This window comes from Mytilus trossulus, chromosome 8, assembly GCF_036588685.1.
Source record: "Mytilus trossulus isolate FHL-02 chromosome 8, PNRI_Mtr1.1.1.hap1, whole genome shotgun sequence".
NCBI classification, from domain to species: Eukaryota; Metazoa; Mollusca; class Bivalvia; order Mytilida; family Mytilidae; genus Mytilus; species Mytilus trossulus.
The window spans coordinates 79,057,364-79,129,452 of NC_086380.1; the positions used below are offsets into that span (position 1 = coordinate 79,057,364).

Consider the following 72,089-nt stretch of genomic DNA (forward strand, 5'->3'; position numbering starts at 1 on the left):
ACAGAAAAACAATAGTACACATGACACAACATAGAAAACTAAATAATAAACAACACAAACCCCATTTTTTTTAATGAAATGATAGGAAAAATAGAGGTATTGACATATTTTTATCAGAATATCAAAAAACGTTCTATGACAATTGATCTAAAACTGTAATATGGAATGCTTGAATAATGTTTCAAAGAATGAGACAATAAAAAACATAGGTCACTGATAAAGAAAACAAAATATTTTGCCTTAACACCCACATTTTGGCAGGAAAATGGTGAATATGGATGAAATGTCATTTTTTACCCTTTAACAAATACGGATTATAACGGAAATTATAATAGTCATTTAACTACAATAATTGAACATTTCTAATCAATCAAAATATCTTAAAAACAATCATATCGAATTTACGACAAATGCTTTGGTAATTCATGCGTGAAATTATGCACAGTCAAAATGTCCCAAGTCACCTTTAATAGAAAATGTATATTGGCAAAGAAATTATCAATATTTCTACATTATTACATTTTCATACTAGACGTATTATTTAGGATTTGTTTTGTTTTGTTTTTTCAGGATGTGAAAAACTACAATTATCCTCTCAAATTAAGATAACAGAAGAAATGCGTTGCTTTTACTAACGATATTCTCATAAAAGGCATTATACGTTTATTTTGTTTCCTTGTTCAATCTTGTATTATATTTGCTATATGTAACAGTTATCAAACCCAATAATTGAAAAGATAAATTAAACTTTTATTGAAAGCTGAATTTTTTTTATCAGTAAAGACAATGCATACAATGTCTGAGACCTACATGCTTAAAATTCATTCTAGTTTTTAATTACCAGACCAATTGTATGTTAAAATTGTTTTTATCATTATACTTTTGGACATATATTTTGAATTTGCGCCTTTTTTCTTTCTTTTTTTTCAATTTGGAAAAAAAACATTTGCTACATGTATGATAGTCTGTTAACATCTGCGCTTTGGATGATATTACAAAGATAGGCAAATTGTTTTAATGAGTTACATATGCTCAATGGGTGGCCGTCTTTTACATTGATAATTGAAGTAGATAGCATTGCGACGCGTTAGGTTTGCAAGGATTTCTCCTAATTTAGTGTCAACAAATACCACGTTTGCGCTTAAACATGCGTTATGTTTGCGCGAAATGTATCTGTTGAAATAACACTACGTTTGCACGAATTGATTAGAATATAGATATCCACAAATTCTTTTATTGTGTTAAACAAACATCCGACATGAAACATTAAAAATAATACATGTAATTTAAGAAAGAGGAAGTTATCACATAACCAGTGAGTCTATTTTTATTGCAATATTGACAGCTATGCCTATTGAAGATACAACACATACCTGCATTGTACACAAATATGAGAAATATGATGATGTTGCTTGATTGCTTTTTTTCAATTCAAAACAATAAACGAAAAATTTCTGAAAAACAAACATCAAGATACTTTATTTTTCCTAAAACAAAAATCACGGAAAATTCAGATTGTTTTACAGATTAAATCACGCGTAAAGGTGACTGTGCGCAAACGTAATAATGTTACTTCGCGCAAACATACTGCTTGCCAGATAGTTTTGCGCAAATATAGGTCGTCGCTTTGGTGAGCTTTTTACTTCAAATAATTATATATTTTCCGTGTTATTACACAACTCTATCAAATGTTTTCAACAGAGGAACTATTTCACCGAATGTTCTGGCTTAAATTGTTTGAGAAATCTGTATTTTTCAGGAAAATGGTACCACGCGCGTCTACAACTGGATAATCTTCCATACTGTCAAATTATATTCGCCAATAATTGTTCTTAATATTGCAATTCATGAACAGCAGATTCCATGTGTTTAAAGATCTCCTTTACTACTATTATAAAGAAACAAATGTTAAATGAAGGTCCTTTAAGTTAGCTTTTTGTGCATTCGTTTTCTATATTATATGTACATATTCCATATAATCATGATAAAGTGTATTTCAAATTGTAAAAAAATAAAATATGTTGCCGACATAAAGCGTGATGTTGTATTGCTTGTTGAATACACAGTGTTAAAAATATCTATGCTATACTCAAAGAACAAAACATGGAAGGAATACATAACGGATAAATAGTTTCATTTAGAAATGAACGCATGCTGTTCAGATTTGAACGACATGTGTTGTATTTGTAGTTCTGTTAATATTTATTATTTTTGTAATTATCATTAAATGGTTATTACTTGTAAATCATGACAAGCAAAAATACGCATGCTTGTATCTCTATATATTATTTAATATATACATTTAAATTCTAAAATGGGTTGAAAAAACGGGTACCTTTTTTATAATTTAAATCATCATATATTATTTATTCTGATTATAATAGACACATAGATGAAAGCCAAAATTATTCGAATGAACTTTGATGTAAGTTCCTAGTATATAAGAATTTCCAAAACCTGAAAGTCAAGTCTTCTTGTGAAAAATGTAATATTAGACATACGTTCATCTTCCATGCACTCAAAGTTGAGGGCTAATAGTTGCTAACATTTTGGTTTCTAATTAAGGTTGCCTCATTGGCAATCAAAACATTGTTTTCGTTATTCATTGTCATTAACATGTATTTTTGTTTGTACTGCTTGTTTATTTTAATGCATTTTATTAGTATCAAAACGTTTACTTTTTGCATTTGTCTTCTTTATTATTTTGAACATACATGTAGCCAATTTATATTTGGGTTTCACAATATCAAACTTTTAAATAAAATTGAGAATGGAAATGGGGAATGTGTCAAATGGTTGGGTCCTGAATGCTCTTCAATTTTGTATTTGTTTGGCTTTTTAACTGTTTTGATCTGAGCGTCACTGATGAGTCTTATGTAGACGAAACAGCGTCTGGCATATTAAATTATAATTCGGGTACCTTTGATAACTATTTACACCACTGGGTCGATGCCGCTGCTGGAGGACGTTTCGTCCCCGAGAGTATGACCAGCCCAGTAGTCAGCACTTCGGTGTTGACATGCATATCAATTGTATGGTCATTTTCATAAATTTTCTGTGAACAAAACTTTGAATCTTTCGAAAAACTAAGGATTTTCTAACGCCCAGAAGTACCTTAGCCGTATTTGGCACATTTTTGGGGATTTTTTGGGTCCTTAATGCTCTTCAACTTTGTATTTGTTTGGCTTTTTAACTGTTTTGATCTGAGCGTCACTGATGAGTCTTATGTAGACGAAACGCGCGTCTGGCGTATTCAATTATAATCCTAGTACCTTTGATAACAATTTACACCACTTGGTCAATGTCACTGCTGGTGGACGTTTCGTCCCCAAGGGTATGACCAGCCCAGTAGTCAGCACTTCGGTGTTGACACGAATATCAATTGTATGGTCATTTTCATAAATTTTTCTGTTTACAAAACTTAGAATTTTTCGAAAAACTAAGGATTTTCTCACTCCCAGAAGTACCTCAGCCGTATTTGGCACAATTGTTTTGGAATTTTTGGGTGCTCTTCAACTTTGTATTTGTTTGGCTTTTTATCTGTTTTGATCTGAGCGTCACTGATGAGTCTTATGTAGACAAAACGCGCGTCTGGCGTATTAAATTATAATCCTAGTACCTTTGATAACTATTTACACCACTGGGTCGATGCCGCTGCTGGAGGACGTTTCGTCCCCGAGAGTATGACCAGCCCAGTAGTCAGCACTTCGGTGTTGACATGCATATCAATTGTATGGTCATTTTCATAAATTTTCTGTGTACAAAACTTTGAATTTTTCGAAAAACTAAGGATTTTCTAACGCCCAGAAGTACCTTAGCCGTATTTGGCACATTTTTTTGGATTTTTTGGGTCCTTAATGCTCTTCAACTTTGTATTTGTTTGGCTTTTTAACTGTTTTGATCTGAGCGTCACTGATGAGTCTTATGTAGACGAAACGCGCGTCTGGCGTATTAAATTATAATCCTAGTACCTTTGATAACAATTTACACCACTTGGTCAATGTCACTGCTGGTGGACGTTTCGTCCCCAATGGTATGACCAGCCCAGTAGTCAGCACTTCGGTGTTGACACGAATATCAATTGTATGGTCATTTTCATAAATTTTTCTGTTTACAAAACTTTGAATTTTTCGAAAAACTAAGGATTTTCTCACTCCCAGAAGTACCTCAGCCGTATTTGGCACAATTGTTTTGGAATTTTTGGGTGCTCTTCAACTTTGTATTTGTTTGGCTTTTTATCTGTTTTGATCTGAGCGTCACTGATGAGTCTTATGTAGACAAAACGCGCGTCTGGCGTATTAAATTATAATCCTGTTACCTTTGATAACTATTTACACCACTGGGTCGATGCCGCTGCTGGTGGACGTTTCGTCCCCGAGAGTATGACCAGCCCAGTAGTCAGCACTTCGGTGTTGACATGCATATCAATTGTATGGTCATTTTCATTAATTTTCTGTGTACAAAACTTTGAATTTTTCGAAGAACTAAGGATTTTCTAACGCCCAGAAGTACCTAAGCCGTATTTGGCTCAAATTTTTGGAATTGATGGGTCCTTAATGCTCTTCAACTTTGTATTTGTTTGGCTTTTTAACTGTTTTGATCTGAGCGTCACTGATGAGTCTTATGTAGACGAAACGCGCGTCTGGCGTATTAAATTATAATCCTAGTACCTTTGATAACAAATAACACCACTGGGTCGATGCCACTGCTGGTGGACGTTTCGTCCCCGAGGGTATGACCAGCCCAGTAGTCAGCACTTCGGTGTTGACATGAATATCAATTATATGGTCATTTTTATAAATTTTCTGTTTACAAAACTTTGAATTTTTCGAAAAACTAATGATTTTCTTACGCCTAGAAGTACCTCAGCCGTATTTGGCACTATTTTTAGGAATTTGTGGGTCCTCAATGCTCTTCTACTTTGTATTTGTTTGGCTTTTTAACTGTTTTGATCTGAGCGTCACCGATGAGTCTTATGTAGACGAATACGCGTCTGGCGTATTAAATTATAATCCTGATACCTTTGATAACTATTTACACCACTGGGTCGATGCCACTGCTGGTGGACGTTTCGTCCCTGAGGGTATGACCAGCCCAGTAGTCAGCACTTCGGTGTTGACATGAATATCAATTATATGGTTATTTTCATAAATTTTCTGTTTACAAAACTTTGAATTCTTCGAAAAACTAAGGATTTTCTCACGCCCAGAAGTACCTCAGCCGTATTTGGCACAATTGTTTTTGAATTTTTGGGTGCTCTTTAACTTTGTATTTGTTTGGCTTTTTAACTGTTTTGATCTGAGCGTCATTGATGAGTCTTATGTAGACGACACGCGGGTCTGGCTTATTAAATTACTTTTACTGGTACCTTTGATAACTATTTAGACCACAGGGTCGATGCCACTGCTGGTGGACGTTTCGTCCCCGAGGGTATGACCAGCCAAGTAGTCAGCACTTCGGTGTTGACATGCATATCAATTGTATGGTCATTTTCATAAATTTGTGTGTACAAAACTTTGAATTTTTTCGAAAAACTAAGAATTTTCTAACGCCCAGAAGTACCTTATCCGTATTTGGTTCAATTTTTTGAAATTTATGGGTCCTTAATGCTCTTCAACTTTGTATTTGTTTGGCTTTTTAAATGTTTTGATATGAGCGTCACTGATGAGTCTTATGTAGACGAAACGCGCGTCTGGCGTATTAAATTATAATCCTGGTACCTTTGATAACAATTTACACCACTGGCTCGATGCCACTGCTGGTGGACGTTTCGACCCCGAGGGTATGACCAGCCCAGTAGTCAGCACTTCGGTGTTGACATGGATATTAATTATATGGTCATTTTTATAAATTATCTGTTTAAAAAACTTTGAATTTTTCGAAAAAAACTAAGGATTTTCTTACGCCCATAAGTACCTTAGCCGTATTCGGCACAAGTTTTTGGAATTTTTGGGTCCTCAATGCTTTTCTACTTTGTATTTGTTTGGCTTTTTAACTGTTTTGATCTGAGCGTCACTGATGAGTAGTATGTAGACGAATACGCGTCTGGCGTATTAAATTATAATCCTGATACCTTTGATAACTATTTACACCACTGGGTTGATGCCCTTGCTGGTGGACGTTTCGTCCTTGAGGGTATGACCAGCCCAGTAGTCAGCACTTCGGTGTTGACATGAATATCAATTATATGGTCATTTTCATAAATTTTCTGTTCACAAAACTTTGAATTCTTCGAAAAACTAAGGATTTTCTCACGCCAAGAAGTACCTCAGCCGTATTTGGCACAATTGTTTTTGAAATTTTGGGTGCTCTTCAACTTTGTATTTGTTTGGCTTTTTAACTGTTTTGATCTGAGCCTCACTGATGAGTCTTATGTAGACGACACGCGCGTCTGGCTTATTAAATTATATTCCTGGTACCTTTGATAACTATTTAGACCACAGGGTCGATGCCACTGCTGGTGGACGTTTCGTCCCCGAGGGTATGACCAGCCCAGTAGTCAGCACTTCGGTGTCGACATGAGCATCAATTATATGGTCATTTTTATAAATTTTCTGTTTACAAAACTTTGAACTTTTCGAAAAACTAAGGATTTTCTCACGCCCAGAAGTACCTCAGCCGTATTTGGCACAATTGTTTTGGAATTTTTGGGTGCTCTTCAACTTTGTATTTGTTTGGCTTTTTATCTGTTTTGATATGGGCGTCACTGATGAGACTTATGTAGACGAAACGCGCGTCTGGCATATTAAATTATAATTCTGGTACCATTGATAACTATTTACACCACTGGGTCGATGCCGCTGCTGGTGGACGTTTCGTCCCCGAGAGTATGACCAGCCCAGTAGTCAGTACTTCGGTGTTGACATGCATATCAATTGTATGGTAATTTTCATAAATTTTCTGTGTACAAAACATTGAATTTTTCGAAAAACTAAGGATTTTCTAACGCCCAGAAGTACCTTAGTCGTATTTCGCTCAATTTTTTGGAATTTATGGGTCCTTAATGCTCTTCAACTTTGTATTTGTTTGGCTTTTTAACTTTTTTTATCTGAGCGTCACTGATGAGTCTTATGTAGACGAAACGCGCGTCTGGCGTATTAAATTATAATCCTGGTACCTTTGATAACTATTTAGACCACTGGGTCGATGCCACTGCTGGTGGACGTTTCGTCCCTGAGGGTATGACCAGCCAAGTAGTCAGCACTTTGGTGTTGACATGAATATCAATTATATGGTCATTTTTATAAATTTTCTGTTTACAAAACTTTGAATTTTTCGAAAAACTAAGGATTTTCTTACGCCCAGAAGTACCTTAGCCGTACTTGGCAAATTTTTTTTTGAATTTTTGGTTCCTCAACCTCTTCAACTTTGTATTTGTTTGGCTTTTTAACTGTTTTGATCTGAGCGTCACTGATGAGTCTTATGTAGATGAAACGCGCGTCTGGTGTATTAAATTATAATCCTGGTACATTTGATAACTATTTACACCACTGGGTCGATGCCACTGCTAGTGGACGTTTTGTTCCCACGGGTATTACAAGCCCAGTAGTCAGCACTTCGGTGTTGACATGAATATCAATTATATGGTCATTTTTATAAATTTTCTTTTTACAAAACTTTTGAATTTTTCGAAAAACTAAGGATTTTCTTACGCCCGGAAGTACCTTAGCCGTATTTGGCACAATTTTTTTGGAATTTATGGGTCCTCAATGCTCTTCAACTTTGTATTTGTTTGGCTTTTTAACTGTTTTGATCTGAGCGTTACTGATGAGTCTTATGTAGACGAAACGCGCGTCTGGCGTATCAAATTATAATCCTGGTACCTTTGATAACTATTTTCTCATCACCTAAAAAAGCATAATTGATCAACTACAATTTGGTGACGGTTGTCTAATTGTTTTTATAGTATTGACCTTATAGATAAATTCACAGTAATGGAGATGCAGAATATACATACAGGATATGCAAACCCATACCACTTCTGACAAATAACTAACATCATAGCTGGGAAAGCGAAACCGACAAAAAGGCAAATAACAGCATACATGTACAAAACAAAACTTAGAAAACTAGACACTGAACAACTGATGTAATTATAAGGTTCTCTAGATGTAATTCAGGTATAAAAAATTACCCGCCAAAAAGATCCACATTTAGTCGTAAACTACAAAGTAGCAACATTTAAAATTACCTATTCAACACTAGTGTTAAACTGATAATCGTAACTGGAATTACGACGATCCCAATATGGCTACGGCAGATATAGGTACAGTATTTGCAGTCACCTTTAGCAAATGTAGCTGTTGTTGTCAAGAGTAACACAGCTGAACGGTCTTTCTATACTATGACTGTCATATTTGAAACGGTGCACATTACTGTCAAAGGGCTTAGAAAATTGCGGTCGAAAAATTTGTGATGATAATTGTAACTCGATTTCATTTTTTCTTTTTGATATTTGAAATTTCATTATCCGATAAATGAAACTGAAAAATAATAAATGTTTCTTCAACCCGCTGCAATTGTTTGAACATGTTTTAAGTTCAGAAGTTGTCGATTGTTGATGTGGTTCATAAGAGGCTCTGTTTTCCCCGTTTGAATGGTATTTTGTTTAGCGCTTATTTTGTTGCTGTTCGGTGTGAGCCAAGGCTTGGTGTTTGAGACCATATTTTGACCCATAATGGTTATTTTTTTATAGACTTTAACGGAAAGTTGTCTCATTTTCAATGTGTGTTGTTTTTTTTTTTGGAGGGGGGGGGGGGGGGAGTAAAAACGGCAATAGCTAGTTAAAAGATGACTTTAGTACAAACTAAAAAAAAAAACAGCAATTTAAAGGTAAACATTCAGCACAAATTTTCTTAAACATGTATAAAAAATATTTTGGTTATGGCCGTCACTGAAGGCTGTACGGTGATCTATAGTTGTTAATGTTTGTGTCATTTTGGTCTTTTATGGATAGTTGTCTCATTGGCAATCATACCACATCTTCTTTTTATATGACACGATAACAACTGACAACAATATGAAAAACTTTTTAGCATATACATGTACCTGATAAAGATATGAAAAATAAAGTATCTATCGAGTCAGCTTTTGTGGTTTACAGATAATTTTTTTTCAAAGCTTCAATGTTTTGCAAAGATAAGTGTACATAAAAACAAGTGTGGCAATTATTTTTACCGCCAATGATGTATTTTCACATTTACCTAAACTCGGTGTTATGTTAGTGTATATCACACACACACACACGTCAACAAATCACATTTAAGTTCCCATTGATAAAACCAAATGTGAACATGTAGTTTAGATCATGATTTGTCTACATGCTGTCGGTAGGCAATGAAGTTCGTGAGGACGCGGTGTGTCAGTGTCAGTGCACCCCGATGACACACCAACTCCGAAGTGATAACTATTGTACCTCCCAGCCTTTTAAGATTAGACGAAAAACAGTATCAAGACTTAAAGTATGAGTATTATTATTAGTACATCGTTTAAATTATGCATGAAATATTTACCACTGGTAATTTTCTATAGCATGTATTCCCTCATAATGCATTACAAAATATGTACCATCAGTTTTAATTTAAATCGTGACCGTCTTTTGACCAGCAAAACTAATGAAATAAAAGAACACAAATAAAATCATCAACTCGCTATATTTTTTTTCCAAATATTGCGTCTATGCGTATATGCGCAATTTGTTTTATGAGCTACTGCTTGACTTTAATCGGAGTTGGATTGGGTCGGAGAGGGGAAGGCTAGGATAAAACATGTTGTCCTGCTATTTTTTTAGTCGTCATCTCTGTCCTGCCTTTATCATTCTATTGCGTTCTCGCCTTTATTTCATTCGGTTCTGGCCTTTTTTATTGGTTTATCTTGATTTTTTTCCACAGCTGTCTTTTATTTTCTTGTTTTCGTCGAAGTGACACCTCCTGCCTTTTTTCACTGTAAAATCGTGTTCTTCCTTATTTTTGAATATCATACTACCTCCTCCACCCTTCTCCATATCAATCATATATAATTGTATAATCTGACGTGTCCTTTTCAAAGTACGTTTTAGTTAGATTCCGTTTAATGAGCATGAAATAAAAATATCATAATTATAATTTAAAAGTGTGAACAAATGTAATGTGAAACAAGTGTACATTACATTAAACTTATGGTTAACACGGAATCACAATGTGAAATGCACATACATATAATACAGTAGATATTTGTCACTGCTGTCATTAAAACATGGTGATTAATTAGTAAATACTTCTAGTGTATCCTGCATAATGAGTAATTGGCTTAATAAGCTGTTATAGTGCATGAATACAGGTGATCCTCTTTAGTTGGTAACTGACGTCATAAAAAAATGATGAAATTCTTAACGGAAAGTATTTGAACAAATGGAAAAATACACCAAACAAACAAATTACAAATGTCATATTCCTAACTTTGCAAAAACACTTACTTATTTCAAAAAAGGTTGATTGAACCAGGTTTTGAAGCTAACTAAAACTTTTTTTTACGTTTCATTAAAGTGGTTTATGAGGTCAGGCATTTTCAAGTGCTCTAGTATTTAATGTATTTAAAAGGCTCCGTGTTGAAGGCCGTAGATTGACCTATAATGTTTTACTTTTTGTATATTGTCATTTGGATGGAGAGTTGTCTCATTGGCACCCACACCACATCTTCCTGTATCTATATAAAGACAAGAACATATAATAATTGATACAATAGGTATGTACTAAACAGTGCAACTGTGGCGACTGGCAAGCTGATATGTGGAGATTGTCTGTGAAACAACTCTTAAAAATATACCAACTGTAAAAGAACAAAACAATTTAGTTCACCAAACTACCTTCATCATTTAACAAAGCATATAGTTCACAATCCGATATAAAAGACCCCGAAATGACAAATGTGAAACATTTCAAACCAAACTAACAACTTTACGCAGGCAGGTTAATGCAGTTTATAAAAAAAATAGCAATGATTTTCGGTGTTTGCATCGATATCTAAATCTGACGTCATTTTCCCAACTATTCGACACGTGATTGGCCAGAACGTTTCGCCGACGTCAGATTTTAGCTTGTCACCAACAGCTGATCGGGTACCTTGTTATGATAGAAGTCAGTGTTCTCAGTTCGACAACAACACGTTAGAAGTTTTACTTAAACCAGAGACAAAATACAAGTGGAAAATGAAAGTAAAAAAGTGTGTTGATAACTTTTGGTCCGAAAAACTGTTTACTGAAGCCAAATCAAAACCGTCATTACGGTACTTAAATATCAAAAACTGTAAAATTGGTGTTGTTAATTTTATATGGAAAAGTGCTGGTGCAGAACAAATGTGTATACGTAAAGCCTGTTATAAGATCAAAATGCTATTGGATACATATATTCTACAGTACCACCGTTCACAATTTTCAAATGGTCAAAACACTTCAATTTGTCCGCTATGTGAGGAAGGAACTGAAAATTTAGAACATTTTCTTGTCGTATGCTCTGCCTTAACAAGTATTAGAGACATTTTTATCTCAAAGCTTTATACAGTTGTTGTACCAAAGATTTGAACCGTTGCATGGACTGACATTTGCGTTAGTAACACGAAAATGATACAATTAATCTTGGACTGTAGTCGTTTCGAGTGGTATCATGTGTTAGAGAAAAATGACATAAATTTGGTGGAATCAATCACTAGAAGCCTGTGTTACTCGCTCCATGCAAAGCGTAGTGTGCTCCTTGAAAGTAAATAACCATTTAAAAGTTATAAGGTTTACCAAACTCATAGGCTGTAAATAGAATAAATTGTTTAAAGATAATGTATAGTGACTGGAAACAGATGTAAATATAAAGCAACACAATTTTACTGGATGAACTCCAGGTTCTCCTGATAGAGGAGGGATTTACAGAAGGTAACAGGTAACAGGTAACGTTAATATAGATGTGTGTTGCTTATTTTTTGAGGTACGTTAGTTTTAAATTATTTTAGCCCTCTGCCGAGGATCTTGGATATCAATTTCATTCACGATTATTAATTGAGTCTGAAGAGAAAGCTGCATGTTTTACTTAAAAAAAAATGTGGTAATTTACACATTTCGCTGTGATCAGTCTGTTGAAACTTCCTTTGAAATATTTTTTCACGTTTACACTATCTTAATTACTTGCTTATAAACAATCCAATCTTTATTGACTATTGACTATATACAAATATAATTTCACGTCCACATTATGCAGACTGACCAAGGATGCATTCATGCGGGTCAAATGTTTAAATTTGGGACCCATATGTTCAACCATGCAACGTATCAAAGAAGTAGAATTTGTTAAAATGCCCGATAAACATGCCGGCTGAGGCCCGCCACCTTTCACCTATGCCTTTACCCCCTCCCCCCCCCTTCAGTGCATTTTCTTTAAAGATCTGTAAGGTACATTTGCACATGAATCTTAAAACTGATTGCATTTACACATGTTAAATCATTTCTTATTCCAATTTTATAACATATTGTAGAAGTGAAACACAAATTTATTCAAAATATATGCATGCATTACTCTGTGCATCATACTTATGCCTCAGCCTGCTTTTAATCAAACTGTGGAAGCATTCACACGAAATATTATATGTGAGAAAAATTATTTATTATCATGGCCATAAGTTATTAACAACTTTTCATTTATGGTTTTGAATCTGATGCTACATAAGTCATCATAGTATTGTTTTAAATCATCCCTTTTAGTGCACATTTGAATTTTTTGTCTTTAATTTGTTTTCTTATGTTTATTTTATATATAGACATAAGATTAAATATGTATTTTTATTATTGATTCACTATGATAATGTGTATCTGAAGTATTTGTGTGTTTGTGTAGATCTTTTCAAATTTTAACACACTTATTATAAAACAATTTACATCAACAGATCAATCTTAATTTTGTGTATTTTATTTTACAACCTGGTGTGTATACAATTGAGTATTAATTGAAACCTTTCAGTAATTATTGTTACTTCGTTTGCAGATTGATTTACAACTGGCACACATAAGTTGACAGTTAATGCATAAAGAGTGTACCCAGCAGGCACCCGATGGTGTACAGGCGTCGATATTTGGTTGAAAATAGGTCGCAACGTCGGCGACCAAAATTTAACGTCGGCCCAACGTCAACTAGCAAACGTCTGTCGGACGTTATAGTATGACGTTTATATAACCTTGGTTTTTGGTCGCGACCTTATACAACGTCAACACAACGTCGGATGCCAAATTTCGGTTAGACGTGTTAATCAATCTAAAATATCGAAATCACACGTACACGGACACACATTCTCTGCAAGCACACAACTTTTTGTTTATATTGATTTACTGATTTTTTTTCAAATTAATTTAACTCAACAATAACTTTTATAAATAAATCTTCTCATTGACCACGTTGACACGATTCAAATGAATAAACATTTAAATAGTCAAATATTTCAATTACACATACAGATTTGATATCAATTTGCGCATGCGTACGAGTCCGACATTTCGAATTTAAGTGCGCCAATTTGATTGCAAAAACAATTTCCACGACGTGTGATGTACATAGCTATAAAACGTGCAAAGTAAGTGCAATTTTCATTTATTGTGTGCTTTAATAATATATTGATTTCAAGTGTAAACAGTATTGAAGCTGTAATTATTCGCTTCCCTGCAAGTTTGAGTTTTATAGTGATTTGTGTAGATCAGATCTCGGATCAAATATGCATGTTAAATTTATGGCCATGTTTATGCACGCGTACGTAGTCTGTCATATTCCTGAAAAAAGGTTGGTCCATTGGAGTACTTTGTTGACCTTAAGATATATTTTACTTATAAATAAAATACATGTAATAGGAAAAAAAAATAATTAACTTATTAAAAAATATGAACATTGTTTTGATAATAATTAATTACATAGGCGTTTGCCAATTGTATATAATTCTATCATTAGTTAAAACATTTTTAAAATTTCAAAACTTCAAAATGAATTAGATACGCCAAGTTTAGCAACTAAATTGTTACGCCTTCTAAAAATTCCATCATTGCAGATACAGGGCGGATGGATTCATACATTATTACGGAACATCAGATCAGGATGAAATAGAAAAATGTACTTGTCTGCATGGTAAGTAAATATTTATAAAACCTTACTAAAGTTCACCTATATAATACTGTAACCTAACTTATTTTCGCGGATACTTTATTTCGCGTTTAACCCTTTTCAATCTATTTCGCGGCTATTTAATTTTGCGATTTTTCTAATTTCTGGATAAAGTTTAATAAGGAAAGATCTAAGTTTTTCATATTCGCGACGATTTATATTCGTGTTAATTTTCTACTCGCGAAAGTCGCGAAAATAAATCGCTCGCGAAAATAAGTTGGTTTACAGTATTGGACGATACAATTTTGTTCTAACATTTTGATGTAATTAAAAGTCAACAGATTTACAACACATGAACATGATGAAATTTCTGAGCTTGAAATACATTTAGAACAAACAAATTCTTTTCTACACTAGCTGTCGCTCACAGCATGTATTTCAACATGTTTTCGGTGAAGTAATGTGCAGATAAGGAACACGTGTGACCATAGCAAATTAATACACAATCTGACCAATTTAAAAGTGGTTTATATGATAACGTCGAAATAAATTATGTATTTGATACGGATGCTTTATTTATTGACCACACTTATAATTATTATAGCACTAAAAACTCAAGGGAAAAGCAAATATTTCTATAGTTTCGATATCTAAACATAGACAAAACAATTATCCCAAAAGACTGGGATTTTATTACAGTTTGAAGAAAAATGTAAACAAAGTGTCATTGTATCTACTCCTTGCCTATAGCAAATATGCAAACATTATCTTTTGATGAAGAATTTAAATATGATCAAATATATCAATATAATCAATTATACATGAATAATGTTTACTATGAATTATATTAAAATTATAGGGGTCTATCTGGCAATGACGGATACAGTTTTATTCCCCATTTAACGGTAATAAGTTTTCTGGTATGTTCGTCCGTCCGTTCGTTGGTCTATCTGTCCCGCTATGGGTTAAAATGTTTGGTCAAGTTAGTTGTTGATAAAGTTGAAGTCCTATCAACTTGAAACTTAGTACACATTTTCCGTATGATGTGATCTTTCTTAATGCAATGCCAAATAATGTTTTGAACCCAGTTTCACGGACCGAACATAACAAATGAAAGTGGGATTGGGGCATCCATGTACTATGAACATATTTTTGTTTAAGGGTGTTTTATTTTGAAAAATGAGTGTTTGTCAAGATGTCGGTGCTGGTGGTGCATTTTATAGTGCCTGTAAAGAGCTTGGTATTTGCAGTGCATAAATTATGAGTGAATGCAAAGATATCGGTGCTTGTGGATCATTATTGTTTCGCAGGATGAGTGACTGTGAAGATATCGGTGCTTGTGGTGCGTTAATCAAATGGAGCAGGAAATTGACATTAATGTTTTTAAAAATACCACAATAAAATATGTAGATTCATTCAATTATTTATTGTTTTGTTTTGAAACACAATTTCATGTGATCAAAGATCATAGTTCTCCTTTTTAGATACTACCTCATTGATATTTGTTTGGTTCTCCTACTGGACAAAATCTTATACATGCATTTCCACTTCAGACTCAGAACATCTAGTCAAAAGAAGATGTTTTCAAGATGTTGAAGCTTAAAGTTGTCAAATTTAAGAACAAAGGATTTAATTTCGTCTTTAATCAGCTCTAGACATCTACAGAAATTTTGAGAGGTTTAATGTTGGTTGTTATAAAGTTGATTATACGTTGTACAGACATCTGAAGATATTTGAAGAGGGTTAATGTTCGTTGTTATGACGTTATTAAGACGTTGTACAGGCATTAGGGGATGTTTAAAGAGGTTTAATGTGGTTGTAAGGACGTTGTACAGACATATGAGGATATTCAACAAGGTGTAATGTGGTTGTTATGACGTTGATCAGATGTTGTACAGACGTCGAACATCTTTATTTAGGTTCATCCTGTTAGTTGGTCGGATGTTGTACCAACGTTGTACAGACGTTGAACGGACGTATGTTTTTGACGTTGGATAGACGTCAAGTTTCGACGTCTAAAAAATTTCATAATCAACCAAAATCTAACGTAGTTGCGACGTTAGGGTCTGACGTCAAACTGATGTTAATACAACGTCAAATGTCTGCTGGGTAGTTTCTATAACATCAAATATGAGGTCTTTACACAATTAAATGTAAGTATCAATTATAGTATAATGAGTGATTCCTGCTAGGGTCCTTAAGTTCTATATTTTATATACCATTTTCTATAATAATCGTTATCTATTTTGCCCAGTATTCTCTATTCTTTGTATTTTAACACACCGTAATTTTCTTTTAGTTATCAGTCTTTTCTTAATCTTTAATTTCTCAGTCTTTAAATATTGCACTTTTGCTTAAGGGATTATTACATGATTGGTGTATCTATTCTGTAAACACCACCCATACCCTCAGTTTAGGTGAATATAATTAAGTTATCTGGTGGGGGGTTCTGAGACACCATAAATTGAAACTTTGGATGATATTAGGGATGCTATAAATAAGTTCTGGGTATGGAAGTTTCTAGACAAAAAATCTAAATAATTTCAAATTTCATTGAATTTTATATGAATAAATAGCCGATTTACTCTCGAACAGCATTAACCTACCTGCGTAGTGAACTGTATTACCAACTTATTAATGTATGCATTAAAGTGTTTAGGGTAAAAAAGGTTGACTTAAACACATTTCTTATTTTGTTAAAAGTTTTTGATAAGCCTACTGTAAATAACCAAAACCAGTTGCTTTAAAATGGTATATTGTTAACCGCTGACGCAAAATTGATTTGTGTATATACTTTAAAATAGTATAAATCCTATCAAATATTAATTATAAAACGCTATGACAATAATGGCATCCATATTCATTGCATTTTCACTCACAAAAAACCGAAACGTCTGTCAAAAAAGACACTAACTACTTCGATGAAAGGTAAATATGATAACATGGGAATACCATATTTGCTAAATTTTAACATGTTATAATGATGAGTATTTCAAATGATGTAACTAGGATAAAGAAAGTTCTGTATGAATTTATTTACTAGACGGGAAGCTCATTTACGGTTTGATTGTATATATTTATTAAAGAAACATGGAAACATGATTGTTAAAGGTCGTCATTTTATACTCAGCTTTATATATATCTGATATAGTTTTCTGACTTTTACAAACACAACACAATAATACGATCCTGATGTATCAGACTAGTTAGAGCTAGTTTGAAAGACATCATATGATAGAAGAAAAACGGCAATTCTACTACATGTACGTGTCGGAAATGTACATGTACGATTCATCAAGATGATTACGAAAAGTAATCTGGTCTATAAACACAATATTTAGGAGAAAAACAAACTTGCAACATTTTCAATCTTCATTGTTGTCATTAATGCACTATTTTTCTGTTTTTTGTTATTGTTATTCATTCACAAAAATATTTTCTCACCACAAAGACCACAATTTTAACCACAATATTATAACAAATATGTGAAAACACCATTAAAACGTTTTGTGAATATAAAGAGAACTGATGAATGATGTAATTGGAAGGAACCAGATTGCTTGCAAACACAAAATGAACAAAAAAAAAACACAAACCTGCACGATGGACTAGGTGCTTGTTCAAGATTTATTCCACAAAATCATTTCGAATGAGAATGAGATGCTTTTTGATTTTAATCTTTGCTTTTCTTTACAATTTGTCTTTGACTAGAGTTCCATATTATGTTGATGGAGTACCAATGTTAAAATCATATCGTGTAACCTTCACCGGAAGTGGTAATTCATCCTTGATTTCACTCTTTTCGACAACCTCTTATGGCCGAGGAAGTTTAAGCCAAACCATAATTCCATCTACCCTGTTACTACGAAATGTTCACAGAAGTAATCAATATCCTGATCATCGTACTTATTTAAATGAAATTAATGAAAAATCAATTTTACAACGTATCCATGGGAACCAACATAACGTTGTGCACAGTCAGATTGATGCGCACTCGAAAGAAGTCGATCATGGGAACAGCGGAGAGGGTTTTGGAACCACAAGATTTAATATTGAACTTGATTAATATCTTTACTGAATGCAATGGTATGTAAATAGTTTTAATTTTTTGTGATACACCTATTTTTTATATATTCGACATCATACCGTATAGCGGGTTATTTTCGCGGGTGTAAAATTTCGCGATTTTCATTGAATAAGGTATACGAAATATTTTGGCGGTTATTTTTTTTGCGAATTCAACATTTTTTACATTACCTTTGCATGCACACTTTTAAATTGGCGGAATTTATTTTGGCAATTTTGTTCTATCCGCGAAAATAAGCGAAAATTTACATCCCGCGAAAATAACCAGCTATACGGTATCTTTAACCCTTTATTGCCAGTACAAAATTCTTTTGTTTGTCTTTTTATAACTTCATAACATATAACTGGTTTAAATCTTTAAACATTTTTACGTTGTTTTTTTTTTATATTTTTTAAGAGAAAAAAACGTGGCATTACCAACTGTCTGAAACATCTAACGTAAGGGTACCCAAATTGCACCCAGTACCCAAATTGCACCTATTTAGAAAAAATAGCAATGGTATTCTTACAAGATTTCCTAGAGACTAAACAATTTGAATTTTTATGATATGATACTATGCACGTCTCTCAACATAGGTAAACATATTTAGATTTACACAAAACGTTCACAGTATTTACTGAAAAAGCAAAATGTACGAAAACGTCACCATGCGACGTCATCAAAACGTCATCTTTTTTTAAAATAAGCAAATACAATATGTTATGAGTATATATTTCGAAAAATATGAAAAGTGAGCATGGACTAATATCCATTTGTTCAAAATATTTGAAAAAATTAAACAAAAGCTCGGTTATTAGACTTTTGACGATGTGAATTTAAGCATGGATCAATTTGGGTACTCCTCATTACAGAATTATGGAAGGTTTGGAGGTTGATTCAAACCCATTTTTTTATGACTCAATATGGATTAACAAATAAATTGGTGTACCTATACAATAAAGAAGGATAGGGCTTCAAAATAAACACAGTTTGGATATTTTTTTCTTGATCATAAAAAAACGTAGGTGAAAAAACTGTCAAAATAGGTGCAATTTGGGTACCGTCACGTTAAAAATCGCCAAATTTTCAATAGTGTTCATCTAAAAAAAAAGGAAACGGGCTTGTCATTGTTTCCATTTCTGGGTTCCTTTATCAATACATACAGATTTTTTGAAAAGTTGGTCGATGTGAAATAGATGAGAAAACATTCGTTAATGAACCAAAGTATACAGTGTTAGTTTTGTGTACGATGTATCATCAACCTTTTTGCACTTCTGTGTTGAATTGAGTTATCATTTATAAGTTCAAAATTATATATTAACTGTTAACACAATTTTCATTTTTTAAATACTAAGATTTTCTACCTCAGGAATATAATACATTCACTGTATTTGGCAAAACTTTGAGGAATGGTTGGTCCTCAATGCTTTTCATCTTAATTTATTTGGCCTTTTTTACAATTTTTGATTATAGCGTCACTGATGAGTCATTTTTAGACGAAACCCGCGTTTGGCGTAAATATGAAAGGTCAATTCTGGTATCCATGATGAGTTTATTTATCTAGATTTACCGTTAGCTTTTTAAACCATTTATTTAAAACAAATTACATCTTAAGGATCTGTTTGATCAAGCTTTATGTTTAGTGACATCACATTTCATTTTCTTTATATTCCAGATTTAAAACCTTAAAATCAAAAGATCTGTACTCTACTTTATCTCAACGTTCTGTGTATACATGTATATGGTTACAGGGGACGTATGTTTTATACGATGTATCATTATCGCGGGAACCCAATCATGTTAAAAATGTTCAACCTACAGTACAAACAACATACTATCAGGCAACATATACAATTTGAAATATATTATTTTGAAAAGGCACATATCCATCAATTTGAAAAACAAGTACATTTCTAATAAAATGATGTGTTAATTTAATTTATTATGACCTCTTGCAATACAACTTTTTATTATACCCCTTTAACCATTTCTTGGTTTTTTTTTCTTTTTTTGTAGATAAAAGGAACAGTAATTTTTGAATCTGTAGCAGACCATTGTCTTGTATCTATATTCTAAAGCATTTTCGATGTTACCGATAACATGAACCTAGTTTTAAAGCTACATGTATCTTAATATCTCACTTGTATGACAGTCGCATATATGTCTATTATATTGACAACTATGTACAAGAATAAACTATGTAACTTTTTAATTTGCTTTTATTCGTGTGTTTTTGATTTAAAGAACGATAAAGTGTAGTTGAAATATCTTAGGTGTATACTAATCGAAGAGCTGTTACTGAATGTTTTTCTCTCAAAAATCTGCCTAAAAATTGTTCATTGTATGAAAAAAAACTTCGATTATGATATACAATGTACAAGTATATATGCAAAAATAGTTTACATGTATGATGAAGCGTACGGTGTAATGGATGAGAAGGCACTTTAATATAAACTTGAATTATGATAGATTATGTTTGCAGTAGTTATAAAAAGCACACAAAGAAACAGCGGTTGTTATTTATCTCCATTTGAAATCCGCAGTTATGACTGTATTGTCTTTAACAAGAAAAAGCGCACACCTTAATAAACCATTAATAACATTTCAGAGCAAACTTGTTACCAGAACTTTAGATTAAAAAAAAAACCGGTACATCATTTCAATATATGCCCTTGATATTGTGGTTTGTTTTTGTTGCACGTTAGTTTTTCTGTTGTTTTCCTTTTATAGTTGATGTGTTTCCTTCTGTTTTAGTTTTTTAATCCGGATTTGTTCTCACTTTATGACTTTTGAACAGCGGTATGCTATTGGTACCTTTACTTATTTCTAAATTATACATTTTATTATTATTCAAAATTATCAATTAAAAGGTATTCTACAATGTTAAGCACTCCAATACCTTTGATTTTGAACATAAATTAATTTATTGTCTATAGATATAGGAAGATGTGGTGGGAGTGCCAATGAGACAACTCTCCATCCAAATAACAATTTAAAAAAAAAAGTAAACCATGAAAGGTCAATGTACGGAATTCAACGAAGAGCCTTGGCTCACACCGAACAACTTGCTATAAAGGGCCCCAAAATGACTAGTGTAAATCTATTCAATCGGGAAAACCAATCTATATAAAAAAACAAGAAACGAGAAACACGTATAAATTACATAAACAAAAGACAACTACTGTACATCAGATTCCTGACTTAGGACAGGTGCAAACATTTGCAGCGGGATTAAACGTGTTTATGGATCCAACCTTCTCCCGTTTTCTGAAACCAAAGTATAAAATCACAACATAGAAAAACAGACGGTAAAATTTTAATTGGAAGGCTTAACTCAATCAAAAAACGTAAACTAATACATCATGAACGAATAAATTAGATCTGCGATGTATGAATGTAAATGCACAGTTAATAAAATATAAGGGACACACATTCATGGCAAAAAAAAGCAAACAAACAAGTCTAATAAAGCCATGGCAAGACACCACTGCGAAATATTTAACCCTTCGAAAATATTCACTTTAGAAACAAAAACGGTTTTCAAAAATACAGGACAACTCTTGAAGTTTATACAAATGTAGTGAGACAAGTAAGTAAAAATTGGAATATTCCAAATAATCAAAGTTGGTATATAGAAAAGATCCATATAAAAAGTAAAATCACAAAAATACTGAACTCAGAGGAAAATCAATACGGAAAGTCCATAATCACATGGCAAAATCAAATAACAAAACGCCTCAAAATCGAATAGACAAGAACTGTCATATTACTGACTTGGTACAGGCATTTTCAAATGTAGAAAATGGTGGATTAAACCATGTTCTATAGCGTCAATCCACTCTCTTTAATAACAGTATATAGTAACACAAAAGCATTATAAACAGTATCAGCAGGTCGAATTAACAAGAAAAACCGATTTGAGAGTACTCGCAGTTACTGACAGTTAGTCTGCCTAGTTTAGTATTTGCATTTATACGCAGGAACTTTTTTGTCTTACTTGTGTACTTCTTTCCTCCTGAACTGAGTAGGTGGTGTAATATCTTACACAAGAGACATACGTTGGCCGTTTATCATGGCACCACTTTTGGGAATTTGTGTTATCAATGCTCTTTAACTTTGTACTTGTTTGATTTAATAACTATTTTGATCTGAGCGTCCCTAATGAGTCTTTTTGTAGATGAAATGCGCGTCTGGCGGATTAAATTATTATCATGGTACCGTTTGTTACAATCTATAGCCTACTTAATTATTTTGTCCTGTTTATACGTTAATTCTTGACTAGATTTCTAAAATTCATAACAATGTGTTCCTTGGTTGTTTGAATGTTTGCTTTGTTTTTTCTCACTACTCAGTGTAATAATCAGGCTTATTTATCATGGCAATAAATGCTGGAGTTTGGGCCAGATTTATTTAATTGATATGTTGTTCAATTCACAGTTTAACCTATCGTCAATTTTACCCACATTTTCTATGCATGGCAACATGTTCATAGGAATATGAAATCTATTATTCGTTCGTAAATCAATGATGTGTATGAGCTTTTATTTTTGACATTTGTGAAACTATTTTTTGTTTTGAATTTTCTATAGAGTTTGTTATTTCTGTAATTTTACTTTTTTGCATTGATTCAACTAAAACCGGTGTTGATGTCGTCTTAACCATGCAGCAATGTGAACATGTTTGCTCCAGAAATAAGGCTTTACTGTGTCTTTGAGACAAAAAGAACAATCAAATTGTTTTGTTTGTTTTTTCTGCGTATTAAATTTGTGCAATGAATGGTTACCCTATATTCTTTATTATCGATTATAAACACGATTTGAAGACTACTAATCAAGATTTAAAAACATGAGAGAGAACTCATGGTTAGGATATAAAAGTGGATTTCAATAGACAATTACAAACGGTGCACATGTGCCTGTTAAAAGTCAGAAACGTCATCAGTTATAATAAGTTTTAACTCAACGTTTGTGTTTTTCTTTCATTATGATAATTTGAAGCTGATCATAGTTTCTGTTTTGTTTATTCACATTTGTGATAGACTTAAAGAGATATATATTCTTAGCACTTGTCCCCTGTTTGAAACTATACTACCGTTCAAATGTATGTTTCTTTAACATAAAAGTATACCACATATTCATGAAATCTAATATGTGTATGTGAAAATACAAGCGATAATCAGATGTATAGGTCCAAACATAAAGATTTATTAAACAAACTATTTTCATTTAGCAATTGAATTTATTCTAACTACGTATGATTGATCGCGTGGTTGTTGTTGGGTTGTTTGGCCGGAATGTTACTGATGGACAGTTCTCATCATTATACCATTTACAAACGTTTTTCTCCTTACGGCATAAAGCTGACCCAGATAAACAATCAATTGCAAAAAAGTTGTCATGTGATAAGTGGCATCCTCTAGAACTATCGCTTATGTCCTGAAAAATATATAGAGATATAATCTTAGTTTGTATTTTGGGGTGTTAAGACATGTTATTCATCAACAATCTTTGCAAACCTTCCATTCGTGAATTTTGTTTCAACAACAACTAACAAAATACTTTATAGTTTTCAACAACAACTAAAAAAATACTTTATAGTTTTCAACAAACATAATTGGTTAACAAAAACATTTAAAAAAAAGATAGTTTCATTTTCGACAGGATATTAAAGTTTAAAATAGTTTTCTTTTTATTATAAGTTCTCATAGAATATAAGATTGCATTACATTAACGCAGTTAATCAACTTCTCCTCTCAGTTAATGAGATGTAAATAACATTGCAGGAAATGCGTGTCAACTTCCCCTGTGGAGATATGTATTTTCATGCAATTTGCTTTTTATGAACTTCAATATGCTTTTGTTTTTATTTAACAAGGGCTCTATCGTTTATACATGAATATGTGTATCAATTGTGCGACGCCTCTGGCAAAAATTAGGTTGTTCATTTTTTTATAATGAGATTAAGAGTGAGTTCCACAGAAACTCCTTGAGGGGTCCGTGAATGGCCAATTGCAAGTGTTGATTTCTGTAAGTATCTTATACGCATATGTACCATAATCTCTAAATGTATAAAATCATTGCCTGCTTATTCTACTAATCTCATCACATTTGATTAGCCTATTTGTTTGAATTATTGGTAATGCTGTCGCCTTCAAAAACATACAATTATTTGTACATTGCTTTGCCGCAGTACTTTTAGCATGTTACATAAACAATAATGTTTAAAATATTGCTGAAGGTGTATTTTAAATAAGTATCAACTAGTAGTTAAAACACATCTGAAACTTACATTGCATTCATCCTTGCAGTTTTTCAAGTATGAATATGAACCAGTGGTAAATATGTAAAACATTTGCTCAAATGACAAACTACTTGTTTTCTTTACAAAGTCACATGATCTTATCATCTTTTTCCTTCCATCTCTATGACCTATAATACATAAGAGTAATGTGAATTATGAAGGTGCGGAAGGGATTTTGAGATTAGAGAATAATGGTTATCAATTTTTAGAGAAAAATGGTCAACAAATCATACAGAGTAGAGAAAATAAGAATTTCAAAATGAATCAGTCTGAAGAGCAGGAAGTTCATACAACCACTAAAAGGGTACATATTTTGCCACAGACTAACTGAGGACCCCTTCAAGTAGATTTTTTATTTTTGAAGATAAAGAGAGTTTTGCACTGGAAACCTCTTTGCGATGTATCAGGTTAGTCGTGCTTATTTAAAAGAAAGGGCTTACATAAGCAACTCGGCATATGTACTATGTGGACCAGGATCTGATTATCCTATTGGATCATCTGAGATAATTCAAGTTTGTGATGTGTTTCAAGTTTCCGAGAAATGTGATCAACAACATATAAATAAAAGCTCGCAGTTGTTTCTATAATTCTTTTTACCTACCCATGATAACATACTGTTGGTCGACTTGAAGGGTCATCCCGCACAAAGCACCATTTCCTGGAGACTGGACAATAACTTCTCCGTCAACACGGGTGTGAAGGCCCTATTTATTGTTGAAGAAAACATGAAAGTTGCTTTTCTTTTTCTTTTCAATATAACAAAACAATGTGATTTAAAATACTAATAACTTGTGTTTATGCTTTCGACATTAAACCTAAAAACAAAGTGCCTAATCAGACTTATAAATATAGGCAAGGGTGAATAGATTTGTCATTAGAAAGCCAACTTGTATAGTTAAATAAATGTTATAAACAAAGAACCAACATTTCACAATTCAAAACTAGAAAACTGAGCATGCATATGCATGACATATTAACCAGTTGATTTAGCAATGTTTTTACAAGTGATTTGCTTTTGGAAACCATACTGGCCTTTAACAACAGATCATAAGATGCTAAATGTTTTCAGATCTGATAATGACGACTGTGAATTGGAAAACTAAAACATGGAATTTTTAAAACAACAATTGTGTGCAGTCAACATTCATAGATATAAGAATTATGAGACAACTCTCAATCTATGTCAAGGGCAGATCCAGACATGTGCAGAAGGTTGGTACTAGCCCATCACTAAACGAGAGATCCAAACCATATGTCCCAATGCAAATGCATTAAACGTCCAAAAAAGGATTATAACCCCGAGAGTCACTTTCTTGATCCGCCACAGCAAGTAATATTTTCAAAAGTAAACCATTATAGGTCAAAAACTGTTTGTTGAGGTCAAATTGAGAGTTTTGAGACGTTAACATTTCGCGTTAAAGTTGAAATTTAAAGTCATAAAATGTCAAAATGAGGACAATTTAAGTTTTACTTTGTCACCACTCCGGTTCCGTATAAAATTTCATGACACGTGAAATTTTCCTAATTTACATTTAAAAACGTTTCATCAACATGTTTAAATCAATTCGTTTTTAGATATCTAAATTATTTTGCCATTTTATTCATTGTTATTAGGGACTTTCTTTTTTTTGTGTTTTTACGCACAACTCTTGTTTTTACTGTCGCTTCGGTGAGTTTTTCAAAAAAATATATATGTTCACCTTTATTTTATGCAAAACTTGCATTGTATATTTTCTCACTGTTTCATTATCATAAATATCTCCAGGTGGGCCTTTCTTGACTTGTTCTTTCAACACTTTACCATAGAAAACTAAAATGAGAGTAAACATATGTGATTGGATGTTGTTAACTAAAGCCAAGGATTTTTCTCGTTTGAGTTGTGTAGCCTTTTATCATGTCGGGCTTTTTAATGACTATAACGTGTATAAAGTATCTGCTCATTGTTGAAGATGCATGTGGTGTGAGGTAAATTTACGTTCATGGGGCATACTGTTCTAAAAACAATCATACTATACATGTGATCATCACATTTTCGTCATAATAAACCATATCAAACGACTTTCCATATTATTTAGTGTCTCGGGAAAGTTTTGTTGTTGTTTATCATTTAATTTTACCACATTTTTTTCTTTCTAAAGATTCTTATATGAATTGTCATCATTATCTTTCAAATCTCAATGCTATTTATTGAATTATCACAGAGCAAGATGAATTATCACAGAGCAAGATAAGATTAAACATAGTTTATACTGCAATCAGCTATTTTACTATACAGATAAAGCTATACGTATAAACATTAGCTTTATACGTCAATGACCTCAACTAACCTATTAGACCCGCCTCCTTTCCGGAACTATTGTATTTAATCTACAACGTCACGTCACGACCATGACAACGTAAAGTAACAATGATCAAACTTTTATGAATTTAAACTTGTATGTCTTCACATTGGTTATTTATATACCATGTTTATCAAATGTTATTACTTAAGTTCATTTTTCCATTCTAATTCCTTAATATGTCAATGTCTTACTGCCTGGACTACGTTCATAGGGAAATCCCCCAAAATGGTACCCTAAGAGGGAAATTCAAAACACTTTTTTTAACAATTTCTGTTACATATTTTTTTCATTTTTCATTTTTTGTTTCGATTTCAGTATAAAAACAATATACGTATAGTGTCCTGAAATATGAAATTTATTTGAATTCGGCACGAAACAGGAAAATGCTCGGTAGAACCTCGCATTTTCCCGTTTATAAGCCTAATACAAATACATTTCATATTTCAAGACACTATACGTATATTGTCTAATTCTATACGGGGTGCGCAATACCGTTTCACGGCAGAAAATCGTAACAAAAAATGATATAAAATTCTATGATTTTTTTTGTATTGTGGTGATTTGACTTTTACTGTACATGTTAAAATTGAGAATGGAAATGTTACTCATTTCTGTGAAAACAATATAGCATCGATATAATGTTTTTCATTTAATGTAACTTACCAAAATCAGCACCACAAAACTGACTCTGTGGATGTTGAGGAAAACAGGAACATCCATTTGCACCGTTTGCCGTCCATGTTACAACTAGTAGTAAGGTTTTCACTAATAACATTAAACGGTTCATTCTGTAGTTTCACCACCCTCAAGTATGTACTAACTCCATGCTTTGTTTTCATTTTTATATGCACGAAATACGTATTATGAATTGAATGATAAGATCGTGTTGGCGTTATTGACTAGTCCCTCCCAGATATGATTTATGCGAACAACGGTTGAACTTTTAACTTCACCATGATATGTTAGAAGACAGAAGAATAAGATGCAATAATTCTATCTATTTTATTGTATTCTAAACAAAAAAGCATATGGTGTAAATGTACAGTATAGTTAATCTCTGTTAAGCTGTTTGTTTATGTTTATTCCAAACCCATTTCAAAATTGAAAATTAAAAGAATCAATAGCATTCCATTTTACAATATAAAATTAACGTTAAATCTCGCGAAAGGAGATAATGTGCGTACTTTGTATACTTTCACATGTATCCGATAACTGAGTTTACTGATTGGATAAATTTTGAAATCACATATTGTTCATTATTTTACGAAGCCGTTTAAAAGTGTTTAAATTCAAAACATAGAGAAACACAATTGTATTACAGTTTTCAAGCATAATGAACATTAGGTATCCAAACGGTACTATGTAGCATAACCCCCCCAAAAAAACGCGTTATGAATTACATTTCGAGAACCAATTACATCAATTACAACTTTTTTTGTTTTTCTAGGGTTTCTTATTGCAAACTTCCACTTAAATATCCATACCGAAAAACGCAATATGAATACAACATTTAAAACAAAAAGGACAACTATAACATTTGACAAATTGACGTTAAAAAAAACTCACGTACACAGGTGATAATAATAAATAGTTGTGTTGTTACAAGTACTGGAAAATCTCTGGTGTTCATATGTATTTTAACGTGTAGTTAAACCGTGCGACATGTCCATGTTTATCAGTGAAACTATACAATAAAGCTAAGATATGAATTCACCTGAAATTTAAATTAATTTTACAAAACAATAATATAAATATACATAGACTTCGTCAGTTCAGAGGTAAAACCCCTTTGAACGATAGGCGTCAGTCTGATCGTGTTAGATTTATAATCATTATGGTGATGTTCATTCTTACGCATTAAGAACACACATAGTTTACTTCGCCTCGTAAGTTGAGAAACTATCAGCAGTTTAATTCAGGATCATTACCTTCTTTGTTGCAATCAGTTGAACTTTGTAAACCTACCCGTTGTTTTAGTAACAGTGTACATTCTAGCTAGTAGTCCTAGTCGAAACAATGTCTGAATAATGTTACTGTTTAGTGTATTCTGAATGTGCATGATATGTTTGTCACTGGACGTATCAAGTTAACAATAATCAAATTATAATCCACAGGACAATATTGTGTATGTCTTATCTACGATAAAAAAAAAAGGCCAGGGCATTGTGTTTTCTGGTCTGTATGTCTGTTCTTTCGTTCGTCTTTCCGTTCTTTTCTCCGTCCGTCTGTCCCGCTTCCGAATAAAGTTATCGTAGAGGTAGATTTTTATGAAGTTGAAGTCCAATCAACTTGAAACTAAGTATACATGTTCCCTATGGTATAATCTTTGTAATTTTAAATACCAAATTAAAGTTTTTATCTCAATTTCACGGTCCACTGAACATAAAAAAATGATAGTGCTTGTTGGGCATCCGTGTAATGTTATGTATGAAATTGCATATATATTGTGCTATGCACTTCTCAGAAGAAGACTCAAATAATTGTCAGTTGCGTTTTGAAAGATCACTAAATACACATCTGAATATGACTCAAAAGTTTTTCTAAAAAAATGTATAAATAACTGTTAAAAAGAACTGACAAATTATTTATTTGTGTTAGACCCTTTTGATAGAAAGTCATGGCGAAATCAGGTTTAACAGTTCCCCTAGATGATGACTGTATTTCCAGTTCAAAATAGAAATTAAATGATGATTCTGTATTATTCTTCACAGCTTTTCAGCCTTCATTGGCTACTAGTGTCCCAATAAGTTAGAATGTTGCTGCATGATTATTCAATTAACATACGAGTATCCATGGGACTCGACTCGCTTTAATAACTGACTGATTGGCGATTGTCCCTTTGGTCATGTTTCCTCACCTTATACATTTGAAATAAGTTATATCTTGACTTACATCTAGAAATTGACGATGAGGGTCGGTTGGAAACAAAACTTTACGACAAAAGGCATGATTTCAACTTTTCAATTGTGAACTTTTCATTTCTAAGTAGCAGCATTCCAGCAGCACCTGCATACGGGGTATTATATCCCCCGATTGATCCGATTTTCACAGGCTTGCATTTCCTATAGGTTTTCTTGATAGAGGGTTGATGCTCACAAGGAAGCTATTAAACCAAGAGTTTCAAATTGTTTCGTTGAAATCATCCCTTCGTAAATTTTACGGACGACATCACGAGTTGGTTGACCGTTATTTGGTTGACTTTTTGGAATTTTGGATCCTCAATGCTCTTCAACTTTGTACTTGTTTGGCTTTATAAATATTTTGATATGAGCGTCACTGATGAGTCTTATGTAGACGAAACGCGCGTCCGGCGTACTAAATTATAATCCTGGTCCCTTTGATAACTATTTACACCACTGGGTCGATGCCACTGCTGGTGGACGTTTCGTCCCCGAGGGTATCACCTGCCTAGTAGTCAACACTTCGGTGTTGACATGAATATCAATAATGCGGTCATTTTAATAAATTTCCTGTTCAAAAACTTTGAATTTTTCGAAAAACTAAATATTTTCTTATCCCAGGCATATATTACCTTGGCCGTATTTGGCACAACTTTTTTGGAATTTTGAATCCTCAATGCTCTTCAACTTTGTACTTGTTTGAGCGCCACTGATGAGTCTTATGTAGACGAAACGCGCGTCTGGCGTACTAAATTATAATCCTGGTACCTTTGATAACTATATTCCTTACGTCGTAACTACAATCCCCTTCCCTTTCACGAATGTGACCTACATAATTACACTATTTACCTGATTTGTTATCACATAAGCAGCACGACGGGAGCCACATGTGGAGCAGGATCTGCTTACCCTTCCAGAGCACCTGAGATCATTCCTAGTTTGACTGTCCCATTGGTATATTTTGTCCCTCTTTTATATATGTTATGAATTATCATCAAATACAATTTACATTTCAATATTATGAATGAACACGAATGGGAACACTTTCATTTCAAACGGAAATCGTAAAAGTTATAAAAATTTCAGTAATTTAGCATGAACTAATGATAGCAGTACCCGAAATTTGTGCATTATATTGTCAAAAGTAGCCCAAATTTGTGTAGCAGAAACATTCTACTTTCAAGTTTTTTTGTGGGGTTCGTGTTGTTTATTCTTTAGTTTTCTATGTTGTCTCATGTGTACTTTTTTTTGACTGTTTGTCTTTTTTTTCTTCATTTTTAGCCATGGCGTTATCAGTTTGATTTAGATTTATGAGTTGAACTGTCCCTTTGGTATCTTTCGTCCGTCTTTTATACTCGTCTGGCAATTCATTTATTATCACGAGTGATGGTTTTCGTGGATGTAAGGCTCATGGTAATTAAATTGATGTGTGATTTAACATTTTTGAAACGTTCTGCATACAAACGACCATTTTTCTACTTGAACATGTAAATTCGTGGTTACCCTTTATCGTACGTATTTAGTACTAAACAAACCCGTAGCTTTCCAATATATCATATAAAAAGAAACAATGGCAATACACAGCACTGTAGCACTAATAACAGAAATTATCTATTTGGTGTATGCCTTCTTTATCATGCTTATTGTTTAGAAACAACATATAGTTTATAGATATTCATTTTATGTGTATAATTAAACAAATTGTCTGTTTAAAGGTTGAATATAAAAAAAAAAAGATGTGGTATGATTGCCAATGAAACAACTCTGCATAGGAGACCTTAATAACACAGAAAGTAAAAACTATAGGTTCCTGTACGACCATCAACAAAGAGTAAAGCCCTTATCCCAAGGCCCCGAAATGTCAATGTTAAAGAATTCTAATGGGAAAACTAAACTAACTTCCTAATGTATGTACACAAATGGACATAAAACAAATAGGTAACATATAAACAAACAACAACCACTGATTTAAGAAAGGCACACACATAGAGAATGGGGAGGGAGTTGAATATGTTAGCGGAATCCAAACCCTCCCCTAACTTGGGACAGTGGTGTAACGTCCCTATTTACTTATCTTCCTTGAAATATTTCTATTTGTTTTTACCTTCTATCTCTATTGTTTTTATTATATCTTAACAGTCGATACCTTATTTGATATTTGATTTTAGATAGCAACATAGATGAGCCTCCGCTTGCCGATCAGAAACCCAGGCGCTGCAAAGGTGGGCAACAATTCGGACAACGCTTAAGTATAGTTTATCTTAAAATAATCAGCACATTTGCCTAACCTAAAAACAAAACCAAGTAGAGACCATTTAGCATTTTCAATTGATTTGTTATAGTGTGTCTTTCTATGTTGTAATGTTTTACAACTCTGTTATGTTGGGAAAACAGTTTTCGCTTATTGAAATGTTAAAACGGCTGTATTTCTGTTCAAATTACTTTCGAATTTGTTACTTAATTGTTTTATTTTGGATCAATTTCGCATTGTTTCATAAAACGTACAATTTTCCACTTGCTTATTAAAAATATGAGATATATACATGGATAGAAATGACCATTTAATGTTTTAATAAAATAAACACTAACGAAATTCCGCGTTTACTTGTTTTGTCTGTAAAGTTTCTCTATTCTTTTGACGCTTTTCAACATTTTCACATATGTCATAAACTTATAAAACGTATGTTTATTACATTATAGTACAATAAGCCGATCAATAAATATAGTAAGGCTAATCCATTGTAAGTTTTTGTCACTTGATTTTCTTATCTCGAAATGTATACAAACTGGTTAATCAATGCACATCGTGTAGTAGGTACATGTGTGTTCATAAATCATAACCATGTTATTAAAGATAGAGGTAGATAGCTTTTACCATGCTTATTAAATAGAATCGACAGCTGGGAAGGATTGTTGTGCGTTTGAGTTTTGATTTTGCCATTTAAATAAGGACTTTCTTTTTTAAATGTTCATCGGAGTTCAGTATTGTTGTGATTTTGTGTTAGATTTTTATATTGCATAACTGTTTGATTATTGTCGATTTACATGCTATAAAATCATGAAGAAAGTACAAACAAAGTTATGATGCTCAGCTTATTTAGAGTGGAAATTAAAAAAAATTACAATCAAATTTTGTTATGCTTTGTTTTCAAATATTATGTGAAATCATTTCTCTAGATGAAAGAACTTACAGGTTGTATTTCTGTAGATATAGACACAACAGTTTTCACAGAACTCTTTTTACGGCTAAAACTGTACCACTTTTACTATGAAATTCGAAAACAAATTTTATCCTAGAGAAAGGAAAGTTCATGCACAACTATTGTTTAAGATGTCAAAATAAAGGGATCTGTGGAATATTTATTACATTTATTGGCCTCAAACATCTAAGAGACTAATCTTGTATTTAAATTCTATACTACCCCTAAGTTTCTTTTAAAAAAAATGGAATTTAAGGCTGCCGCTATATTTATTACGTTGAAACAGAAAGATCATATCTGAACACTTGTTTGTAAAGTAATCAATGTATCTATGAACATTATATATCTCCCCAAAAGAGATGTGATTTTTGTAATAGTTGTTTTTACAAAGTGCCACCTCAACTTACACTTATTAAGATACAGAACTGATAAACACACTCATTATCTCTTCAACTTTGTACTTGTTTGGCTTTAAAATATTTTGATATGAGCGCCACTGATGACTCTCGTGTAAACGAAACGCGCGTCTGACATACTAAATTTTAATGCTGGTACCTTTGATAACTATTTCTTATATTGAAATTGAAATTTGTCAAAATCATAGCCTCCAAGAAATCACTGCATGTGCTTTTCTTTTATAATACATTTTATACCTCAACCCTGTTTCAATATTGTAAGGAATTTAATCAATGTAAGCTTACTTTATGCGCGTGATTTTTGGCATACAATGCACAACACAGTGTTTTAGCAGAAAGTTGATGAACCAGAAGTATGTCGGACTAAAGAACGTCTCGTCCTTCATTTTAAAATTTTCATCGGAAGTTACCAAGAACTTGTTGACAAATATTACGTTTCGACTTAGCAAATAATACACGAAGGTCTTGATGTATAGAGTCTGCGTATTGACGTTGTTTATCAGCTTAACAACGTGTCATACTGTTTTTTTTTTTAATTTGTTCTATTATTAATATTACAATTTTTTTTGGTCTGTTTTCTGTGATATCCATTTGACGTGGCTCGGTACATATACATCCCGTCAATGTGTTTGTATTATCTTTCATTTTTTCTCGTGCGACTTTTTGTGTTTCTGTGATACTGGTAACGTAACTATGAACTTTAAAAGATCCCCTAATAATGGTATAGTTCTAGTATATGTCATTATGTTATTGTTTTATTTAAAAAAAAAATGAAATACTTTGAATGACACACGACACAATTAGTTGACTCCCGTAGTGGTATTAACCATATTTGGATTCCTAAAAATTATAAAGTACTTTTGAATGATTTAGCCACCATTCCATATGTGATTTTTTTTAAAATTAATATTGATCAACAAAATATCTGCCTTGGTGGTGTTCACATTTTTATATTCTTCAAACAGGCGAAGCAATGAATATGTTTTTTTTTTAATTTGATAGATGCTGTTTGTGCTGTTTTGTTAAATATGTGTTTGTTTAGAGATTATGACTGCTGTACCCATATATTTTGAATACTTTGCCTAGTATATAAAAAGGAAGATGTGGTCTGATTGCCTATGAGACAACTATCCACAAAAGACCAAAATGACACAAACATTAACAACTATAGGTCACCGTAGTTTTCTCGTTTGAATTCTTTACATTGTCTTATCGGGGCCTTTAGTAGCTGACTATGCGGTATGGGCTTTGCTCATTGTTGAAGGCCGTACGGTTACCTATAGTTGTTAATGTTTGTGTCATTTTGGTCTTTTGTGGATAGTTGTCTCATTGGCAATCATACCACATCTTCTTTTCTATTAATACATCGTTTTCTACATAAGGAAATTCCTGATATCGTACATGCATTCCATTTTATTGAAATACTTGTTTGAGCAAAACAAACAGACGGTGTAGGTAAACAAAGTAGAGATAAAACTGTGGAAAACCATTAACCAATGTGCCTGATGTTCATATGATGAAATCATAATCTTTCAGTCAGTTTAATTGAAGTCTGGAGCTGGCATGTCAGTTAACTGCTAGTAGTCTTTTGTTATTTATGTATTATTGTCATTTTGTTTATTTTCTTTGGTTACATCTTCTGAAATCAGACTCGGACTTCTCTTGAACTGAATTTTAATGTGCGTATTGTAATGCGTTTACTTTTCTACATTGGTTAGAGGTATAGGGGGAGGGTTGAGATCTCACAAACATGTTTAACCCCGCTGCATGTTTGCGCCTGTCCCAAGTCAGGAGCCTCTGGCCTTTGTTAGTCTTAATTTTAATTTTAGTTTCTTGTGTACAATTTGGAAATTAGTATGGCGTTCATTATCACTGAACTAGTATATATTTGTTTAAGGGCCAGTTGAAGGACGCTTCCGGGTGCGGAAAATTCTCGCTACATTGAAAACCTGTTGGTGACCTTCTGCTGTTGTTTTTTTATTTGGTCGGGTTGTTGTCTCTTTGACACATTCCCCATTTCCATTCTCAATTTTATTGTACATATTTGGTTGATATAGATTGTAAAAAAGATTATATTTCGAATTATCATTTGTGTAAACTTCTAATGTCTTATCAAAAGTTTGGTATTTATCAAATAAGCTAGACAAACCAACGCTGTGCTATATAATCTTGCGATAAGAGTTCAATCCAATACAAAAGTGTTAAACAAATAAATAAGGCCGTTAGTTTTCTCCATTGAATTGTTTTACATTGTCTTATCGGGGCCTTTTATAGCTGACTATATGCGGTATGGGCTTTGCTCATTGTTGAAGGCCATACGGTGACCTAAATGATAATATTTGTGTCATTTTGGTCTTTTGTGGATAGTTGTCTCATTGGCAATCATACCACATCTTCTTTTTTATAAACAAAAGAATGAAACCCTACCCATTGGGAACAATAGGTCGTCTCATCTCTGAAGGGTGGATTTATATCTAGCTTCACTTTTTAATTGTATGGCAGTCGCATATAATTCTATCATATTTTGAACAATATACAAACATAACCTATTAGTATAACTTGCTTTTATTGAGGAGTTGTTGGTTAACGTTTGATGTTTGCGAATTCTGAAGTGTGCACATGATCTACACTTTCAAATGAGATGGATAAATTATTGCTGATAGAGGTTGTGTGTACGTTGAATATTTAGGTTTTTACTAAATGTTGTAATTGACGTAATGTGCCTAAAATGTTATTGGCTTATCAAACCGCTGTACAAGAACATGTACACAAATAGTATACATGTAAATTATGAAGCGTATAGGATAATGGATGAGAAGGCAATATAGTAATTCAAATTATGTTTACAGTTATTATGAAAGGCACGCAAAAAGGACATTCTGTGTTGTTGTTCTTCATATAAAAGTCACAGTTATGAATGCCATAAAGATAATGTAAATGGGGAATGTGTCAAAGAGAAAACAACACAATCTAAAAGTTAAAACACAGAGACTATACTACCCTTTGTTTATGCCGGCTGAAGTCATATTAAAGTATTCTCTATATTCATAAAGTGGTGCTATAAAAATACGAGTAGTAACCCGATAGGTATGGGTAGCTCATAGAATAAAGATTATTATCGCTATTTTGTGCATTTTTCCTTTGATCTTTTTTTGTGATAATTTTCATATCATGCTACTCGCTTGAGATGGAAAAATTATCGCTAGAAACTAAGGACACCACGTGCGTTGTTAACGAAATTGACATTGAAATTGACAACGTCGTCATAGGTAAAATAGCGATAAACAGATTATCATTGGTCATCTCAACTCGATTGCTTTTCTCACTTTCGCTGTTCCAGCTCAAGCGAGAAAATCATTCTTGTTGAGATAATCAACGATAATCTATAAATCTTTAAAAAGAAGAAACAATTTTCACGTATCAATAAGATTTATTTCTAACTTTTCTTGATTGGTAGTGGACGATATACTGGTGTTGTCCGGGTGGTTTGTCGTGTTGTAGCTGATGGACACTGTTCGTGGTTATACCATTTACAGACTCCTTTCTCCTTACGACATAATGCTGACCTGGACAAACAATCAGAGGATTCATAGTGTTGATGTGAATCTGAGAAATGGCATCCTTTCGAACTATCGTTTATGTCCTGCAATATAAAAAAAAGTTATTGTCAACTTTTTATGTGAACGGCAAATAGTGTGAGTACCCATTGAAGATTTTGAATTCAATATTATATTTTGATTTTAATAATTATATACATATATATGCTATTATTTTCATGGAGAAAGGATCCTTATCTTCTAGATACACACTCTTGTAAATGAGTGTATCAATTGGAAGCCCCATCCATTTAACATGGGAACGTTAAATCGTCATTAAAAGATAGTTCCTTGAGTTGTAAAAATACTCTTTTGTTTGTGCTTTGATTGTGTGGCTGTTTCAGTTGTTAACTGTCCATATCGAAGATACTTTTGTATCCTTATTTTCAAATTTCATTTATAATTTCCCGCTGATCATTTTGATTCAACCCAACACGAAGACTATATATGTATTGTTAATGCTCTTGTCCTAAACATGCATGAACGATTGATAGCTTGACGTTAAGGTTACAGCAATATTAATGTTTAAAATAGTTAACCTGATGTGTTTCAAATTATCTTATTGTCAATCAACCAGCTATAACTTACGTCACATCCATTCTTGCAGTTTTTCGAGTATGAATATGGACCAGTGGTAAATAAGTAAAACGTTTCCTCAAATGACAAACTACTTGTTCTCTTTACAAAATCACAAAATCCAAACGTTTTCTTCCTTCCGCTTCTATAACCTAAATTACAAAAAAAGTATTGTGATGTCTGAGGTTCAGAATTGATTAAACAAAAAAAATAACTGCAAAAATATAAAGAATTTGAGTTAAAATATACTGAATACAGAAACGAAAATAATTTCCACGAAACAGTTTTCAAGTAAATAAAATCCATTTGGTATTTTTATGTATTTCATATAATCATGGGTCTTTCCGTGATATGGAAGTTTCAAAAAATATGTTCAACTATCCAAATGACCATTGTTATCGGTAACACATTGGTGGGAGCTTGCGATTGTTTCTATATTATCCTGATACTTACCCATAATAATATAATGTTGGCCTACTTGAAGTGACATCCCACACATACCATCATTCCCTGTACTTACCCATAATAACATACTGTTGGCCTACTTGAAGTGACATCCCACACATACCATCATTCCCTGTACTTACCCATAATAACATACTGTTGGCCTACTTGAAGGGACATCCCAAACATACCATCATTCCCTGTACTTACCCAAAATAACATACTGTTGGCCTACTTGAAGGGACATCCAACACATACCATCATTCTCTGTATTTACCCATAATAACATACTGTTGGCCTACTTGAAGGGACATCCCATCATTCCATGTACTTACCCAAAATAACATACTGTTGGCCTACTTGAAGGGACATCCCACACATACCATCATTCTCTGTATTAACCCATAATAACATACTGTTGGCCTACTTGAAGGGACATCCAACACATACCATCATTCTCTGTATTTACCCACAATAACATACTGTTGGCCTACTTGAAGGGACATCCCATCATTCCCTGTACTTACCCATAATAACATACTGTTGGCCTACTTGAAGTGACATCCCACACATACCATCATTCCCTGTACTTACCCATAATAACATACTGTTGGCCTACTTGAAGGGACATCCCACACAAACTATCATTCCCTGTACTTACCCATAATAACATACTGTTGGCCTACTTGAAGGGACATTCCACACATACCACTATTCCCTGTAGACTGGACAACTATTTCTCTGTCAACACGAGCGGAAATGCCCTATTGTAAAAAATGTGATAAGAATATGTGTAAGGTATAGGGGGAGGGTTGAGATCTCATAAACATGTTTAACCCCGCCGCAGTTTTGCGCCTGTCCCAAGTCCGGAGCCTCTTGCCTTTGTTAGTCTTGTATGATTTTAAATTTTAGTTTCTTGTGTATAATTCGGAGTTCAGTATGACGTCCATTATCACTGTACTATTATGCATATTTTTAGGGGCCAGCTGAAGAACACCTACGGGTGCGGGAATTCTCGCTACATTGAAGACCCATTGGTTGCCTTCGGCTGTTATCTGCTCTATGGTCGGGTGGTTGTCGCTTTGACATATTCACCATTTCCTTTCTCAATTTTATAACTCTTATTTTGTTTTAAACAAAAGAATGATGCTATTTTAAATAAATGTTACTTTCGATCTTAACTTCAATTTCTACTTTTATCAAACTCAGAATGAGAAGGTCTGGTAATGGTTAATTTCGGCATAAAGTCCATCGGATAACAAATTTTTGAAATCTTTTTACACTTTTAAGTAATCTTCTTCATTTGGTTCAATTCGTTGTTTTTTTTCTTCTAAATTGTGACTATCTTGTTTATTAAAAACGCTCAAATTTAAGCTTAACTATAAAAAATCTTTAACTTTCGTGTAAAATGAAAGTTACCTGGCCGATTATGTGTCTTCTCTTAACATTTATATATATTATGCATTATCATTTAATACAACATGTATTTTAATATTAAGAATGAACACATTTGCGGCCACTTCCATTTTAGACAAAAAAACGTCTTAAAATAAGCACACTTAATTTAATTATGTGCAATATATAATAATCCTAGTACTTGAGGTATATCCATTTTTTTTTTATCAAATACAGCCGCTATTTATGTAACAAAGACATGTTACTTTGAGGCATTTGACTGTCCCTCTTGTGTCTTTCGTCCCTCTTTTCCAATACATAAAGTAACGTTAGCCATTTACAAAAAGGAGAGAAAGATACCAAAGGGACAGTCAAATTCATAGATCGAAAAAAAAGGGCATAGCTTAAAAAGAAATACAGACATATATACAACTAATAGTACAGAAGACACAACATATAAAACTAAAATCTTAGCGACATGAATCCCATCTTAAACTGGAGTGACCTCATGTTCGCTGGAAGGGTAAGCAGATCCTGCTCCACATACATTATCCGAGGGACAGTGAAGCTCATAGATCGACAATAAAATGGCAACGCCATAGTTTAAAAAAAGATACAGACTAAGTTTAAAGCCAAATTTTTCGTTTAATTATATCCCTTATACGATTCCGTCTAAACTCGCAGGATAAAAGCCAAATACGACTTTTTCTTTGACACCTAACATACATTTCCAAAGTTTTGATCATCTGACTCAATTCATTAATAAATATCTACTTTATTTCCCATCATACTGCACACTCTCTTATATTTATCTCTGCTTCGGTTGGTTATTTCTAAAAATAAATAGTTACCTTCATTGTATGCAAAATTTGCATTGTATATTTCCTCACTACTTCATTTTCATAAGGATCATCAGGTGCTTGTTTGACTTGTTCCCTCAGCACTTTACCATAGAACACTACAATAATTGTATACATGTGTAAATTGAGCTTTGTATATTAAAACTGATAGGTGTCTTGTTTGAATTACATCGTATTTTATATTGCCGGCCTTTTTTTGAATATCATGTATTTGCTCATCGGTGAAGATAAACGGCGTGGTGACCTAGATTCGAGTCATATTTACACTGTGTGGTATTGTCTTATTGATAATCATACGACATCTTCTTACTTTCAAAACTATAGAACATAACGATCACACTGTATTCTCTACATTATTTCTGGTGGAAAGTTGCTTAATATTGCAAACCTACACCATTCTTATCATTCTCAAAAGTTATCTAATACAAATTGTCATTTGTCTTCTAAGCTTATTGTTTTTAACAACAAGATTGACTAAATTTAGATATCCGTTGTATTAACTTTTTCGTTTGGGACGTGACGGTGAAGTGAGAAAAGTAATCGAGTTGAGATGACAAATGATAATCGTTTTATCATATTTTACCTATGACGATGTAGTAAATCTTATTGACAACGGCCATGTGCGTCCTTAGTTTCTAGCGATAATTTTTCATATCACTCTAACATTGAATCGATAATAGGGTCAATACCGCAACAGTGAGTTAATAACACTATAGTATATTATAACCATGGTTTCTAACTGGGATGCGCAATGACGTTTCACTGCCTAAGCCAGACGGAGCCATGGAAAATAATATAGAATTCTTAAGAAAGATTTTTAAAATTGAAAGTCCCGAATCGAATTACAAAGTGAAAAGCTTAAGCACATGGATAAAGATTGTCGTATTCAAAACTTAGTACACACATATTTTATTGCTAGCTAAACTTTTCACTCGTGTGATAGTCGCATCAGATTTCAATATATTTACAAGGATGCTTGCACAAAACAAACAGACTCAATAAGTAAAAATGTTAAAGAAGAAAGATACAGCAGTTGTTTTGTTTTTACTTAATGTGAAATTTTGCAACAATTCACTTCTATGAAAACAATCAAACATCTTATGTTACTTACCGAAATCAGCAGAACAAAACTGGCTTTGTGGATGTTGAGGGAGGCAGGAACATCCTTGTGCACCGTTTGCCGTCCATGTTATAACAAGCAGGACCGTATTAACCAATAACATCAAACGGTTCATCCTGTCTGTATATTCACCACCCTGAAGTTAGTACTGACCCCATGAAATTGTTCCATTTTTATATCCATGAAATAATTGTTTTGTACAGGATTATAGGATTGTATTGGCGTTATTGACTGGTCTATCCCTGATATGCTCCATGTGTACAAAGGTTGAACTTTTAACATCGTGATATGTAGAAAGAAACAAATAAGATGTAATAAATCTTGATTTTAATTCATTATTAACAAATAAGCAGATGTTGAAGATGTACATGACAGTAAATCTTTGTAAATTCATCATGTTTATATTTATCAAATACATTTCAAAATTACGGGTTTGAGGATCGATAGCATTCAATTTGACAACGTTAGATTAACTTTAAATCTTGCGAAACATGTGGAAGAAGATGTTGTGTTTATACTTGGTATGATTCTACATGTATACGATAACTGAATATACTGATTGGATTAATATTGATGTCATAGATTCTGTATTTCGGGATCCAGTGCGTAAGTGTTTTTTTTTTTAAATTACTTTCCAAAACAGAAAGAGACACAATAATTAATGTATTACAGTTAAAATTTAAAAGTACATTACATTCTTTGAACGATATTATTCATGTTCTTTAACTAAACCCACGAAACCGCACTCATAAATCGCATTGCTATATAATGTATCATAACCGTTTTAAATGTTCTAGGGCTATATGTATAGAGAGTCATTATTAAGGGAATGTATAACACAAATTCAACTATGTTTCACTGTGGTGTAATAGATCATTATAGTCATATCCAATTGAAAAAAAAATCTAGTTGCAGTCGTTGACCTGTTGTCATTACTGTAAGTTTTTCCTGAACTGGTTGTAATGGATGCATTTTTTTTTATTTTGATTTTTCCCGGAACTCGTGAAATTTTTCGGCCTAACAAAAAATATGTAGAGTATGCTTACAATAACACACCCATGCACATTACAGAATGTATATGTATGTTAGCTAGTGTTACCAAACGTCATGAACATTTATATACGTTATATTGAACTAAATACCGTATAGTTATGTATACAACTTCGAAAAATGATTAAAGTTAAACAACTGTCGGCCAATTCATTTTACAAAGTTATAATCCAAAAACAAATATGACATCTTACTGCTATAATATCAAACCTCTCAATAACTGGCTGCAGATTTGGAATAGCACATAGATATAATAGTGCGGTGTTAACCATGTTCGTAAGATCTTAACCCTCACCTCATCTTAGATAAAGGTGTAACAACAAAATAACGGAAATCATACTCTAAATATTTGTTTGAAATAGCTTGATGCATAAAAATTCCGACCCAATGTAGCATTCAATTACGCCTACTGTAGAAATAGGTTGGCACAAACCATGGCAAAATGAAAAAAAAAATACAATATAATACACATCAGAGACAGTTATAATTTAAAAATAAAGAGGAAAATAAAAGTTCTGACCAAGAAGAATTGTCGGGGGGTCAGTAGTTTTCCCTCTACCTTTAATATCCAATATTAACAACTGTAGACATTCATTGATGGATATTAACTACGTCTGGAATCGCGCATTTCGCTTTTTAGATCACACGCCCAGTACCTTTGATTTACTATTTGGGACAATACCCCTCATGCGCCTTGAAATGAGGAACACAAAAGTCACGTGTAAACAAAAAATCTCTGTGTAGTGATATTTGACACATTTCTATGATAAACACATGACTGAGCTGAACCATTAGTGTTAATTTAGAAAGTAAGGGAACACAGAATAAATGTGTAGAAACCATGGAGCTATGAAATGTGTTCAAAGTATTAAAATTTCAAAGAACTGATTGTGTTAAAATTGGGATTTTTTACCATGAGGAGCCACATCGCAAAAGGATACTCGGGGTTTGCTAATTTACGGAAAAATGAATCACACTTCGTACCCCGAAAATTTAACCACATATGTAAAAATGTCTCAGCTTCGAAACAAGCCATCATAAAAATACAAGTTTACTATATGGGCTGATTAACAGAAGAAAACGTTACCATTATGGCCTATGGAGTAACAATTGCGTATATTGCCCCATCTACACCACTGGGTCGATTCCATTACTATTTCCACCGAGGATATCACCAGCACAGTAATTAACACTTCAGTGTTCGTATGCATATCACTTGTATGGTCATATTGACAAAGAAGTTGTTTGCAAAAGTATGAACTACTAGTATTGTAGATAATAAGAAGTTTGTAATCCAAGGCATATCCTCATTTGGCACAATTTCTGTATATCATGGACCCTTATTGTTTTGATCTGAGCGTCAATGATGAGCCTGACACCCGTCCGGTACCTATTCTGATGATGTAGCACATACTGAAAATGGGGGGGGGGGGTAATTAAATCATTCATTAATTTGTTTTAACAATGTCGTTTGATACAGTAAGCGAAATGAATTTACTTACATGGTCGTGGTATCTCATGAGTAGATACTTTGTAGTAAAATGAGTTCAAGGTTAAATCATATCGCATGACGTTCGCTGGTATTCATATAACTGCAAGTATCGTTTAATGACATAAATGAAAAAAAAAAAAAAACTAATCTATAATGTCTCCTTGGAAACAAACTTAACTGTGTGAATAGACAGTTTGATATTCATGAGATTTCTTCGATTGAAATATCTTTGACTTTAAAATGTTCTTAAAACATCTTGTCACTTTACCCTCCTAATATTTTTGCTTTAATATTCGTCACTGGTGTATAAATAATTAAATCATACACGTACGCCCTTTATATTTTGGTATTCTTAAAACAGTATATAACTATTGTGAACAATATTTTGACTGCAAACACTATTTTCCGCATTTTGTTGTTTTGCGTTCGCCACTTTTTTCTTCTTTGTATCATCAAAACATAAATGTATACATAGATACCGGTATGACTTAAGAAGCAAACAGTGGTTAAGAGTGACGTAAAAGTTCTAATCAATGTAATAAACTACATGTACTTATTAAGTTAGACATATTTAAGTTTACATGTTGTATGTGCAGATTGAAACTTATTATAAATTGCTTATACCATAGATAAAAGGTCATAGCCTGTTTCTTATTTCGTATAAATCGCAAGGTATCTCACTTTGATCATTGTTGTATTTCTTCTTTAAAAACTAAAACAAACTCTATCCAGTACTTCATTGTACTTCTTTGAAAGGGTCTTTACATGGAAACCTTCTTAAAAAAACAGACATTCATGTCCTGTACCAAGTCTGGAATTTGGCCATTGTTATATTATAAATCGTTTCAGTGTGTGTTACATTTTAACGTAGCGCCTTTTGTTTTATTTTCTTATTTTTTAGTGTAAATTCACATTGCGATAAGACGTGTCACGGTATTTGTTTATCCCAAATTCATGTATTTGGTTTTGATGTTACATTGTTATTATCGTGGGATTTTGTCTGATGCTCGTGTCTGTGTGTGTTACGTTTTAGTGTTATGTCGTGGTTCTCCGCTTATATTTGATGCGTTTTCCTCGGTTTTAGTTTGTTACCCCGATTTTGTTTTTTGTCCATGGATTTATGAGTTTTGAACAGCGGTATACTACTGTTGCATTTATTTTTGCAGACAGACGGATACAAGCAAAATAAGTGCTACGCTCCTTTTCATAAAATATACACAAATCAAAGTCATTATTCAAATGCCTATGCACCAAAAAGTTGAAAAAATAAACAAATTGTGACTCAAATTATCTTACTTATTTTATAGATCATCTGGTTATTTTTTTCTTATTACAGAAAACCATGCGTTAAAAAAACAAACACAAGATTATTCAGATACCTTAACGTAGCATTTATTACATGTCACATATAAAACGTTCGGGTTATAGTCAGTTTTTTTTTTTACTAAAGTCTTTACCATAATTCAATTTCTGTTTCTTTACTTTTAGAAGCAAATCCTGTCACAAATGAAAGCCAGTCTCCATGCAAAGCTACACTCGCTGCAGACGAATCTGTCTGTACAGAAGATTTAGAAAGGCATCACTCACACTTGCAGAACATTCAGCAGACCTATCCAGTGGGTGATCATTCTGAAGGAACTAATAGAAATGCTCAATGTTTAGATCTAAATAGTTCAGCATCTCCCCAATTTAAGACTAAAAGGTCTTCAAGTACATGCAGGTTATGTTATTACACATTTACAACAAGGAATTGTCAACATTTATAAGTCTCCATTTGTAGTTAATGTAAAATATAAAGAGATATAACATTTTTCTGCGTTAAGATAAAATTGAGAATGGAAATGGGGAATGTGTCAAAGAGACAACAAACCTACATTATAAAAAAAACCCAGACTCTTTATAGAAAATAAAATAAAATATAAGAAATCTGTAAAAAAAGTTACAAACACAGATCTCAAAAAAGCTTTTAAAGATAATCCTTTCAAAGATACAAGATTCAACAATAACATGAATAAACAGATGTGGTATGATTAATAATGTTCTTATAAAGTGGATATAACGAATGACTGGAAACAATACTGCCTTCGACATTGTTCGACAACAATAAATAGAAAAAAAACAATGCTGTATGCGAGTCGGATGTAAAGGCCCGGCGATAAAAAATATGGAACAATGGAATAGAGAAAAAATTATCAAGCTAACAGTCTAATTAAAAAAAAAACAAGTTTTCGAAACATAAAACATAACAGATATAAACCACTAACAGGCTATTGACGGATTCAAACATGGTTATGAGAACGCAGCCTTCTAGTTAGCTGGGACATGCATCGATGTTACAGTACAACATAAGAAAACACTATGAAAATCAGTCAAAAAGGGCTTAACTCTTCTGATGTATACAAGAGAAAAACGATGATGCCCTCCTCTGGGTACAACAAAATGTAATGTCGTTGCAGCAATTGTTATCAATATTGTGCTCTCATTCTTACAGCATGCAGTCAACCCCAAAGAAGAAGAACACAGCTAAAGATGTGTATTCATTACAATATGCAGTTCTTGAAAAAGAACTTGAGAAGAACATACTTCAAATAGATCTTCTAAAAAAGTTGCTTTGCAAATATGAAAATTTAGATTCTGATGTCCCGGAACTACATGTACTATCAGTTTTGGTAAAGTGATTGTTTAATCACAAACAAATTATTTGATATTTATCTGAGTTAATGTTAATGTGTTTTAATTCTATTTACTTTAATGTTTGTCTTGTTTAAATTGCTTTATCAAAATTACAATATTTTTACAAAATCAATGTACTAAAATGCAAATTATATCATATTGATTTATATGTATTTGATTTTTTCCCAGAATTGATGAATAACTTATCAATGAAGATTATTAAAAATTTGGACTTTGCGATGCTTTTGTCATTTATGTAATCCTAAAACTGAGGAGATGTTAATATTTTGATATCAAATGAGATAACATTAAACTTAAAATAATATTTCCAATGTTGAGTCTTATTTCATAGATCACCATTTGTTTCTGTAACATGTAATGACTTCACATTGTCGAGTTTTCTCTTTGTTGAAAGCTATTCAGCATTTCAGTGTTGTGTAATGGCTCATATCTATGACATTTGAACTCTAGAATATTTTGTCTCATTGACAATAAATTTGAGAATGGAAATGGAGAATGTGTCAAAGAGACAACAACCTGAACATAGATAAAATAACAGCAGAAGGTCACCAATAGGTCTTCAATGTAGCGAGAAATTACCACACCCGGAAGCACCCTTCAGCGGGCCCCTAATTAAATTTATACTAGTTCAGTGATAATAAACACCATACTAATTTCCAAATTGTACACAAGACACTAAAATTAAAATAATACAAGACTAACAAAGGCCAGAGGCTCCTGACTTGGAACAGGCGCACTAAGGCGGTGGGGTTAAAAGCATATACTAAATGTTATAGTGTAATGCAAACGAACGTTACAAGTTATGGCAATAGATCATATTGATCAATTTGGTCAATCCAGCTAGTTAATAGAACTTTAAATTTCTTAAAATGTCTTAATATGTCCAGGCGCTCCTAGCGTCACAAGTCAAACACACGTTATGTGTTGTCTTTTGTGTTATAACTAAATGTTTTCTGCGATTTGGAGAATTTGATATGGCATGGATAAGAACAATGAAGAACTTGCAGTACAATAAAATTGTATTACTGCACTTTTCAATTTGATCAGCCAGAGTCTTAGTATCTGTCGAAATATGAGGTTCCATAAACAACTGTCCATCCAAGTCACAATTTATAAAACTTAACCGTTATAGGTCAGCCTACGGTTTTCAACACTCTGGTTTAGCTCACTCCGAACAGCAAACTATAAAGGGCACCATCAATTACTAGTGTAAAACTTCTAAAATGGGAAACCAATGGTTTAATTTATAAAACGATAAACGTGAAAAAACTAATTTACCACATAAACCGCGACAAGTACTGAACATCAGATTCCTGACTTGGGACGACGGGTAAAAACAATTGCAGCGGGATTAAATGGTACCAAACATTCACCTTTTTTCTAAAATCATCGTGTAACATCACAACATAGAAAGACACACTATAAAATCTATTGAAATGACGTAACTCTATCAAAAGACATAGTAGAACAAGTGAACATACACCAAACGATTTTGTTTTATGTACATACAAAATACATCAAATAAAGGATAAAAATTTAAGTAACAGTATCCCTGTAACCCAACTAATTTACGCGAGCGATTTCTCTTAGGGACTTTAGCGAATAGAAAATTATCGCTAAAATAAATCGTCGCGAATTTGTACAAAATCAGATTGTGTTTACTTAACTATATCTAGTAAGTATGATAATCTCGAAATTAAATCGACGCGAATGTAATAGCAGTGTCTCAACTGTACATGTGAATGTTAAAAAAACAAATTACCTTGAACAAAAATTCGCCCTTTACCATAACATTATACATCATGACCTACCTAAACTTTTAGCTTATTTTCTAATTAAATATCAATTGTCATCTCATGTTAAATGTCAGTATTAAATTACAGTTTGTTTATACATAAGTAAAAAAAAAACTGTCTGCGCCATGGCTAAAACAGAAACAGGCCAATAAATACCTAATGTTACTTAAAACACTTCATAGAAAACTGAAGACTAAGCAACACGACCCCAACAAATATTAAAGTGTTCTCAGGTGTACCGGATTTGGCACGTGTTGCTCCACACCTGTTGTGTTGCAATATCAAATATAACAAAACTGAAATCAAATGTTAATTATTGGATTTCTAAAATCCAAAAGCACAATGTGTTATCAGTTTCAATAAAGGTAAACAGTTGAATATGCGATATTGGTTATATTCATTGTTCAAGATGTACGGTGACCCGTAGTTGATAATTTCTGTGTCATTTGGTCTCTTCAGTATAGTTGTCTTGTTGGTCTTATAGTTGTCAAACATCTAGATCCGCAATACCGAACTCAACGAAATATTCAAAACAGATTTTGAAAAATTAACACTTTTAAATAATATAAAAAAAAAATGTATAGTTGAAAAAGATTAAGTGTATATCTATAACAGGGGCGTCACAGCTTGTTCTGAGTGTTGTATTCGCCAAAATCGGCTAAACATAGTTATACATCGTAGTTTTAGAAAACTCTTTCATTATGATATAAAAGTACATGTTACATGTAACAACTAATTTACAAATATTATTAAGTGTATGGTGAAATAGACGAGAGGTAATGTAGTAAATCAAATAATGACACATTACATTTACATTAGTAATAAACAGTTGGCAAATGAACATCATATTTGAATTATCTTCAATTGAAAACCACAGAATGTGTCGCCTTGAACACAGAACAAAAGCACATACATTTAGAAACCAGTGAACAATGTATTTAGATACAGAGAGAACTAGTTATCAGAACGTAAGATAACCAGCACGGCATATATGCCTTCATTTCCATATTTCAATTATTTCTTATTATTCAAAAATATCAGTCAAAAGGTATTCTACACAGTTTAGCAGTCCAATACCTTTTATATGAAACATAAATTACCAATTTATTTTCTGATTAGTTCAATGCGCCTATGTGTAAGAACTATTTTGTCTTAATTCTATACTTCTTCCCTCCTGAAAAGAAGTTGTCGTGTACCATCTGTTCAAATACAGTCTTTTCGTATTACGCGTCTTCATTTTACTATTCTCGTGACTCATTGTGATATTCGGGCTAAATTGTAACGACAGTAAATCCTGGATTTCATTGCCATATTCATTTTATTGATATTACATCATTGGTATGTTGTTCAATTCGCAATTTCAGTGTGAACCTCAATTTTCATATAAAACCTGATTTAACCAACCATTTCTTCATGGCAAAATGCCTATACGAAGTTAAGAATATTCTATTATTGTGTTTGATTTGTTTGCGCGTTTGATTTTTCATTAAAAGTAAGACTTTCCGTTTTAAATTTTCTTTAGATATTTCAGTTTCAATGACTGTTTAAATAAAATTCAAATGAAACTGCTCGGAGTCGTCTTAAACATGCAGTGAAATAAGAGTGCTATTTGTATCTGCACGTGTCTTATGTGTATTATTTTTCTCATTCGGATAAACTCTGACCATTGTTTCTTATTAATCTATTCACATCTCAATAAACTCAAATATATCTACTTGGATGTTTTTTTAAATAAGTGTGTCTTGTTTAAGACTATATTGTCTTATAAATGTGCTGCTATTACGTTCAAGCGTAACCAGTATTTATAAAGTCCAAGGTGGTCCTTAAAAAAAAGAGCAATAAACAGATAAACTAATGATTTTCGTATCCCAGGAATAGATGACCTTAGCCGTATTTGGCAGAAAATTTTGAATTTTGGGTCCTCAAAGCTCTTCAACTTGGTACGTGTTTGGCTTTACAACTATTTTGATTTGAGCGTCACTGATGAGTCCTATGTAGACAAAACGCGCGTCTAGCGTATTAATTTATAATCCTGGTACCTTTGAATACTTTTTAGGTTAGCTACAAACATAACGATAAGTTTAACAAACTGAAACTATGTATGAATTGATTTTATTTCTAACGGCGCATGACTGGTCGTGGACGAAATGGTGGTGTTGTTGGAATTATTGGCTTCACTGTTATTGTTGGACATTTCTCACTATTATACCATTTACAGACTCCTTTCTCCTTACGGCATAAAGCTGAATCAGACAAACATTCAAGGGCACCATAGTTATCATGTGAGAGGTGGCATCCCCTGGAATTATCGCTTATGTCCTGGAAAAAAATAGGAAGATATAATCTAAAATTGTGTTTTGACATCAAGTTATTATAAAGTATTTCGAAACAAACTTTGAGAGCTTCAATTCGTGAAACGTTTTGTAATCAAATACTTGTTTTCATGAATATAAATGATGAGCAAACGCACATCTTAAATAAAAAGTAAACTAAAAAGCAGCGTATCAATACAATAAGATAAAATGCAATTACGACAACAAAACTAACACAATTGAGTGACAATATATTTTGATTTTATTCATTTGTGTTCTGTGGTTACAGTTTATTGTTTTTTTTATCTACGGTTATAGTAATTATGTGCAGAAATGCGTTTAACTTTTGAATAGCATGAAAATAAAGATGTAATTAATATCAATTTAAGTAGCTGTGTCAAATATTTAAATGTGACATTAATACGAATACACAAAGAATTAAGTTTGTTTGCTTTTTGCCCTAAAGATAATAACAGTTTTAATGGGACCAACATGTTATAATCTTCACATAGACATAGCTGTAGTGTTACTAAAAAATCAAAATAAGTTCTTTTTTTTTGGCAAATCACATGATTATTAAGGATTCAGTTATCCCTTAAATGGGTTAAATATATGTGATAACGTCAGTGCTAGTCCAACTTGTTTCATAACTCAATACATTACTTGGCAATTTGTTTTCTTCCGCAACCCCTGATCAAGAAATCTTTGTGTCTAATTTGTTAAACCGATATGTTAATTTCACATGTCATTTTTCTACTACCCTATACGAATTAAAGTCAACCATAGTTTACCAAGGACCTTTCTATTGCATTTACTGGCAATACTCTCGTCCTTAATATGTATGCAATAACCAGCTATGTATGTTTACGATTGATTCGTAAACAATCACAATGTTTAACAGAGATAATAAGGTGTGTTTCAAAGTAACGTGTTCTCAACCAACAAAATACAACTTACATCACACCCTTCTTTGCAGTTTTTCAAGTATGAATATGGACCTTTGGTAAACAAGTAAAACGTTTCCTCAAATGACAAACTACTTGCTTTCCTCACAAAGTCACATGACCTTATCATCTTCTTCCTTCCATCTCTATGACCTATAACACAAAGAAGAAAGTAGCCATTATTTTTTTTAAGATTATTAAAAATGAGTAAAAATAATAAATGCAGAAATGAAGAACATCCATACCTTCATTTACAAGTTTTGACTATAACAATGTGATGAATGTAAATAAATTCACCAAGCGGTCTTTATCTGTAATTACAAAATGTACTATATGATATTATCATATATTCAATGCCAGTAAAGTTAAATCTGCAAATGCATGAAATAGTTACAGTGGCGGATCCAGACATTTCTGTGGGGGCCCACTGACTGCCTAAGAGGGTTCCGCTCCAGTCATGTTTTAGTTATTCCCTATGTAAGCAACCACATGTTTTCCCTTAAAGGGGGCCGGGCCCCCTGCCCCTCTCCCCCGACATCCGCCTCTGAATTACAACACAGTAGAAAGAACATCATAAAACATTAACAACGTTTTTGCCCTGCACACAAACACATATTCATTAAAAGTCAAATCAGAGATATGATCCTATTACGAAATGTATTAGTGAGAAAACTATCAACTAGATACTGACTAACGTATGCACGATGGTACTTTTTGTGTCTAGCTTTCAATCAAGAATATAATTTCGTGTTACGGGGGAAAGACAGTATAACCTTTATCACGACACACATTGTTTGAAAGGGTTCTGGTTGCTCAGTTTTTAGTTTGCTATGGTGTGGTTTTTTTTAGTTTTGTGTTTAAGCCATGGTGTTTACACATCATTTTCGACTTATGAGATTAAATGCCCTTTTGGCATCTTTTGTTATTCTTTAACCTTTATTTTCTCGTAACATGGAAGTCCAATACTATGTAACTTAATCCAAGTTATCGTTGTGTGATCGACAAAAGATAGATAAAACTCGATGTTGATTTTTATATTTTATCTTTACCTACCCATAATAATATACTGTTCGCCGACTTGAAGGGTCATCCCACACAAAGCACCACTCCCTGGAGACTGAACAACGACTTCTCGATCAACACGGGTATGAAGGCCCTATTTAAACAAATAAACAGAATAATTGTAAACCTGTTTTCACTTATAACAACACAACAATGAGATTTCAAATAAAAGAATATTTACCCCCGACTTTTAACAGAAAATTACTTTTGTTAAACACAAAATGTCTTCTTTTCCCAAGACAAAGATGCGGTAAATCGTATATTATTTCTTTATGATCAGTGTGTTGTTGTCCCTGCGGACAAAGCTAATACTATTGTATGTGTATGTAATGCGAGTGTCTTGTAAACGAATTAGGAATAAATGATCACCTAGCTAACAGGAAAACATTTGACAAGGATGATATTTTAAGTCATAAGTCTCCTTTATAGCTTCAATACAAAATTACAGTGACCAACACATAGGAGAATTTACGTTGTTTTTCTTGGCAACACGAGCATAAAAAAACCTCATACGAAACTACGTTATATTGTCGACGCTTTAGCATGTTCGACTTCAAAATTGTTCATTAGAATGTCAAACATTCTAACCGCAGTGAAAGACTGTGTTAAGAAATAATAAAAAAATCTTTTACTCGCGTAGTAAATTTGGATTCTAAAAAAAATTTTTGGCATAATTTTAAATCTCGGTCTTTTTTTTAAATCAGATCTACACATGTATCAAAACTTTAGATTTTTTAAATATGTCCTTAAAGAAATGACAAATCCACTTCACGAAATGATCTACATTGTATTTCAAAATAAAACTGGCAGCATACGCTAAATTTTGTATAAATAAATTTCTTTCCGAAACCATTTGGCATAATCTGTTAATAATTAACAAGAAGTTGAAACATATTACACTGAGGAACAAGCGATCAGTTGTCTGGAGTTCCTTATTGACAATACATTTGTTTAATTTTAAAGTAGACTTTTCAACAAATTGTCGGCATTCCGATGGAAGCGAAAATGCACCTGTCCTTGTCGATCTACCTTTTGTCATACGATTTTTCAAAATTTACATTCAAAAAGATTTGGTTACCTTGATCAAATTATTGATATATTTCTTTATTATATTTTTACCTTTGGTTACCTCGTACTACTCACTTCTCGTACCTAAATTGTCGCTTTAGTTATTTCAAGAAATATATGTTTACCTTCATTGTATGCAAAACTTGCATTGTATATTTCCTCACTGTTTGATCATCATAAAAATGTTCATGAGGTGGGCCTTTCTTGACTTGTTCCTTCAACACCTTTCCATAAAACACTACAATAATGTGTACACGTGTTGTGATTTGATTTTTTATACTATAATTACATTGATCAATGCAGATTTTTTCGCATTTGAATTATAGTGTATGGTTATCATGTCTTTTTGATAACTGTAAAGTTAATGTTCACTGTTAAAGATGTATGAGGTGTGATTTACATCATTTTAACTCTGCGGCGTACTGTCATATTGTCAATCTGTGTTATATACATGTATATACATCTCCTTATTTTCATCATAATAGACCATAGCGAACAAACATTTACATTATCCAGTCTCTGATTGAAAATTGTTAAATGCTAGATATTTATATTTTAATTTCTTATTTTAAAAATAGTTCTTTACTTTCACTCTTTTGCTATTTTCATGGTTACTGCGGCAAAAAGGTTCAACCGTACATTAACAGGTGGTGATTTTTTATGGGCCATTAGCTATGATAAATTTTGAGAACAAAACATAGGTTAAAATAATAATGATCACTATGAAACAGAGAAACAGCAATATTTCATCCGAAATCGTCGATCGGGTGACATAGTAAGAAAATAAACGTAGAATAGCAACTTGTCAACCCAACTCTGTTGATGGTGCTACATGTATAATATGCATAATTTCTATAAAGGATGTGTTATAACGTTTCACGGCTAATGGTCTTCATTAGAAAAGATATAAAAATATTATAAAGACATTTGCTTGTGGTAAATTGATTTTAAGTGTTATTCATTTCTTTGAAGTCAACGTAACATCAATAAAATGTATTTTAATACGAACTGTAACTCACCGAAATCGGCAGAACAAAACTGACTCTGTGGATGTTGTGAGAAGCAGGAACATCCATGTGCATCGTTAGCTGTCCATGTTATAACAAGCAGGACTGTATTTACCAATAACATCAAACGGTTCATCATAGCTGTTGTTTCACCACCCTGAAGTTAGTACTGACACCATGAAATTGTTTCATATTTATATCCATGAAATAACTGTTTTGTACGGGATTATAGGATTATATTGGCAGTATTGACTGGTTACTCCCAGATATGTTTTATGGGTACAATGGTTGAACTTTTGACATCGTGATATGTAGAAAGAAACAAATAAGATGTTGTAAATCTTACATTTTAATTTATGTTTACTAAAAAGGCAGATGTTGTACATGTTCATGACAGTTAATCTTTTTTTAAGCTGTTTATGTTTACCAAACATATTTCAAAATTGAAGGTTTAAGAATAAATATCATTCAATTTGACAGCATACGATCAATTTGAAATATTGTGAAAGGAGACGATGTGTGTGCTTTGTTTGATTTTAGATGAATCGGATATTCATATACTGATATAATAAAGAATTGTGTGACGTATTTTTCATGTCAAGATCCCATTCCTACGTGTTTTCAATCTTTTTGTAAAATATAGAATAAATGTGTGTACTTAAGTTTTAAAGTTCTACTTGTCTTCATTACAGAAACTAAAAAACAGGAGCAAATGTTTCATATCGCTTGTACCTGTCGTGATAACCTTTACAGTTCTAGTGGGCTTTGTTGCTTTGAGGTATATATTGCAAATTAAATGTCAAACTTATTTTGTTCGCTAAAAAACTCTAGCAACAATTGTTCACAAGAACATGTTTTTCTTAAGTTGCAGTCTTAATACTGTAGCCATCAATGTTCATTTGTCAAACACATGTATGTTAGATTTTGAAAAAAAAACCGGTGAAGTGTTCTTGATCTGCTGGTACTGTTTGCACTTTTTATTTTGTATTTTCTATTATGTTTTGTCTTTAAGAATAAAGGTTTGTCGTATGATTTAAATAAGACAAACATTCTTATGACATGAAACAAAACAAATGGTATTTTAAACCGTATGGCATGCAGCAGTTTATAAAATACAGCGAAGCCAGATAAAAAAATTACAAAACATGACAAAATTTGAAAAAATCAATGATCATATTTCAAAAAATCTCAAAAAACAAATATCACTGATGAAAGATAAACACAACCACTACATTATAGGCCTCTGACTTAGCATAGGCACGGTGAACTATAGTTGTTTTCACAAATCGTAAAAAAAATAAAGATTGAGCAAACTAATTTATATCAAGATAACCAGCCTATGATCACGAATTTCTGCTCTATCATAGACATCCGTTATTTTACTACTGTTCACATCCGTTTATGAAAACTATCTGGTGATAAAGCGACACAATAATGCAAGTTGAGACATGACTCTTAGTATTTCTTAGCCTTCCGGAGCATATGAGATCATCCCCATTTTTTGTTGGGGTTTGTGTTGCTCAGTCTTTTGTTTTCTATGTTGTTTCTTGTGTACTATTATTTGTCAGTTTGTCACGTTCCTTTATAGCCATGGCGTTATCAGTTTATTTTCGATTATTTGTTTGACTGTTCATCTGGTATATTTTGCCGCTCTTGTATTTACTTATCTCAGAAGTGTTATCTATTACGATTGACCAGGACAAACATGATCGTGTTTATACCACACAGTTTTGGCTTAATTACGATAAAAACAAATAGTGCAGCTGGGAGAGTGTAAGTCAAGTCAGGAAATATGTAAATTAAAGTTAAATACATTTCATTGTCGATAATATGTTTGGGGGTACAATTGTTATTGAGGACAAATGATATATATTCATGGATATGTGATTTAGTGATTTTGACAAATTCGATTAGCTAACAAACACTTACATTGATAATGTGTTGTATTTACCTCACGCTTAACTGTTATATGTTTTGCTTGAGGCATACATAGAGATGCCGAACATTAATATTTTCTCTCGATCGTGGTACATCTTATCAGTTTAATACTGTTTCATAAAAAAAATGAAAACACACGTTTAATAATTTATTGCATCCGAAGCGCTTTTCTGGATTTACCTTCATCATGAACGCTTAAAGCCAAACATTTGAAATCCGAAGATGTATAAGAACCGAAAATCGTTGAAGAACTTTTTGTAAAAAAAATCCTGAAAATAGTCAAATTCATCTAACGACAACTTTGCCTGAGGGATTGAAACCTAAGTTTCATAAAAATATAAAAATTTATCAATGGAAAATGTTATCAAAGTTTACTTAATCACGTAAAACCTGCTGTATTGAAAACAATCTGATATATCGATGTCTTAACTCGTATGATTGCATGACAAAATTGAGAAAAAAAATACCATTTCATGTTTTTTTATGGATAACATAGTTCTTTTTAAAAGTTAACAGTATGTCCTGTAAAGCCTTTATTTTTAAATCCTGATTTTAAATGTTCACATGGAGTGGCGCATACATCATAAACATATACGTGTGCCTAGTTGATTCAAACACATGCACATATATCGTCGATCTTTTGTTATTCTTTGTATCATGAGGAAGGTATCTGTTCTTATACATCCCGCCATTGTGTTATTGTGCAACGGTTGTTGTTTTTTATTTTTATGTTTGTCCTTTATTTTTGTAATTGCGCTGTGTCTTTATACCGTTTTGTTCTTCCTTGTAACATATTTGTTTGTTTTTATAGTGATGCAGATATTAACATTTGATTAAGGACTTTCCGTCTTGAAGTTTTCTCGAAGTATGGGTTTTTTTATTTCACTTTTTCGATATTAATTTTCTGAAGAATAAAATCCGTATTATTTCAATAAACGTTTGTAAACAGGTAAATTTCATTCATTATGATATTTCCATTGTTAAAACACGTCATGTAGCGAATTTAGCTAAGATTATCAGCCAAGGTTATTTCCTCAGTCACAGGTTAAGACTTTGATACGTTTTTGCTTTAGAATAGATTTATTCTGAACTATATTTTATATTGTTAAGTAGAACATAAACCATACACTTGGCTTAGATTATCAACTGCAGAATAAATTCATTTAGTAGTCGGCAGCAACATAAAGTATGAATAAAACTCCTATCCCATTTATGATTTATATAATATAGTTCTTGAATTTGTTAATTGCTCAACATTCAAAAGATCAAAAAAGATTTAGGTATCTGAAGTTTGTCATCTTATCTTTGTTGAAATACAATCGTAATACACGTGCTAGTCAAAATAAAACTTATTTCTCCGAATCATGTTTACAAATTTATGCTCATTTAAGGCGTTGTCAGTTTGTTTTAGATTTATGAGTTTGACTGTCCCTTTGATATATTTCGTCCCTCTTTTAAGCCTAATAAGTCGCTAAACGGTAATGTTTCCCTAAATTTGACATGGATCTAGAATATCTCTTTTACCTTTTGATCAGACGTGCTTATCAATGTTTTATATCAAGATTGCGTGTTGGTTTCTTATTCTATCTATCGAATTGGACGGCTTTGCATTTGTTGGGTTAATCCAAACTTATATGAGTACACAACAGGTTTTTTAATGAGTTTTTGAGGAACTAATAGAAATTCAAAGATCACTAAGGTTAAGATTTGTTTTCCTGTTAAGCACATATATTCAAGTGTTTCACACATATAACATTTTTGTATAATGTGACGTTTCGATGCCATTGTTTTAATTACGACAAAATGAAATATTCTCGGAAAACGGGTTTTACAATCCTTGTACAAGGAAGTTTTTCTCTATTTTCATTTTTTCTTTTACTTTACTTTTAATGATCAGTAGAAAAATGTTTGAGATACATGTATCACTAGAAGGTAAATATTAAACTAAATGCGGTATCTTTCTATGGAACTGAAGTAAATGTATTCATATTGAAAACAGAAAAAAAACGACAATGAATGTACCAATGTACGACAAGCAATGATATCTCTGTTTCAAACAAACAAGCTGTTTTAAAAGACATGCATTTGTTTAAGTATAATAGTATTGAAAAAAAAGGAACAAAAAAATCAGAACAAAATGAAGTCCGCCTGCCTATTTTTTTTAGATATAAGCCATTGAAAGTTTGGCGCGAAATAACTCTCTCTAGATTTTACATACAACTATCCTTATATCATCGGATTTATATACCCCGGAAACTGTTCTATGAAAAATTAAAAAAAATAGAGTTAGATTTAAAACAGAGATCACTAAGGTTGAGATTTGTTTTCCTGTTAAGCACATATATTCAAGTGTTTCACACATATAACATTTTTGTATAATGTGACGTTTCGATGCCATTGTTTTAAATACGACAAAATGAAATATTCTCGGCACAAGGGTTTACAATCCTTGTACAAGGAAGTTTTTCTCTATTTTCAGTTTTCCTTTTACTTTACTTTTAATAATCACTAGCGTTTGAGATACATGTAACAAACGAACACTAGAAGGTAAATATTAAAAAGTAATTATTTTAAATAACAAATAATTAATCAATATTAAGGAAAAGTGACATTAACAAAAAGCAACGAATGGACTATATTAAACGCATATAATTGCTGTATGTGTTGTCTTATTGTTCACTTGCTTAACGTGCTCTGCGATAATTATTTATCATTGTCAAAATCTGAAAAAAATCCTCAACAAACTCGAAAGTTAATGATCTTGCCATCAACAAACACTGAATATTAGTCGATAAAGCGTTGAAAATTCGCATAGTGGGCGATGTATGCATAGAATGAAACGGTTGATTTATTGCATTTCCTTCACAGTTTCAGTAAAAGAGGGACGAAAGATACCAGAGGGACAGTCAAACTCATAAACTGACAACGTCATGGCTAAAAAAGAAAAAGACAAACAGAAAAACAATAGTACACATGACACAACATAGAAATTTAAAGAATAAACAACACGAACCCCACCAAAAACTAGGGGTGATCGCAGATGCTAAACATCAGGACATTGTATTTCTTTTTTTAATCGTTTAAACACCGTGATTATATAGATCACTATAACATTTATTGGTATGGGTTGTACTCATTTATTTAGGCCGTACAGTAAAAATATACTTCTATTGTTTTCCAGTATTGTTAAAAAAAGGGGGACGAAAGATACCAAAGGGACAGTCAAAACTCATAAATCTAAAACAAACTGTCAACGCCATGGCTAAAAATGAAAAAGACAAACATAAAAACAATAGTACGCATGACACAACATAGAAAACTTAATAATAAACAACGCAAACTCCACCAAAAACTAGGGTGATCTCAGGTAATCCGGAAGGGTAAGCAGATCCTGCTCCACATGTGGCACCCGTCGTGTTGCTTATGTGATAACAAATCCGGTAAATTGTCTAATTCGGTAGGTAACACTCATTAAAGGGAAGGGGATTGTAGTTACGACGTAAGGAACGTATCCGATATCATTTGTGAAACGGTTCTTTCATAACGGTCAACAAACTCGTGATGGCGTCTATAAAATTTACGAAGGGATGATTTCAACTTCACAATTTGGAACTCTTGGTTTAAAAGCTTCCTTGTGAGCAGTAACCCTCTATCAAGAAAATCATGATAGGAAATGCAAGCACGTGAATACCGTATATCTTGGGAGATATAAACCCCGTATGCAGGTGCTGTTGGAATGTTGCTACTTCGAAATGGAAAGTTCACAATTGGAAAGCTGCAATCATCTCTTTTGTCGTAAAGTTTTGTTTTCAACCGACCCTCATTGCCAATTTCTAGATGTAGGTCAAGATATGAAGCCGACTTAACTGTATCTGTAGTATCCGTTATCTCCAATTCGCTGGGATAGATACGTTCCACATAGTCACCAAATTGTGAATTGTTTAGTGAAAGAACGTCATCTATATAGCGGAAAGTAGAGTTAAAGGATATTGCTAACTTCTTATTGTTCTTCCTAAGAAGTTCCTGTAGGAAGTTAGTCTCATAACAATAAAGAAACAAGTCGGCAAGTAGAGGGGCACAATTTGTTCCCATTGGGATGCCGACAGTCTATTGAAAAACACGTCCTCCGAACGTAACAAATGTATTGTTAATCAAGAAATCAAGCATCTTGATAATATCGGTTTCAGAGATATTTTTGTTTGAATCAGAGTGATTCTTTACACAGTAGGAATTATTCCTCCCTAAGATAAGATACTTGTATCTACGTTGGCCATTCTTTTTTATGAAGCAAAGTAATACCAACTCTTTCAATTTGTCTTTTAGTTTGAGAATGTGGGATACTTGTGTTAAGAGTAGAAAAGTCAAATGTTTTAATACTGTTACAAGATGAAAGAGAGTTAGAAATGATCTTCGGAATTTTTAAGTATCCACATCTGATTCACGCCACCTCTAGAATAGGCAGTTTCACAATAACTTTGAATCCTGTCTTTGATTGCTGATAAAACAGATGTTAATAATTTAGAAAGAGGTTTCGTGGAGCACTTGGAAGACCCAGCAATATATAGTTGTTTGTACGGACACTTGTGTAGTTAAGGGTATCCAATACAGTGATAGAAGATCTAGTTCTTCATCTTTGGTTGAAATACCAAGGGAACAATGAACAGACATATGAGTATCCATGATTTCCTCGTTGGTAAGTGTCGTGAGGGTATATGTTGAGTTTCCAAGTGAATTGTCAATACCTAGTTCGTTTATCAAGCAATTAATGCATTGACTTTTACAGACAAAAACGATTTTATTTGGGGCTTTGTCTGCGGGGACAATAGCATATTTATCATGGAGGTCGGATAGGTGTTTAGCAACATTGGGGTCTTTAAAGATTGACGTAGCATGGGCATTGATGGACCCATTCCGTTTCTTAATTATGATTTGTATTAACGACCCCACTGTCTTAATCCATTTGGATAGAGTGTCTACGTCTCCCTTCTCGCGCTTAGCCCATTACCTGGCATAATCCTCGACTGAATCCATCAGAATTTTAAAGTTGAATTTCCAATTGATGGATTCAGGCTCACGATATCACGGACCTTTCGATAACACATATCTAAGAGAAGTGTTATTCACAATGTTAAGGTCACCGGTATTAACGTGGCCAGCAGGATAATATTTGAATTGGTAACTAGCACAAGTGCAATCAGGAGGTTTAGACTTGAAGTCGTCAATGTCGAGATCCTGCAAAACCCTTTTTTTAATTGAAAATTTCAGTTGCAATAGGTTTTGTATAGGGATAAGAAAAATATTGGTACAGACTGGTCTTTGAAATAAGGAGGTATTTTCGATTGAACTAATTTATGATAAAGGATATTGCCTAGGTTGGCGATATTGAGACCTTTGTTGGCAAAGGAAAGATTTAGAAAAGATCGTTTCTCTTTTTCATCTTTTCCAATGCGAACTGGATTGAAAATTGCAATATCCGAAATTATAGCTTTAAGTTTGTATTGGTTTCAATGAGGGTTTGTAACAGTGGATTCAAAACATAAATTGTATAAATTGAACAGAGATTGAAGTTTTGAAAGGGGTAATAAATAAAGTTTCGTGCGATTTTAAAGTTAGTTGCCACAATAACAAAAGCATACATTTTTGCAAATATATTATCAGATACCAAACGATAAGAAATATTATAACGTAGTGGACTTTTTAACATATGAACATAGAGTAGATATTCACAATTGAGACTAGGACACGGTTTTGAATCATGATTCATTAACGTTGTTTTTAAATTTCCTTGTTATCACGTGTATAAAAGTGTGAAGCACTTTTGTTTAGTGACTGTCCGTCCGTCCTTTAAGATAAATGCACTCTGATAACTTCAACATAAGTATTTATGATATTTTCATGAGGAAGTTTGTCTCTCTTTGTATCAGTTTACTCAGACTCCTACTTTAAATCTGTCAAGTCATATTGAGAAGCACAGGTTATATCCAGTAACTCAGTGAAAAAAGGGCAAGTTAATATAAATTTTTAATGAAAAAAACTTAGCAGGAAACACTTATCCTGGAGGGAAAAAAAATCTCGTTGCGTTTGGAGTGCTAATGGTTCTCTCAGTGAATATTTAATACCTTGATTTGTCTCTTCTCATTCAAATGTCGAGATTTAAACATCAGTAAACCACATTAAGTTTTACTTTGCCATTGCACATGCCATGCCCTGTGCCGTCTGTACCCTTATTCCGCTGGATATGTACTGATTAGTGCTAAAAGCTTGGAGAATATCATTTAGTTGTTATTGGTTTGAACTAATTTTTAGTAACCACAAGTATTAATCGGTGCATTTGACTTTTAATTTCTATAAACTACCTTATTTTCGTAAATACTTTTTTCGCGTTTTGCCCTTTCCAGCCCATATCGTGGCGGTTGAATTCGCCATTTTTGGTTGGTTATGCCAATTCCATCTGCTTTTACAGTTTGTTCTTATGTTGTACTATTATAACATGTTTCCTTGTAAGCTCGAGGGTTAAGCGCTAGCAAACATATTTAATCCCGCCGTAATCAGCATGTGCTGGTCCTGAAATAAAAGTTGCAAGTCAGTAGTTGTCGTTTATATATGATATCTTTGATTCTTGTATATTGTCTTGTCATAAACACGCATAAAATATACTAGGCTAGTATTGTGTTACATCAGACGCTTTGCTTCATTTACTGTTTACAAATTTTTCATTTTTTTTTCAAAAACTATGGCTTTTCTACCTCAGGCATAAATTGCTTTATCTGTATTTGGCAAAACTTTTAGGAATTTTAGTCCTGAATGCTCTTCAACTTCGTACTTTATTTGGCCTTTTTAACTTTTTTGGATTCGATCATCCCTGATGAGTCTTTGGTAGACGAAACTCGCGTCTAGTGTATTTACTACAATTAGTCCTGGTATCTATGATGAGTTTATTTACATAAGAAACAGCAGTCACGCTCGAATCAAAATAGTTAGATGGACAAGAGCATTAAAACAAAAACAAAAATGAAAAAAATGTTTGTCAAGGCTTAGGGAAAAACTATACCGTGGGTGAGAAAACAAATCAGTGTTTCAAAAAATTTAGTAAAGTTCAGAAATTAAATTGATGTCAACGCAAAAGTTCTTCATACTGGGATGGTACTATTATCGGGAACAAAACGTCCACTAGCACTGGATCGGTCCAGTTTGTGTAGACATCACTTGTTATATCAGACTGTTGTTTGTTGTGGTTTTTTTGTTTGAATTTATTCTTATTCTGTCATTTTGGATTCCTTTATAGCTTTCTAACCGCTAAGGTATTGCTCAGATTTGACGGTAGTTAAACTAAATTACATTCAACAAATCTAAGCGACAGTTTTGTAGCAGGCAACCATTTCACATCAAAGTTATCAAATTAAATCAAAATTCTTCAAAAAAATATGAAAAAGTATAAACATTTTTGCAAAAAATGAGACACATACATATATATTAGAGACAACATGTAAAACGCTCAATCTGACTAGATACAATGTGGTCAATTAACGTCATGGAATTTTACTACACTTACATGTTTACACAACCTTAGAACCATTGCAATCTGTTATCAAAATTTCAAAACCAAAGTTTTCGCCTGGAGTGATTATATAATAACTGATATTCAGTATATGCAGATCATTTGATATTTGAAACAGTTATGGAAATTTTGAATTTATTTCATAATAAGTGTTATGGAATTATATATAACAATTTTTTTCTTACAGGCATCATGAACGCAAACTCCACAGACCAAGTCAGTAATGAAGATGCTAATTTATTTGCAATGCGGAAAATCACCTATTGGGATATATACGGTGTGAAACGTTTTCCAATCGTTAGACATGTTAGAAGGAGGGATGATTATCTCAAATGATGTTTTCGGACTTACAATCAGTCAGTTTGAACGAATGTTTAAAGCTTGTTTAGATAGAAGGAAAAACACGAACAATACATCACAAACCTTAGATATCCTGATAAATCGTCAAATGAATATCTGGAATTCTTAGAGAATTGTACAGACTGCAATACAGGTAATTACTATTGTATTACTACCACTGGGTCGATGACTCTGCTGGTGGACTAATAATTCCCGAGGGTATCACCAGGCCAGCAGCCAGTACTTCGGTACTGGCATGAAAATACGGATTTGTTGTGTAATAAAAATTTGCTGTTACAAAATATTAGAAATTATTATAATTTAAGGAATGTATCTCCCTCGTGCAAAGCTCTGATTCCTTTCACGGATTTGGCTATACTTTTTTTAACCTTTTGGATTATAGCTCTTCATCTTTTATCTAAGCTTTGGATTTCAAATATTTTGACCACGAGCATCACTGAAGAGACATGTACATGTATTGTCGAAATCTGGTGCAAGACAATTGGTACCGTTAGTTTTATTTCTTTTGTGGATAGTTGTCTCATTGGCAATCATACCACATCTTCTTTTTTATATACTATATAATTGTATTTCCATTGACATGCCAAGTGCTAAATATTCTCCCGTGTATTTGGAATGTTAATTTCTAAAACTATAGGCGATAACAGTCACATACTTGATTTTGATGTCATCAACTACAGTTAACATTCTACAAAGAGAAAAGTTACCAAGATGTAAATCGTAACCACATGATAAAGAAAACAGTCATCCCAATTATAATAAAAGGGTATCACAAGTCCAGTAGTCAACACTTTGGTGTTGACATGAATATCAATATTGTGGTAATTTTTACAAATTTCCTGTTTACTTTAACTTTATTTTTTTCGAAAAACTAAGGATTTTCTTATCCCAGGCATAGCTAACCTTAGGCGTTTTTGGCACAACTTTTTGGAATTTTTTATTCTCAATGCTCTTCAACTGTTTACTTGTTTGGCTCAATACATATTTTGATATGAGCGTCACTAATGAGTCTTATGCAGACGAAAACGCGCGTCTGGAGTACTAACTTATAATCCTGGTACAGTTGGGTGCAGACCAAGCATTACATGTAGACGGGCCGAAAAAGTTAACGCGGCGTTTACTCGCGTGCACTTCATGTAAACGCCGCGTTAACTGTGCGTTAACTTCGAAATTTCAGTAGACATTAAAAGTAAACGGGCGTTTACTTTCGCGTTTACCTCCGCGTTAACGTGAGAAGATGCGCGTCTTCTATTTTCGTAAAAAGTAAACGCACGTTTACTGTTTGTAGTAAACGCGCGTTAACGCAGAATGTCATCGTATCCTGGATACACTGACCTAAAATATCAAATGATAATAAATGTACATCAACATTAAATGACCAACAGTTAATTATAAATGTTACCACACATCTGTATTCAATTGAAAAATATTAAAGTAAATTTCTTGTTCTTCGCAAACTTTAAGTATGTTTATTCAAATAATTTAATCCTCACCATAATCAAACAGATTTCTCGTTTAAGACAGTCTGACTCGTAAAACAAAATTATTTGATCTATTTAACCAAAACGGACCATATTTACCCTTTATCAAGTTATCTATTTAGTAGTAATTCAGTTATATTTTTATGTCATAATGGACATATAATACAATTGAAAGCAATTTTTGAACCAGCATGACCTCTTTTATTTAAAATATTGAATTGTAAACAAATTTCAGTAGTTTTCATTTTTACTGAAATTTGTTTACAATTCAATATTTCAAATAAAAGAGGTCATGCTGGTTCAAAAATTGCTTTCAATTGACTGACCGATTAGTAAATGAAATAAATGTTTATGTAAGGATTGATGGTATAATACAAAAGGTAGCAATATGTAATACAAAAGGTAGCAATATTTGAATATTATGACTAAAAAGTTTTGTTCGCATCAATTTAGAGTGCCAGCATGTACTTTTTTTATTCAAAATATTGAATTGAAACAAATTTCAGTAGTTTTCACACCTCAGACTGACTCGTATTATAAAATTATTTGTCCGCAAAAACTAAAACTGAAAATATAAGCATTTTAGTATGTAAATCTATATAGCCACAAAGTAAATAAGTTATATTTTCATGTAAGGATTGATTGTATAATACAAAAGGAAGCAAAATTTTAATATTATGACTAAAAAAAAATTGTTCACATCAATTCAGAGTGCCAGCATGTACTTTTTTATACAAATTATTGAATCGTTAACCAATTTAAGTAGTTTTCATACCTCAGACTGACTCGTATTATAAAATAATTTGTTTCGCAACAATCAAAACTGACCATATTAGCATTTTATTATGTAAATCCATATTGTCACATAGTAAATGAGTTATATTTTCATGTAAGAATTGATTGTATAATACAAAAGATAGCAATATTTAAATATTATGACTAAAAAGTTTTGTTCTCATCAATTTAGAGTTCCAGCATGTCCTTTTTTTATTTAAAATATTGAATTGTAAACAAAATTCAGTAGTTTTCATACCTCAGACAGACTCATATAATAAAATTATTTGTTTCGCAACAACCAAAACTGACCATATTAGCATTTTATTATGTAAATCCATATTGTCACATAGTAAATGAGTTATATTTTCATATAAGGATTGATTGTATTATTAAAAAGGTAGCAATATTTGAATATTATGACTAAAAAATATTGGTTCTCATCAATTTAGAGTGCCATCATGTACTTTTTTATACAAATTATTGAATCGAATCCAATTTAAGTAGTTTTCATACCTCAGACTGACTCGTTATATAAAATTATTTGTTTCGCAACAACTAAAACTGACCATATTCACATGTTATTATGTAAATCCATACAGTCACATAGTAAATAAGTTATATTTTCATGTAAGGATTGATTGCATTATATAAAAGGTAGCAAAATTTTAATATTATGACTAAAAAAAAATTGTTTGCATCAATTTAGAGTGCCAGCATGTACTTTTTTATACAAATTATTGAATCGTTAACCAATTTAAGTAGTTTTCATACCTCAGACTGACTCGTTATATAAAATTATTTGTTTCGCAACAACTAAAACTGACCATATTCACATTTTATTATGTAAATCCATACAGTCACATAGTAAATAAGTTATATTTTCATGTAAGGATTGATTGCATTATATAAAAGGTAGCAAAATTTTAATATTATGACTAAAAAAAAATTGTTCGCATCAATTCAGAGTGCCAGCATGTACTTTTTTATACAAATTATTGAATCGTTAACCAATTTTTAAGTAGTTTTCATACCTCAGACTGACTCGTATTATAAAATAATTTGTTTCGCAACAATCAAAACTGACCATATTAGCATTTTATTAGGTAAATCTATATAGTCACATAGTAATTGAGTTATATTTTCATGTAAAGAATTGATTGTATAATACAAAAGATAGCAATATTTGAATATAATGACTAAAAATTTTGTTCTCATCAATTTAGAGTTCCAGCATGTCCTTTTTTTATTCAAAATATTGAATTGTAAACAAAATTCAGTAGTTTCCATACCTCAGACAGACTCATATAATAAAATTATTTGTCTGCAACAACCAAAATTTACCATATAAGCACTTTATTATATAAGTCTATATAGCCATAAGGTAAATGAGTTATATTTTCATGTAAGGATTGATTGTATTATATAAAAGGTAGCAATATTTGAATATTTTGATTACAAAAAATTGGTTCACATTAATTAAAAGTGCCATCATGTACTTTTTTATACATTTATTGAATCGTAAACCAATTTAAGTAGTTTTCATACCTCAGACTGACTTGTATTATAAATCTATTTGTTTCGCAACAACCAAAACTGACCATCTTAGCATTTTATTATGTAAATCAATATAGTCACATAGTAAATGAGTTATATTTTCATGTAAGGAATGATTGTATTATATTAAAGGTAGCAATATTTGAAAAAATATGACTAAAACAAATTTGTTCGCATCAATTTAGAGTGCCAGCATGTACTTTTTTATACAAATTATTGAATCGTTAACCAATTTAAGTAGTTTTCATACCTCAGACTGACTCATATTATAAAATTATTTGTGCGCAACAACCAAAACTGACAATATACATGTAAGCACTTAATTATGTAAATCTATATAGTGGCATAGAAAAAAGAGTTGTATTTTCATGTAAAGATTGATTGTATAAATTAAAAGGAAGCAATATTGGAACAGTTTAAATAAAAAAAAATGGTTCGCATCAATTTAGAGTGCCACAATGTCCTTTTTTTATTCAAAATATTGAATCGTAAAAAAATTCAGTAGTTTTCATACCTCAGACTGATTCATATAATACAATTATTTGTTCCCAACAACCATAACTGACCATATTAGCACTTTTTTATGTAAATCTATATAGCTGCAAAGTAAATGAGTTATTTTTTAATTTAATGATTGATTGTATTATATAAAACTGAAATGTAGCAATTTTTGATTAGTATGACTAAAAAAAATTGTTGGCATCAATCATGTCAATTTAGAGTTCCACCATGTCTTTTTTGATTCAAAATATTGAATTGAAACAAATTTCAGTAGTTTTCATACGACTGACTCGTATTATAAAATTATTTGTCGGGAACAACCAACACAGACCATATTAGCACTCTATATAGCTGAATAGTAAATCAGTTATAAATCCATGCAAAGGATCGCAATATTTGAACATTTAAATTGACGGAATGGTACTAATGACGTACATACTTATGTTACACTTTATTAAATATCCCTGTACAATTTACGTTTGAAAATTTGTCAAAACAAAAGCTTAAATCATGTTAGTCCAAGACAAACAAGGGGAATTTCGATTTAAAATTATGTATTAAATGCACCGAGTTATAGTTAGGAATTCGAAGAGACAATTACAAATGGGGAAAGAAACAACGTAAACCAGGATGTTTATAAAAATATGTTTCCGATGTCTCCGATAACCTTTCTTTCCGTATCGATATTTGTACATGTAACTTTTGAAAAGAAAATATAGAAAATCTGCTAATAAGTAAAAATAATGGACTTAATGGAACTGATTTTGTGTGATTGAATAACATTAATATTCGAATTAAAAGAATTTTGGAATTGTTCTGGTTTAAAACACATATACGTAAAATACAAAGACTAAAGGTCGTTTTCATAAAATAAATGAACAAATGAACTTTATTTCAAAATTTAGCTAATCAGTTAACGCGAAAAGTAAACGCGCGTTTACTTTCAAGTGCACGTAAAAATACACTTTTAAAATCTGTAGTAAACGCCCGTTTACTTTGAAGTGCACGTAAAAATAAATTTAACGAATTCTGAAGTAAACGCCCGTTTACTACTGACTAACCGGACACAAAGTAAACGCCCGTTTACTCGGGTAGACATTAGAAATTTCCATTTCGACCGCGTTAACGTAATTATAGTAAACGGGCGTTTACTAGTAAACGGGAAATTTGAAGTTAATTAAGGAAATATGTGCACGCGGCGTTAACTTGCGTTTACTTTATGTAATGCTTGGTCTGCATCCAACTGTACCTTTGATAACTATTCAGTTATACGCCAATGGAACACACCAAACGGAATTCCAAAATTATAAGTTTTGTTTCAATGGTTGATAAAAGTCACACATGTCTTACGATATAAATACTAGACGTCAATGTTGTCTTCATGCCACTCCTTTTTGACGCTTTAATCAGAAATATTGTTAGGAATAAATCGCATGCAGATAACAAACGTCATTAACTGGTTTTATGATTAAATAAGTATATACATATATATATCATTTATATATTCTTTTATAGATCAACTGCTTTGGCTCGAAAATGAAGGAAGGGAGAAATACTTTAACGAATGCCTAGTAAACGAAATTGGTACTGAAATAGATATACGAAAAAGGCAAAGACTTGTTATCATACAGGATATGATCTACAATGCAATTATGCGAAAAAGGCGGATAGCAAGTGGAAGTCTGTCATAAGGACTTGACTTACCTGGCAGTGATTTCGATATAATGTACGAAATGGTTGACATTGATGTAATACATAATGTAAAGAAGATTAAACACCCAATATATCGTACTACATGTGTTATGGAGAGCGACATCAATCATCCTGGATTTACTAGACTCAGATTGGTAGCAGACAAAGATGGGAAATCATTCTTAACACCGTGTGCCCGTTGTAAAAGCGTAAACGAATCCCTCTTTGTATCATCTAGTGGTAAAGGGTTAAATGGATCTGTTAACCGCTTTCTTCGTAAAATTTGGCATTCGCTTTCGTTTCAAAAATGTATGCCGCTATATTTACACGGTCCATGTTTTTCAGACGAAGGACAGAATTACGATTTTGCATTTTGCCTACGGAGTAAATATCTACCCCAAAACACAATGCCATGGGGAACCCGTCATCGATGTCAATGGCCCCCTAATTTAGTTATTGACAGGATCATAGATGACGGATGTTTGTTAGTACCTATAGGACCTAAGACTGCATCAGATAATGACTTATTATGGAGAGTGTCTTTCTCTGTTGCAGAGAAAATGCTTGTTCATTCGTTAAATTTCACACAACTGTTATGTTACGGTCTACTCAAGTTAATGTTAAAGCGTATCGTTAGCACACAAGATGAAGTCAAAGATTGATTGTGTTCTTACTTTTTAAAGACGGCTTTATTCTGGGTTTCGGAAGAAGTGGATATTGACACATTTCAATTATCTCAATTACATCATTGTTTTTCTCTCTGTCTTGATAAACTAATATCATGGGTAAACACCTGTACCTGTCCAAACTATTTTATACCTGAGCACAATATGTTCCTAGGGAAGATCAATTTCAGTAACAATACTATACTGATATCTGTACTTGAGAGTATTAAGTGTAGAGGGATTGATGGATTAATACAGACTCTATTTCAGTTTGACAATCAAAACCACCTTTTATTAGGTACCCAGTTTGAGTCTTCGTTCATCATGTTAGACATTCTACGTTATAGGTTTGTTGAAGGGATGTCTCGTCCAGAACACATTGAATTTTATTACAATGGACTTGCAATGACTGAATCTCTAATAAAGTCCGAATCGTCAGAATTTGTAATTGGTTTATGTAAATTGTATAACGCTAAAATCAAACAATTGGCAGCACAACTACTACCATCGCCGAACACAATGGTAAAACCGTACAACATACGCAAATGTTATCATCAACATCATCAAGACGGCACCAATATAGATGCTGTGTCTGGTTGGTTGTTATACGCGTCGTTCTATTATGTTACAGGAAACTTCAATGTAACACTCAAAATAACGGATTATGTACTATCAAGATGTTCACCTGATATGGTGTGTATAGGCTACGGACATACCTGTAAATTACATGTGAATTATTACAGACACAATGTACGTTCTGAAGTGACATTTATTGACCGGATGAAGATAGCCGTTGTAAACAATGTAATGTACTTAAAACA

At 32.6% G+C, this 72,089-nt stretch overlaps 2 protein-coding genes across 2 annotated transcripts; both read right to left on the reverse strand.

Moving 5' to 3' along the window:
* Positions 1-23,411: 23,411 nt before the first annotated feature.
* Positions 23,412-27,597, reverse strand: LOC134728054 (metalloproteinase inhibitor 3-like). Its single transcript, XM_063592452.1, has 5 exons — positions 27,474-27,597; positions 26,208-26,278; positions 25,070-25,172; positions 24,457-24,596; positions 23,412-23,603 (listed from the first exon to the last, which is right to left on the reverse strand). Exons 1-5 carry the CDS (start codon positions 27,595-27,597, stop codon positions 23,412-23,414), a joined length of 630 nt encoding a protein of 209 aa, XP_063448522.1.
* Positions 27,598-36,762: 9,165 nt separating this feature from the next.
* Positions 36,763-41,432, reverse strand: LOC134728055 (metalloproteinase inhibitor 3-like). The gene is made up of 6 exons (XM_063592454.1): positions 41,309-41,432; positions 40,189-40,295; positions 38,604-38,706; positions 38,278-38,334; positions 37,511-37,650; positions 36,763-36,969 (listed from the first exon to the last, which is right to left on the reverse strand). Exons 1-6 carry the CDS (start codon positions 41,430-41,432, stop codon positions 36,763-36,765), a joined length of 738 nt encoding a protein of 245 aa, XP_063448524.1.
* Positions 41,433-72,089: the final 30,657 nt, after the last annotated feature.

What these genes read in the sequence shown, in the direction of transcription:
- LOC134728054 (XM_063592452.1), bottom strand. Translation starts at nt 27,597, where the DNA reads ATGAACCGTTTAATGTTATTAGTGAAAACCTTACTACTAGTTGTAACA. An exon ending in GTTTTGTGGTGCTGATTTTG is followed by an intron (nt 26,279 to 27,473) that starts GTAAGTTACATT and finishes CTCTCATTTTAG; the next exon opens with TTTTCTATGGTAAAGTGTTG. An exon ending in CCAACAGTATGTTATCATGG is followed by an intron (nt 24,597 to 25,069) that starts GTAGGTAAAAAG and finishes TATGTATTATAG; the next exon opens with GTCATAGAGATGGAAGGAAA.
- LOC134728055 (XM_063592454.1), bottom strand. Translation starts at nt 41,432, where the DNA reads ATGAACCGTTTGATGTTATTGGTTAATACGGTCCTGCTTGTTATAACA. An exon ending in GTTTTGTTCTGCTGATTTCG is followed by an intron (nt 40,296 to 41,308) that starts GTAAGTAACATA and finishes CAATTATTGTAG; the next exon opens with TGTTCTATGGTAAAGTGCTG. An exon ending in CCAACAGTATGTTATTATGG is followed by an intron (nt 38,335 to 38,603) that starts GTAAGTACAGGG and finishes GGGTTAATACAG; the next exon opens with AGAATGATGGTATGTGTGGG.